The sequence below is a fragment of the Tamandua tetradactyla genome, chromosome 9 (genome assembly GCF_023851605.1).
Source record: "Tamandua tetradactyla isolate mTamTet1 chromosome 9, mTamTet1.pri, whole genome shotgun sequence".
Taxonomy (NCBI): Eukaryota; Metazoa; Chordata; class Mammalia; order Pilosa; family Myrmecophagidae; genus Tamandua; species Tamandua tetradactyla.
In genome coordinates, this window is record NC_135335.1 from 54,281,253 (window position 1) to 54,353,341 (window position 72,089).

The window sequence follows — 72,089 nt, forward strand, 5'->3', positions numbered from 1 at the left end:
GGGTACACAATAGTTTCAAACCAGCACACACTCTTTACCTGCTTCCTCATCATCATTACTTACCTGACTTCAGTCTTGTAGCCTCCTAAGGACTCTTATGCTGGATGGTGAATACAGCTGGGTTGGCTCTGAGTTCTGTATCCCTCCTGATGTTGCCCAGCTCTGGACTCGAGTGGCTTCCAACAGCTTTGGCGAACACCCTCCTTCCTGATCCCAGCCCAGGTGCACAGGGACCTATCCCAAGTACCAGTATTTGGGTTCTTTGTCATTATTGTTCCAACCCACTTTTAAACAGGACCAGGATGGCTAGGCAACAGCAGACAAGTGGAATGAAATAAATCTTAAATATTGCAATGATTTCTTCCCACCAAAGTTCATCCTTCCTCAAAAAAATTTATTCTTTTGTATTTAAATTATCTCATTAAATAGTACTCCTTAGGGGGGCTGGTGATGAAAAAAAACAGATGAGAAACACTGATCTAAACCTTTTGATAGAAGTTGACCAAAGCTTCCATCAAAATTCAAAACTTTTATGCACCAAGGAACACAATCAAAGAAGTGAAAAGGCAAGCTAGAAAATGGGGAAATTACTTACAAATCATATATCTGACATGGATATAATATCCAGAATGAATAAAGAATGCGAAAAACTCTATAATGAAAAGATGAATAACCCAATTAAAAGATAAGCAAAGGATGTGAATAGACATTTCTCCAAATGTTCAAAGATCTACAAATGGCCAAGAAGCATATGAGAAAATCTTTAACACAAAGTTTGCACATGACCCAACAACTTCACTCCTAGAGGTATCCCTGAGATAATTGAAAAAATATGTTGAAACTTGCACACAAATGTTCAAAGCAGCATTATACATGGGACCCAAAAAATAGGAACAACCCAAATATCAATTGATGGATGAATGGATAAACAAAATGCAGTACATTATTCAGCCATAAAAAGAAATGAAGTTCTAATACATGCTACAACATGGATGAACCTCACAAACATTGTGCTAGTTGATAAAGCCAAACACAAATGGTTACAAATTGTCTGATTCTATATCTATCAAATGTCCAGAATAGGCAAATCCATGGAGATAGAAAGTAGTTTAGTGGTTGCCAGTGCTGGGAAAGTGAGGACTGAAAACTGACCATCAATGAGTGTGGGCTTCAGGGTGTGGTGACGACAGTGTTCTGGAATTTGATAGGGTGCTGTCTGCACAATTCTGTGAATATACTAAGGACCACTGAGCTGTATATTTTAAATTGGTGAATTTATGGTAATGTGAATTATGTCTCAAAAAATCAATAAAAAATTGATTGAAGTGTTTTCCCTAGCAAACCTGTTAAGTGTTCACAATTTCCTTAAACTGCAGAGGGGGTCGTGGTGCTGCCCTTGTTTTGGCTTTTGGACTGATGAAGTGGTGTCAGATTGGTCATTGTCTTCCCATGTCCTCCCTCCCCAGACACTGCACCATCTTAAACCTTGCAGATTTTCCATTAAAACAAGCAAAATAGTCTCAAACCAAAACACTCAAGCATGACCTTGCCTGATAACTGCTGGGGTTATTCAGTCCTCAAACAGAGTGGCAGTATTAGGGATGCGTGCCTGTGAAATAAGAGAAGAGATGGACTCAAATTTGTACGGGGATTAGCAGAGAAAGGCAACCAGGGTGTGGTGTCTCTGTGCCCATTCTTGACAAAGGCTCAACAAGTGAAGTTTCATCTTCCATTAGATTGCTTTGAGGTAGGAAATCTTAAGAAAAAATAGTGGCATGGTAAATTGATAGCTGAGTGCCCAGGAGGAGTCCATTGCTAATAACTTTTTGTTATTGTTGTTGTGTATTGCATTTTTGATTGCAAAGGATTTACAGTAAAATGATACTATATTCCCACATATATAAGTATGTATTTATCCATTATCATATTTGCAACCGTAGAATGCATTGTATAGCTAGTAAATATTAATCTAATTTAAATAATAACAGCAAAATACATTTAAATGCAGGTTCTTAAAGATTTTCCATAAAAATAATTTGTAGCCTAAATGATCTATATCCTAATTGTGAGTAATCCAATTTGGAGGCCAAGGCCCTAATACAAACAAGCACTTTTTTTCCATTTTTTTAATTGAGAAATCTTCACTTACGTACAGTTCACAAATGATATATAATCAATGACTCACAATATCACAAAGTTGTATATTCATCATCATCATGATTTTTAGCACATTTGCATCACTCAAGAAAAAGAAAAAACTCATATATTTCATATTCTTACCTTCCCTTTCATTGACCACTACTATTTCTATCTACCCAATTTTTCACACTTTATCCCCCCTACTATTTATTTAATTTATCCTTATTTTTTTGATTCATCTGTCCATACCTTGGATAAAAGGAGCCTGAGACACAAGGTTTTCACAATCACAAAGTCACATTGTAAACAGTTATACAATTGTCTTCAAGAATCAAGGCTACTGGACCACATCTCAACAGTTTCAGGTACTTCCCTCCAGCCACTCCAAAACACCATAAACTAAAAAGGGATATCTATGCGATACATAAGAGTAACCTCCAGGACAATCTCTTAACTGTTTGAAATCTCTCAGCTAGTGAAAATGTATTTTGTCTCATTTCTCTCTTCCCCTTTTTGGTCAGGAAGATTTTCTCAATCCCATGATACTGGGTCCCAGGTCATCCTGGGAGTCCTGTCCTATGTTGCCAGGGAGATTTACACCCCTGGGAATCCTGTCCCAGGTAGAGTGGAGGGTAGTGAGTTCACCTGCTGAGTTGGCTTAGAGGGAGAGGCCATATCTCAGCAACAAAAGAGGTTCTCTGGGGGTGACTCTTCGGTACAATTATCAGTAGGCTTAGCTTCTCCTTTGTAGGAATAAGTTTCATAGGGGCACACTTCAAGATCAAGGGCTCAGCATATCGAATTGGTTGTCTCCACTGCTTGTGAGAATATCAGGAATTCCCCAGATGGGAAATTGAATATTTCCTCTTTTCTCCTCAGTTCCCCAAGAGGACTTTGCAAATACTTCTTTATCACTGCCTAAATTACTCTGGCATCACACTGACCTGTACAAACCAACAAGATCTCACACCCTAGTCAAGATTCCATGTAATTATAGTAATAACTTTTTAGAAGCAGAGAATTTTGAAGCATTGAATGAACTCGATTTACAGTCTCTTTTCTCAAGTAATTAGAGAGAGAGATTGTTCCTAATATAATCAGTCACCATCACCTTCAGAATCAGAAAACCAGACTCACTACTTCAAAATGGTCCTGAAAAAGGGATTCTGAGACTACTTTTTTTTTCCAGTATAAATAAAGTATTTGTTTTTGTTTACTGTGGACTGCTAATATGACTAAAAATTAATTGGAATTATGTACTGTGATGCTTTGGCCAGAAGACACAGGGAGGAAGAATTCAACTGGACCTTGTCCTAGAAGTGGGACGGGGGTAGGTTGAAGGCCAGGAAAAAATCTCAGAGCTGCTGAGGTCCTGGGTGGTCGTGAGAGGGGAGGTCTGGGCCGCTGGTCCATGACCAGAGCATGGCTGCTCTTTCAGCCCCAGGAACTGTCCCTGGCCTTAAATCCTGTGACAACGTCCCCAAGGCAGCACACACTCACAGCCTAGAGTTCTTGATGTTCAGGTGATGGGCTGACTTCCTGCTCACAGAGTCCATCCCTGAGAGCCCACAGCTGGCTCCCTCTCAGTGCGTTTATTAAAATCTCCAGCCTGGATATTTTTCAGGGTCACTCTAAGAGCTGTCTCTGGCATCAGCACTTTGATAGCTGGACATTCATCCCTCCACCAGCCCAAGTCCCTCCTCCTTGCACTCTCAGCCCCCCCTGCTGCCTTGTGACTTCACGTCCTTTTGTTGTGCCCTCACTGGAAAGAAGGCACAGCTGGCCACCAACTTCAGCTTAACAGCCTCTTTTATTCTTGAGAATGGTCATTACATCAGTAAGCTAAATCATCCTGTCCCTTCTTTTCCTCAAATTCATAGTTTTTCAGGCCCTAAATCACAATCCTTGCTCTTGGCAGTACCCTCTGGAATTGCCCCTTTCATTCACAATGTGGGCTCTCCAATGGGGTGCTTCTATTTATGGGCTCTCATTACAGGAGTATGCATGAAGACTTAGCCAAAGCCTGTCTGTCTGCGTTTCAATGCCGATTCCCACTAATGCCCCTCACCGTTGCCCTTTAACAGGGTGGCTGTCTTCTCCAGCTTCCCAGCAGACTGCCCTTCGCTGCTAATTAGCTGGCTCTTTGTGCTAATTAATCTCCACCTGCTCCCTCTCTCCCATCTGACTCTTGGCTGAAAGATGCGGCCAGATCTTTGCAGTGGCCCAGCAGTGGTGCCCCGCCCAGGAAGTCAGCCTCCCCAGGACACCAAGAGCAAATAGTGGGGATGGACTGAACCCCTCCGTTTCAAATACTTTTCTTTTCTTCCTTCCAAATCGAAAAGAGATGAAAAGTAAACCATCAGCAATAACTATCAATTCACATTTCAAAAGTATAATTTTTTAAAGCATAATAGACTTACAAATATTATATAAAGGGAAAGAAAAAGTCTTGACTGTTTTCATTATCCTTTGAATTATTTCTCATGCTATTGTTGAAAAAGGGTGCCATTGACCCTAAAATCCTTGGATTGCCATCTGCAATATTGACTAAATCCTTTCTTCCAGGTCGTACTGAAGATTCCCATGGCCTCGCTGAGTATGCCTGCTTGGATCATGTCCTTCTGTCTCCCCCAGCTTGTTCAGGGTGGTTTCCATCATGCAGTTCTTACAAAAATATCCTGTGGAGCCTCTAGATAATTAGCCTCATCTATAATGAGACCTTGCCTTATAGACTATGGATTTCCATTGATGTATCTTTACATTTCAAGCAAGGTGACTTTTCCTCAAGCTTATCTAAATGTGTGTAATGATATTTCATGTACAAAAGGTGGGCATCTCTGGATATCCTCACTCCTCAGTTGTCAGGGGGACTGCTTCTACCTTTCCTTCTTTGTTTTCTTAACTCCCTATAAGAGCTGCAGCCCTGGTGGTTCCTATCAGCATCTGTTCCTTCAACGCTTTCAATGCCACTGCTTCATCCTTGCTGATGTCTTCTGCCCTTACCTATGAAGAGGTGGTGACCAGAAGGACATGTCCACCATTCACAGGAACACAGCCATCTGGTAAGGTCTGCCTGTGAGAGGTGGTGAAGGGATGCTTGGTGCACTCTCCTGCTCTACTGAAAACCGAAGGGACTGATGCAAGAAACTGGCCAGGGGATGAGGTGCTTTCTTTGAATTAAAGGTAAAAGGGAGTATAACTCACCCAATAATGGATGGCTCATGCTCCTGTCAATTGACTGAACTGAGGTGCAGCCTCGCTTTGTCTCAGATGCTGGAAAACATGTTATTATTAGATTTTCCTATCCTTGAGAAATGAGGGTCAATTGTCTTGAGTGCTCAATTATGACAGCACCTCCCTTCTTGCAGGTTTAATCCATACACTGAGAAATTGTGTTGCATTAGAGAGCCACTCCAGACTGTTCTCACTGGTAGATGCCTATCTGAAAATAAGGTTCATTTACAGGAATATACATCTAAAATGCAAACCAGAATCTCCCAGTGGAGAGCAGGAGGCAGCTAGTTTCCTCCTTTGCCTTAAAAGCTGAGGTCCCGTTGATTTTAGAGTGGAAAACAACCCCAAAGACATTTCCACAGGCAGCCCCATATGCAAAATGTAAACCATAGGCTCTTCATCCTCCCCCATGGGAATTCCAAACCTCTGCATCTCCCATCTGCACTTGATTTATATTCAGATGCTACTGCTTCTTCTACACTTCCTACTGACATGGGAGAAGGAGGGGATACTGGGGCAAATGCTCACAGCTGGCCAAGGATGCCTGACCGCTTGTTTCAGAGACTCTGGCTCCAGGGCTGTGGGGTGATGTTGGTTCAATATTTTGTGTTGGCAGCTTAGAAGCAGACCACAGTGCATGGGATCGTAGTTGACATTAAAGGTGAGTTAGGTGAGTGTGCGTGTGTGTACATGTTCATGTGAGTGTGTGCATGCACAAGCGCTTTAGTCAGTGTCTCGTGTGTATTAAGCAATGTGGTGAATTATTCACAACCAGTGGGAAAAAATACCTGTATTTTAAAAAATTAAATAGTCCACATATGTGAACATGTAAGAGACTGTGTTCATCACTCCTGCCTCCACCCACTCCTCCCTGCCCTCCATAGACCCTGAGGTCACTAGAGAATTCAATTGTGCCAGGCTACGCAAGCAGGAAGCAGAAAGTAAGGGTACTAGGGTGAATTTATTATACCAGCAGATGTGAGATGAGGTGCCTTGTTAATTAGACACAGGTTCCTCTTCAATATAGATTTATTCTTTAGACCAAAAAAATCAATATCTGACCTTGGAAGGCTATATATGTTCTTGCTCCATTTGGCTGAAGAGTTGCAAACAGACAAGCCTGAAGATGCAACTATACCGGCTGTTATCAAACAAGGCCTTCATCTCTCACCTGAAATCTCTGAGCTCACGCTCTCCATAGCTTCCTCCGCAGTGGGTTCCTCTACTTTTGTTTATGTCAGTCAGATGTGTGTGGAGTGATGGTCACTTCTTATATTAACTTGCATTCCCATCATTGTTTGATCTTTTTGTGTGGTTATGAAAATCATTTATATTTGCTCCTCTCTGGACTTGGTATGCAGATTTCCATCTGTACAAGTTAGGTTCAGGTGTCTACTTGGCCAGGTGATGGTACCCAGTAGGTCTGTTGCTGTGGACTTAAGTCATCAGCACATGAAATTCATCTATGGCTGATTACATTTGCAGTGGGCTAAGGGGAGTGCCTTCTGCAATGAGTGATGTTTAATTTAATTAGCTGGAGGCCTGAAAGAGAGAGGTCAGAAGTAAGCTCAGTAGCCCAGCACAACTCTGCCCAGACCCAGATGTTTGGAGACGCAGAAAGGAAATGCCCCCAGGAAAGCTGTTTGAACCCAGAAGCCAAGAGAAAGACCAGCAGACCTCCAGGTGTCCCTTCCCAAATTAGTAAATTTGTAACTAAATAAATCCCCTTCATAAAAGCCAGTCTATTTCTGGTGTATTGCATTCCAGCAGCCTTAACAAATTAAAACACTGTCCATCTGTCTTGAGTGGTTTATCTTTGTTTGTTGATTTGTAAAGCTGCTGCATATTTAAAATAGAATGTGTTGGATAAAGGTGTGGGCTCAGGAGCCAGGCAGAGATTTGAATCCCAGCTCTGCCTCTCAGGAGCTGTGCTGCCTTGAGTAATGACCTCTCTCTCTGTGCCTCAGTTTCCTCATCTCTAGATTGAGGGTGGCTGCTTCCCCACCTCATCGGGCTATTGAATGAATTAGAGGCATGCAAGGTAGATACAAATATTTGCAGCACAGCTTTTGGTTAATTAAAACCATGATTTCCATTTATTTAGTTCATGATAACTTTTGATTTACAAAGCTTATAATGCTTATGTTATAAAAATGGCTATCATTTTCATTTTAAAGTTCCCATGTTCCTGTTTTGGTTAGGAAAGTGCCATCTCCCTTCAGACTGGGACACACCAGCCAGAGCCCAAATTTCTTAACCAAGCATAGGTTTCTCCTCTTAAGGCCTAACTACTCTTCAGTTCTTGCCTATTTGGTCCCTTTCTGGAATGGGTTTCTATAGTTTGCCAGAATTTATCATAGTTCACTGTGAATGGGTGAGCCCAATGCAAACTCTGCCATTACTGGAAACCAAATCCCTAGACCAGCCCTTTGAAGCCACGTGCTGACAGAGATTTAAGCCAGACATTGAACATAATGCAGTATCATCTCTCCTGCCTACAGGTGGCCTTAAAATGATAAAATGGACTCAATTTAAAGTAAGTTAAATAATACCTTCAATTTATTTAACACTGCCAAAATCTTCCTCTTTCTTTAAAGTGCTGATTTTAAATACAAGTGGTTATTTTTATTTTTTCCAAGTATTTAAGTAGAAAACTGCATTCATAGAGTGCTTTCCAACTTCTTTTATTAGTTATTTTTTTGTCATTTCCATGAGATAAGCAGTACAAGAACACTTGTTTTGGCATGAAAAAGGCTAAGAATATTAATATCAGCATTTTGCCTTTTGGCAATGACTTTTTCATGTCCTTCCCTGGGTACCTTTCTTACTGCTGCTTCTTCTTTGATTAGTGTCAATTTCTGACTAATTATCCCACTTTGTAATTAACTGCTTTAGTAAGTAAAAGCAATACAAATTAATGGAATTTCTTTGTTTGCAATTGCTGAGTTACTATTTTCAATGAGATTGCAAATCATTTGGCAAATACACATGTTGGACTTTTATTGCCAGTGAATCAAGAAATAATTAATGATTTAATTGATTAACTCTAATTAATGGTGGTAATTGATACTGTCTGCATCAATCCACAGATGAATAGAAAGCTCATCTTTCTGTCTCATTGGGTTTCATCATATTCTGTCCATACACAAAGTAGAAAAACAATACAATCTCCAAAATAAAACCAATGCTCAGTCACTCCACCTGTGTGTGAAAACCTTTCTCTTTAGACCAGAAATATGTCTTTGCAATCCACACATATTTGTATATAATCCTTCATGACCAAAGAAGATGCAGTGGCAACACTTTATAAAATGTCACTGCTATCAAGAGCCAGGTCTGTGATATGATAATTCCTTCATGACACTTAACAGCAGCTTAAAAGTGTTTAGGTGATCCATTATTGAATGTTGAGCCAGCTTACCTTGACAAGTGCTGGCAGTCCAATGCCATTTGGGGTCATGTCCTTCCCTAGTACTCCAAATTCAAAAATCGTCAATGGTCATCTTTTGAGGGTCATATAAAACCCAAACCACTGAGTCTGCCATTTGAGGCCCCACCAACACCGCTCCACCTCCATCCATCTTTCCAGTTCAGGCTAACTCTATTTTATTAGGCATACCTCTTACCTGGTTCCTAAAACCAGTTATCTGATCTCCCCTCTCTGTCTCCCCAGACTCATTTATGAGCTTATTGAAAGTGCAGGTTTGCTCACAGCACTCCACTCTGAGGCAATGAGACAGATCAATAGTTTTGAGGAGGAAGTCCAAGGCTGAGGCTTCCTTATCCCATTCTCCATAACCTCACCCGAGCTCTATACCTGCTCTATAGCTCTTTCTTTCTCACCAGTTGTCCTCCCAGCCCCACTGTCCAACCAGACTGAATGGCCATTTACCCTTTTGTAAGTCCACACTGTGTTTGCATGACTCTGATATCGCTAGCTGATTGCTATCCTCCTGGGACATGACATGTGCAAAGTATTTTCCAGGCGTCCAGGCCCACTCAGAAGCTACTGTTCATTAAGCCTTTCCTAGGAAATCTATGAAATTGTTTTCTGGTTTTGAGATTCCCTAGAGCTTCTCTTGAGACTCCCATACTCTTCCATGTATCATAATGGACTATGTGCCTTGCTGTGGATCTCATTCCTGAGATGCTGGCGACTCTCAACTGAGTCAGCCTTTGGGACTTATTTCCTTTTTACTGAAGAGAGCCACCTCATTCAAGGCCATGTCCCATTTCCAGGGGTAGCCCATGAACAATGACTGACAATGACTCGACAATGAGGTGGTTTAGAACCTAGCCCTAACCCTAAAAGGGGACAACCTGAAAGAAACTTCTCAGCCCCAAAGTTCCCCCAGGATCTGCTGAGGCCTTTGTTAATAAGCTAACAATCCAGTTCCTCTATCCAATACTTCTTCCCCTACAAGGCTAATCCTAAAAGCACTGCCTAATTAGCTGTCTGTACACACATCTCCACCCTAGAATCATCCCCTTAGGAAACCTGGCCTGTGACAGAAAACTCTCTGGGTAATCAGTTCCTTGAGATCAGAAATCAGACTATGGTCAATTCTGTCTCCTACTTAGCAACTTTCCCCCTCTAATGTTTGAGTATTGAATTAATGTCTGTCATATTGAGTTGATTCATTGTGTAATGAACAAAGATGAGCTTTATCTTTATCAAGTAATTTCAGACTATGCTCCCGCATCATACAGCAAACCAAGAAGAGTTGGCAAAGTGATAGAAAGATCAATAGCCCTAAAATGTATTTTGCTGTCTTCTGCATGCCAGACCTAGATGTTTTGAGGATATTATTAATGCAAGTATAAAACAGAGCAGGATCTTCAAATATGTAGGTAAACCAGAAGTATGCAAGAGATACAGCTCATGTGTTGATTGCTTCGTGTTCATCCCCCTTTTCAATTACATCTGGCATGTGCCAGGCATTCTATTGAAGCTAATTTTTACTTTCTATTGTGAAGCAGAGCTGGGCTGGATCTTAGTAGTATCCAAGGATAACTGTGTTCCACATAACAGTACTTGGAAATGCTTATTGGGTCTGAACTCTTGTTACAAAATATCACATGTACAGTTCATAAGCAATTATAGAATTTACCCACATAGGCATATATCCATAGGTTCAGTGCTATATGCCATGGAAAGAGTTAGTATCATGCAATGAAACATTGGAGGACTTGGTGATTTGGGACACAATTCTCAGAGAAGGATGGACCGTTTACTTTTAAAGAGCTAGACCCCCTCAACCTCAGTGGCTCCAGGCACCCTGGTCTCTTTTCTACAGAAATGCTCAAATGCCCGCACTTGACCTGTGTGTCTTCCTTCATCAGCACATCCATGATCTATTGTAAAGATTAACCACATGTGGAGCATTTTCCAAGGGCCAAGGCTGGCCAATGCAAAGCATTCCATTTAATTCTCACAAAAGCCCTGTAAGATTAGTTTAATTATTGTTGTTTACAGATAAGAAAATTGGGGTTTAGGGATTAGCAATTTCCTCAAATCCCCACTGTCAACAGGTGGCATAGAGAGGATATCTGGCTTTTCTGATCCCTGAGTGTGCAGCTGCTTCTCTTTCTTATCAAGCCTCTGCCTTCCGCAGATCCCACCATCCAACCAGCTTGCACATCCTTATGGCAGGAAAAACATTATGTTGATCATTTGACCCAGACACTCACACGATATCTAGTCCACAGCAGACACTAATATACTGGAAGAAAGGAAAGGGGAAAAAAGGATGGTTGGATGGGTAGATGGCTGGATGATGGGTGGATGGGAGAGAGGAAGGAAGGATGGGTAGAAGGAAGGAAGGAAAGGAGGACTGTGCAGTGTTTGTGCCTCACAAACTTATTTTTAATGGACAATCTCATTATGAGTAAACATTATCAGCCACCTCTGGCCATAAAAATGCTGCACAACCACCACAAAAATCTGGACTTGTGCAGCAACATACATTTATTTAGCTTTCATGCCTGTGGGTTGACCAGTCCCCCACTGTCTTGGATGGGGTGACCCTGCTCCAAGTCTCTTATTCTCAGTCTGGACCAGGGTCAGTCCAGCATGTTCTTCTAATGATGATAGCACAAGAGGAAGGAAGCAGGCCCCCTTGCACACTTTTCAAGATTTTGACTGCATCCCATTTACTAATATTCCAGTGGCCAAGTGCAAAGGGAGAACAGGGCCAGGCTCAGAGGATTCTGAGTAAGGATCTAAATGCACCACGAGGCTACAACAGCCTCAGGGCACCTCCTCCAGACCCTCCCACCTGCAGAGTCTCCACTCACAGAGAAGTCAGTAAGACCCTCTAAACAGAACAAAGAGAAACACATCAGTGCAAAATGCCAAACAATGTTTCAATCCAAAGATTAAAATCTTTTTATTATTATTAGTCATGGCTTTGGATTATCCATGTTTCTACTTCCCTGTATTTACATGATTAATTGAAAATTAATCCACCCTCCTTCTGAACTCTCTCCCTTTGCTGCATTCAGGTAAACATTTCTGCTCTGACAGTCCCTGTCTGATCTAAGCTAATAAATTTTGAGGGGATTTTTTATAGTGTCATTTCTCCAGCATCAAAGTCATCATATTTTGACAAATCTAAAATGTTAGTGGTAGATGCATGGTAAATATATAGTAAGCAATTCCTGGGTACACAGTAAACTGGCTATCATATTCAAATAGATTTATTAGCATGATAACATTGACAAGTGTTTTAAGTTTACAAATTTACATATCAGAAATGTTTATCTCATGCATAACAAATAGGAGAGAATAAAATGCAGTCAGGATAACTTAGAGGTACAAAGAACATGTTCCAGCATCCTGCCACTTACTCATGGGAATACCAAGTGCTGCATTGCCAGTCATATCAGCCAATACCACTAAGAGAAGCAAAGGTGGGGAAAAGTAGCCAGACGCCACGGGAGCCTAATCAGAGGGAAGACAAGGCTCTGACCTGCAAGTATCAACTAGTGAGTTAGTATAGCAAAGAAGCAAAAAAGTGCTTGTTATTCAAACCATGGGTAGAGATACCAGCTTTGGGGTTCACAGAAAGGATGCCCCACAGGAGACCACAGAGTCCTCTACATGGGACCTAGAGCTCAGGGAGTTGGTGCTGCCATGCCCCCTCCTAGATTCCCAGGAGAAAAAGAAAGACTGTGGTCAGAATTTGGAGGTGTGATGGTTTAAAAGTGATGAAGGCTGCTTGGAGAGAGGTAAAGAGGGGCATTGCTGAAGCAATGAAATGAAATAACATCATCGTTGTTTATTGCAGCTGTCACACTTCCTTTCCTTCCCACTGACTGAAATGGCATGGCTATGTGTCTCTCTGGCATGTTGTTTTATCTATAAGGTTTCATGATGCCACATCATGTTACAGGAAAATTGCTCCCCCCCCCACCATGCCCCACTCCACTCCTGCTCTACGTCTGAGGTTCCCTTTATTTTTTTCAATTTCATAATAGTGTATTTTAGTTTCCTGTCTACTAAATCAAATACCATGCAATGGGTTGGCTTAAACAATGGAAATTTATGAGCTCATGGTTTTGTGGCTAGGAAAAGTCCCAGAATAAGGGGATGCTTTCCCTTAGAAGACTGTGGTATTGGGGGGCTGGCTGCTGTTGATACTTAGTCCTTGGGTCTTCTATCGAATGGCAATGCATATGGTGGCCTCTTCTGGCTGTGCTGGGTTCCATTAACTTCCAGTTCCTTCCTGAGGCTTTTTTTTTTCTGCCTGACTTCCACTCTGCTTATAAAGAGCTACAGTAATCCAGATTAAAGTCCAAACTGAAGATGAGGGGACAAAATAGTGGCTTGGTGAAGTGTGGAATTTAGTTTGTCCCCCAGGGCAGCTAGTAAATAGCTAGGAACTCTATGGAACAACCACCAGGGGGACATCAGTGACTGGACAGAGTATATGCCAGTCTGAAATGGATGGAACAACCAAGATCCCACTCAGAACTGTAAGTCCCCCAAGAATCAGAGGCTGGTACACCTCCTCCATGAGTACAGCAGGCTGGTTCCAAGGGCAAAGGAAACATGCTTTATTAGTAGCAAGGAAGTTAGCTCAACCACTGTCCAATTTCAGAATGAGTGAACAAACTTGGACTGCTGAAAATACGCCCAAGCACAGATAAGCCTGGAGTAAGCACTAAAGGTACCAGGAATTATGGCCCTGGCAGAGAAGAGGTGGTAAAAAAAGAGAGAGAGAGAGATTTTGAGTTGGGCAGAACAAAATACTGGAAAAGGCCTGGATCAAGAAAAGGGGGCACATAGAACTTGAGAACACATTGAGCCATGTACCAATTCCAGCTCTTGATTGGCAAACCTGAGGAACTGGGGTCCGGCTCTAAAAAGACTTTTTTTGTTTGTTTGTTTGTTTGTTTTCTTTTTGCTATTTAACAGCTCATTAGGTAGAACTGCATTCTCAGGCTTCAGCACTGCTCCAAGCAAGGGCAGAATTAAGTCATGACTGAGAGACAAAGTAAATAGGTAGATGGGGACAATTCCCTAAAGGTTGTATCTTCCTGAAGAAAAGGGGGTGGGACCCAGCTCAAGTGGCAGCCCTCCTTCAGGAAATTCAGGCTCCAGGGCCTGGAAAATAGAAGCAACCCAAAGCCACCCTCTATGTCAGCCTCTGTCTCAACCACAACACTGGTAGGGAGAGGCTGCTGAAATTAAAGAAACCACATCACTTTACACTGTGGGAAGTTGTGGGAAGATAAGCACCACATACTATGCAGGATAGGAAAAGCGCAGGGTCTAGAGGCTACATAGGAAAGTTTAACAACCTACTGGATCTCACCCTCAGGAAAACTTGATATAGGCTACTCTCTCCTCCTGAGAGTCAAAGGAACAAATCAATATTTCAAGTGAGAAACAGGAATTGAAAGAACTAATTCTGGATATACAAAAATCATGCGAAATTTCATTAAAAAATCAAATCAATGAGTTGAGGGAATACATGGCAAAAGAGATGAAGGATATAAAGAAGACATTGGGCAAACATAAAGAAGAACCTGAAAGTTTGGAAAAAATCACATAACTTACAGAAATAAAAGTCATAGTAAAAAAAATGAAAAAATAATGGACACATATCACAGTGGATTTGAGGAGGCAGAAGAAAGAATTAGTGGACTAGAGGGTGAGACGTCTGAAATCCTAAACACAAAATAAAAGATAGGGAAAAGATTGGAAAAATATGAGCAGGTTCTCAGGGAATTGAACGACAACATGAAACACATAAATATTCATGTTCATGGTATGGATGTCCCAGAAGGAGAAGAGAAGGAAAAAGGAGCAGAAAGACCATGGAGGAAATAATCACTGAAAATTCTCCATCTCTTATGAAAGACATAATATTACAGATCCAAGAAGTACAGCCTACCCTGAACAGAATAGATCCAAATAGAACTACTCCAAGACACTTACTAATCAGATTGTCAAATGTCAAATACAAAGAGAGAACTTTTAATGCAGAAAAAGAAAAGCAATCCATCACATACAAGGGAAGCTTGATAAAACTATGTGTGGAGTTCTCAGCAGAAACCATGGAGGCAAGAAGACAGTAATATAGTTAAGATACTGAAAGAAAAAAACTGCCAACCAGTAATTCTATACCCAGCAAAACCGTCCTTTAAAAATGAGGTGGGGTGCGGTGTAAGCATAGTTCAGTGGTAGAATTCTTGCCTGCCATGTGGGAGGCACGGGTTTGATTCCCAGCTCATGCAATTCCCCACATGCAAACAAAATCAATAACTGGTGCTGCAATAATGGGATAGTCACATGGAAAAAGAATGAAATGTGACCCCCCAACATACAACATACACACACAAAAAAATGAAGGGGATATTAAAATAACTTTAGACAAACAGTCACTGAGAGACTTTGTGACTAAGACACCAGCTCTACAAGAAATACTTAGAGGAGTACTAGAAGCAAATAGGGAAAAACAGGAGAAAGAGATCTGGAAAAGAGTGTAGAAATGAAGATCATCAGTAAAGGTAAAAAGAGAAAAAGAAAAAAAAAGACAAGACATAAAATACAAAAGACAAAATGATAGAAGAGAGTATTGCCTTTAGAGTAATAACATTTAGTGTTAATTGATTAAACTCCCCAATCAAAAGACATAGACTGACAGCATCTATATGCTGTCTACAGGAGACTCACTTTAAACCCAAGGACAAAAACAGATTGAAAGTGAAAGGTTGGAAAGTGACAACCTAAAAAAGTAGGGGTAGTTATACTAATATCTGACAAATTAAACTTCAAATATGTAACAATTAAAAGAGACAAAGAAGAACATTATGCATCAATAAAAGGAGCTATTCAACAAAACATTCATAAATATTTATGCACCGAGCCAGAATGCTCCAAAATACATGAAGCAAACACTGAGAACACTGAATGGAGAAGTAGATACCACCACAATAATAGTTGAAGACTTCAATTCCCTGCTGTTATCAATAGTTAGAACATCTAGACAGAGGATCAAAAAAGAAACAGAGATTTTGAATAATATGATAAATGAAGTAGACCTAACAGATATTTACAGAACATTACACCCCATGACAGCAGGATACACATTTTTCTCAAGTGCTCATGGATCATTCTTAAGAGTAGATCATATGCTGTCATAAAGCAAGCCTCAATAAATTGAAAAGATTGAAATTATACAAAATACTTTCTTGTATTATGGTGGAATTAATTGTAAGTCAATAACAGACAAAAGTCCAGAAAATTCATCAATTTATGGAGGCTAAATAAAACACTCTTAAACAACTAGTGGGTCGAGGAAGAAATTACAAGAGAAATCAGTAAAATCTTGAGGCAAATAAAAATGAAAACACAACATATAAAAATTTGTGGAATGCGGTAAAGGCAGTGATGAGAGAGAAATTTATTGCCTTATAAATGCCTATATTAGAAAAGTAGAAAGATAAAAATTTGAGAAATCAACTGCTCCCCTGGAAGAACTAAAGAAAAAAACAAAAAATTAACCTAAAAGCATACAAAAGGAAATAAATAACAAATATTAGAGCAAAACTAAGTGAAATTGTTCTCATATTGAAAGTAATAGAAACAATCAACAAAACCAAAAGTTGGTTTTTGAGAAATCAAAAAAATTGATGGACCTTTGGCTAGGCTGACAAAAAAAGAGAGTGAGAGAGGATGTAAACAAATAAAATCAGAAATGGGAGAGGGGACATAACCACTAAGTCTGCAGAAATAAAGGATGAAATAAGAGGATACTATGAGCAGCTATATGCTAATAAACTGGACAATGTAGATAGATGAAATGAACAACTTCTTAAAAAGCCATGAACAACTAACATTGACTCAACAATAGACAATTGACAAGAAATAGACAATCTCAATAAACCACCACAAAAGAGATTGAATCAGTCATCAAGAAGCTCCCAAAAAGAAAAGTCCAAGACCAGGTGCCTTCACATGTGAATTCTACCAAGCATTCAAGAAAGAATTAGTACCAATCCTGCTTAAACTCTTCAAAAACATTGAAGAGGATGGAAAGCTGCCTAACTCATTCTATGAATCCAACATCACCCTAACACCTAAGGCAGAAAAAGATACTACAAGAAAAGAAAATTATAGACCAAACTTTTTAATGAATACAGACAAAAAATCCTCAAGAAAATACTTGCAAATCAAATCCAGCAGCACATTAAAATAATTGTACACCATGACCAAGTGGTATTTATTACAAGTATGTAATAAATCAATACAAGAAAATCATTAATGTAGTGCACCATATCTATGTCAAAGCAGAAAAAAACATGGCATGACATGATCATGTCAATAGATACAGAAAAGCATTTGACAAAATTCAATATCCTTTCTTGATGAAAACAATGCAAAGGATAGGAATAGAAGGAAGTTCCTTAACTTGATAAAGGAAATATATGAAAACCTCATAGCCAATATCATCCTCAATGGGGAAAGACAGAAAGCTATCCCTCTAAGATCAGGATCAAGATAAAGATGCCCACTGCCACCATTGATATTCAACATTGTGCTGGAAGTTCAAGCCAGAGCAATTAGAGAAGAAAAAGGAAGAAAAGGTATCCAACTTGGAAAGGAAGAATTACTGTTTGTAGATTATGTCATCTCACTGTAGATGACATGTTATTATATGTCATAAATCCCAAAAAATCTACAGCAAAGATACTAGAGCTAAGAAATGAATATAGCAAGGTGGCAGGGTACAAGATCAACATCCAAAAATCAACAGTATTTCTATACACTAATAATAGGCAATCTGAGGAGGAAATCAAGAAAAAAATTCTTTAAAATAGCAATCCAAAGAATAAAATATTTAGGAATAAATTTAACTAATAATACAAGAGACCTATACACAGAAAACTATAAGAAATTGCTAAAACAAATCATGGAAGACCTAAATAAATAGAAGGGCATACCATGTTCACAGATTGGAAGACTAAATATGGCTAAGATATCAATTTTACTTAAATTGGTTTATAGATTCAATGCAATACCAATTAAAATCTCAATAACTTACTTTGCAGAAATTGAAAAACCAATAATCAAATTTATTTAGAAGGTCAGGGTGCCCTGAATAGCTAAAAATATCTTGAGAAAGAAAAAGAAATATAAGATCTCACACTACCTAACTTTAAAACATATTGCAAAGCTATATTGGTAAAAACAGCATGGTGCTGGTATAAAGATAGATATACTAACTAATGGAATTGAATTGAGTGTTCAGAAATAGACACTTTCATCTATGGACAATTGATCTTTGATAAGATAGTCAAGCCAAACCAATTGGAACAGAGAAGCCTCTTCAATAATTGGAGAACTGAATATCCATATGCAAAAGAATGAAAGAGGATTCACAGCTCAAACCCTATACAAAAATTAGAGCTAAGACCATAAAAGTTTTAGAAGAAAATGTGTAGGGAAATATAAATCTTGTGATAGGAGTTGGTATCCTAGAATTTTCACCCAAAGCACAAGCTATGAAAAAAATAGATAAATAGGTTCTCCTCAAAATTAAACACTGTTGTGCAGCAAAGGTCTTCATCACGAGAATAAGAAGGCAGCCTATAAAATTGGAGACAATATTTGAAAACCACATATCAGATAACGGTTTAATATCAGGAATATATAAAGAGATTCTGCAACTCACCAACAAAAAAACAAATCACCCAATAAAAAATGGGCAGAAGACATGAACAGGCATTTTCAGAAGAGGAAATACGAATATCTAAAAGGCATATGAAATGATGTTCAACTTCACAGGCTATGATGGAAATACAAATCAAAACCACAATGAGATATAACCCACTAGAATGGCCATTATCAAAGGAAAAAAAAAAGTGCTGCAGAGGATGTGAAGAACAAGGATCACTTATCCACTGTTGGTGGGAATGTCAAATGGCACCACCAGTATTCAAGGTGGACAGAATGTACAACAGGACTGATTTTTTAAATTTAGAAATGGATAGCACAATACTACCTGATGGTAACACAATAATATAAGTCACTGAATGAAGCTGAACGTGAGTGTGGTTAAGGGAGAAGGGCTGGGGGGCATGTATGAAACCAGAAGGAAAGATAGAGGATAAAGACAGAGACGACATAACTTAGGAATGCCTAGAGTGGACAATGATGGTGATTAAATGTCCAAATATAAGGATATTTTTGCATGAGGGAGAAGAAATGAATGTCAATATTGCGAAGTGTTGAAAATGGATGGTATACAGGGAAAAGTACAATCAATGCAAGCCAAGGTCCATAGTCAACAGTAACGTGCTCCACTGAATGTAATAAATGCATGATGCAAAAACTAAATGTCAACAGATGGGGGTCATTGAGAAGGGATATGGATTCTTTGTGGGAGAAAAGGAAATGTCTTCATATAGATTATGGTGGTGGAAGCACGTCTATTTACTTAGGTTGGATTGTATGATATGTGAATAAAACTGTTTAAAAATAAACAGAGAGAAACAAGTACTGGAGAAAATGTGGAGAAAGAGGTGTACCTATTCACTGTTTGTAGGGAAACTGAGAGGTGCAGCCCCTTGGAGGGCAGTGTGGTGGTTCCACAGGGGGCTAGAGGTGGGTTTGCCATATGATCCCATAACCATGTTGCTCAGTATATACCAGAAGGAACTAAGTGTGAGGACATGAATGGGCATTTGCACACTGGTATTTATGGCAGCAGTGTTCCCAATTTGCAATGGATGGAGGTTGCCCAAGGGTACAATGACTGAGGAATGGAAGGGGGAACTGTGTTGTACATATACAATGGACTACTGAGCAGCTGTAGGAAAGAATGAAGTTGTGAGGCATGCAACTATGTGAATGAACCTTGTGGCCAGTGTGGACAGTGAATGAAATGTCAGAAACAGAAAGATAAATATTACCATTCCTCAGTCATATGGAGTAACTATAATATATAAACTTGAAGAATTGAAGTCGAGAGCATGGGTTTTCAGGTTAGGGCCTATTGTAAAGGGCTCTAGATTATAAGCTCTTATAGCAGTCACATCTATTCTGGAGTTATATCTAAATTTTAAGATACTGAACTATTTGTGTATATCCTGGTCATTCCCAGAAACTTTGGGTATTTATGTAGCATCTGAGACTCAGAGTTAAAGCCCTGAAGCTATGAAAGTCAGCATTACCCCATACAACAACTACTTAAAAAGTTAAAAAAGTGATCAGACTTCAACTAGAGATATGAATAAAGCTGGACAGGATTAAGGTAACTCTGAATGGAGAGTAAAGGATGATATAGTTTATATCTTAAAACTTCAACACCTGTGTGACCAAAGAGAGAGATCTTGATTTAGTGCAAAATTTATATTTTGTGTAACAATTAGTCAATGTAACTTGTATGGTCAATTTATTAGAACACCATACTTATATGGAATCGTGAATAGAGCATGAGACCTTGTTGGTTTGTACAGGTTAGTGTGATGCCCTGATACACCCCAGAGTAATTTTAACAGAGAACATAAAATATTTGCAAATTCTTTTGAGGGACTGGAGAGAATGGAGGAAATATTCAACTTCCCCATCTCGGCAATTCCTGATATTCTCATAGGCATTGGAGACCTATGCTAGGTCAATTCAATAGGCGGAGCCCTCAATCTTGGGGTTAGTGCCTATGAAACTTATTCTTGCAAAGGAGAAGCTAAGCCAACTTATAATTATGCCTGAGTCACCCCCAGAGAACCTCTTTAGTTGCTCTGATGTGGCCTCTCTCTCTAAGTCAACTCAGCAGGTGAACTCACTGCCCTTCCCCCCTACATGGGACATGGCTCCCAGGGATGTAAATCTCCTTGGCAATGTTGGACAAAAATCCCAGAGATGAACTGGGACCCAGCATCATGGGACTGAGAAAGACTTCTTGACCAAAAAGGGAAAGAGAGAAATGAGACAAAATAAATTTTCAGTTGCTGAAAGATTTCAGAGTTGAAAGGTTTCTCTGGATGTTACTCTTACGCATTATGTAGATAACCTTTATAGTTTATGGTGTAATGGAGTAACTACAGGGAATTACCTGAAACTGTTGAACTGTATTCCAGGGGACTCAATGCTTCAAGATGATTATATAATGATATAGCTTTTCCAGTGTGTCATGGTCAGGTTCATGTGTCAACTTGGCCAGGTGGTGGTACCTGTTTGTTTGGTTGGGCAAGTTCTGGCCTGTCTTTTGCTATGAGGACATTTTATAGAATTAAATCATGATCACGTTGGCTACATCCACAGCTGATTCCATTTGTAATCAGCCAAAGGGAGTGTCTTCTTTAATGAGTGATGCTTAATCTAATCACTGGAAGCCTTTTAAGAAGGATTCAGAAGAGACAGGCTCTCTTCCTCCTTCGGCCGGTGAGCCTGTCCTGTGGAGTTCATCCAGACCCTCCATTACAGTCATCAGCTTCACAGCCTGCCCTACAGATTTTGGACTCTATGTTCCCACAGTTACGTGAGAAACTTTTATAAATTTTATATTTATGAATATTTCCCATTGATTCTGCTTCTCTAGAGAATCCTAACAAATATACAGTGTGACTGTGTTCTAGTTTGCTAGCTGCCAGAATGCAACACACCAGAGATGGATTGGCTTTCAATAAAAGGGGATTGGTTTCATTAGTTCTTTAGAGGAAAGGCAGCTAACTTTCAACTGAGATCCTTTCTTATGTGGGAAGGCACAGGATGATCTCTGCTGGCCTTCTTTACAGGCCTCTGGGTTCCAACAACTTTCCCCGGAGTTATTTCTTTCTGCATCTCCAAAGGCCTGGGCTGAGCTGTGAGTGCTGAGATGAGGTATGTTGAGCTGCTTGGGCTGTGCTATGTTGAGTCTCTCATTTAAGCACCAGCCAATTGAATCAAACATCATTCATTGCAGCAGGCACGCCTCCTAGCCAACTGCAGATGTAAATCAGCAGCAGATAAGGTTCACGTACCATTGGCTCATATCCATAGCAACAGAACTAGGTACCTTCACCTGGCCAATTTGACAACTGAATCTAACTACCACAGACTGTATTATGGTGAAAATTTTGTATCTGATGCTCTCTTTATCCAATGTATGGACAGATGAGTAAAAAAATAAGGAAAAAATAAATAATATGGGGAGATATGAGGTAAAAAAATGGGTATATTGAAATACTAGTGGTCAATGTATGGGAGGGGTAAGGGGTATGGGATATATGAGTTTTTTCTTTTTTGTTTTTATTTCTTTTTCTGGAGTGATGCTAATGTTCTAAAATTGATCATGGTGATGAATATTGTGAGCCACTGATTGTTTGCTTTGGATGGACTGTATGTGCATAAAGATATCTCAATAAAAATATTTTTTAAAAGCACAATATGACTCAATTGGGCCACATCTTAACTGAAGCAACATCTTAAAGAGATCTTACTTACAATGGGCCCACACCTACAAGAATGGACTAATTTAAGAACATGTTTTGCCAGGGTGCATAGCTCCAAGCCACGGCATAGAGATTTCATTTTGTAATAATGACTTGCTGCTTTTCTGGGATATGATGAACTATGTGGTCTCTAAGTCTATGGCAGAAAGAGGTAGACCCAAGAAATGAAGGGCACAACTGGCATTTGATTAAAGTACCAACCAAGAAGGGAAATGAGAGACCCTCATGTCCCCTGAGAGGGTCGTCATTGCACCTCACAACGTCTGAAGCTGTGGGCACGAGAAGAGTAAACCCAAGCAGATGCATATCCAGCCGAGGCATGTCTGATGCTCATGAAATAAAAATTTGGATAAAATCAGTAGTAATTTCAATTGTGCAATAAAGCAAAAGAAGAGGAATGTTGAGGGGAAGGAATAAAAGCGCTTTACTCTCACATTTACTACAGAATAAAAGGGTTAGGAAGAAATAATTTCTTCCCACAGTGCCTATACATAACAGCTTTAGCCTAAGCAGTAAGCAAGATAAAATTCTGGGCATAAGGCTCCACAAATTTAAGGGACAATCCACATATGTACTTTTAAGATAAAAAGAAAAAGAAGCTGGGGTTGTTGGGGGGTGGGGATCAAAAAAACATTAAAATAAACCTAATCCTAAAATATTTGCAGATACAAATGCTGGGCAATAAAAACAAGTAAAATTGTGAAAACCTGATCTGTGCCAATTTCATGCCAAGAGAAAGCTGGGTGAGTCTGTGCCATGTTGTGTCTGTGTCACAACCTGACCCTGAGCCTGGAAATTTTCACAGCCTGCACCTGAAGGCATGCAGGGTACTGCAGCCGCCAGTAATTTTTAAACTCCTACTCCCAAACTCTTTCAAACAACGTTGACAGGGATAATTTCTCACAAGACATCCAAAATAGATACATCTAAATTTCAGAAATGTGCCAGTACAAAAGAGAGAAGATTAGATGGCTAGAAATGTAACAACACCACAGAGGGAATCAATCAGCCTTGACATGGAGACACTGCCCTTTAGAAGAAGCCACAGGGAAAGTGGCAGGTCAGAAGGGTTAAATTGGTGGGAGCACAGCTCAGCCTTGCTGCCACAGGTGACAAATTCCCCCTGGGGGGCACATGGAATTAATGTGCAATTACATCCATCCCCTCAGTGAGCCTTGGTAAATCCATTTTAAAGTAATTTGTTCTTTTTTTTCAGTCTCCTTTTATCAAAGGGAGCTTGAAATACTGGTGGAAAGGTAAAAGTCAGAGTAAATTCTGTGATTCTTGGATCCAGCTAGAACAAATGACCCCAGAACCAGGCTTGATGGAGCAGGGTTGGGGAGAGGCATTGAGAGGGATGAGAACAAAATTGCTCTTTCTGCATTAAAATAATGTAATATGGCTCTGGTCGCTGGAAGCTGTGTATACCCAGAAAAACATGTTCTTAAATCTAATCTATTCCTGTGTATTTGAACACATCATAAGAAAGACATTTTGGTGACGCTACTTCGGTTAAGGTATGACCCACCTCAATCAGGATGGGTTTCAGTACTTTTATTGGAGTCCTTTATAAGTAGAATGAATTTAGACATAAGAGAGAGAAAGCCACAGGAAGCAAGAAGCTAAAATGGAACCTGGGAGAGAAAGAAGAGACCAGCAGATGCCGCCATGTGCCTAGTCGTGTGACAGAGGAGCCAAGGATCACGAGCAGCCAAACCTAGAATGTCACAGTCTTTGGGGAGAAAGCAGCACCTTGATAATGTCTTGATTTGAACACTGTCACAGCCTCAAAAGCATGAGTGAATAAATTCCCGAAGTTTAACCTGACTCATTTTATGGTATTTGCTTCCTCAATTTAGGAAACCAAAACAGCCAGGCAACTTCCTCTGGTTTAATCTTCTTAGCTGTGTGCAGGGAGTAGAGTCTGGCCATCCCCTTGTTGTGTCCAGTGTCCTAACAAACGTTGAAAATTAGACTTAGAATGTTCCAGGTTACTAGAAAAAAAAAAAAACCCAGAGCATCCATTTTTAATAAACCCTGACGACTAACACCGTCTGGCTCTTTTCTCTGCATCTAGAACAGTTGTCCATAAACCCATCTGACCGTTGAAGCCACCTTCAAAAGACACTTGTATCTGAGCTCCAAACCCAGAGACCATGATTTCACTGGTGTGGAGAGGGCCTGGGCTTTGGAGTCTCCAAGAATAGTTCTGGGAGATTCTGATGTGCAGACAGGTTTGGAAAGCACTGAAGCAGACACATCTTTTTCTTTTAATTCATTGGGTGTGGCTGCAACTCCTCCCATGAATTTCCCTGATTGTGGCTGCAGTAACAGGACCACAGTGGCTGAGTAACAGCAGAAGACAAGCTAATGCTGCTTACTGGCTGCCCCAGGCATTCCCCCCACCATTACCCAGCAATCCCTGAACCAAACTTCACAGGGCTATTGTGGGGGCGCTCTTAAGCACCCCAAATTTCAGATGAGACTATGGAGGAGCAGAGCAACTTTGCCACCTGCCAAAGATCACAGCCAGGGCGGCATAGCCAGGGTTCAAATCCCAGCCAGTACACCAAGAGCAGCCTGATCCACCTGCTTGGCAGGACTTGCTGGGGTGCCTCCAGCACCAGGGAAGGTTCTGGGTCTGTCTGTCCTTGGCTGCCATCCCCAGAAGACTCTATTGGCCCCTCAGTGTGTTCCGTAGCCTGTGTCACAGTCTCTTCATGGTGCTCCCCCTGCTCATCCCCATCCCTATGAGAGAAGCCAGCATCCCTCCTCCTTCCCCTCCCACTATCCTCCTGCTGCTCCTCCTCCTCCTCCCTGAGAGAGTGCAGGCATCCCTCCTTTGCTCCCCTACTATCCCATGGTGCTCCCCTGCTCCCCCACCTCCTCCCCTCCCCCACCATCACATCATGCTCCCCTGCTCCCCCTCCTCCTCCCTGAGAGAGCACAGGCCACTCTGCTCTGAGGACATCACACCACTTCAGAGGTGGCTTGTGCTGCTCCAGCAGAGACTGGACAGGTCCCCTGTACGTCCCCTTATTGGTCTTTCTGAGGTCCAGGCCCCCGATCTGCTGTCCAGTACCTCCTGTGTCCACCTCTTTAACCCGCTGCCTGCCATGGCCTCAGGGTCAGGCGCAGCTGTGTGGCTGGCGCCCTGCACCCAAGGTTGATCTGGTGGAGCTGAGCAGGCCGGAGTCCGGTCGAGAGCCACCACTGCTGTTGTGCCTGCTCACTGTCCTGTGGGGTAGTGGGGCATCTTCCCTGACTAGGTCACTCTCTGCCTGCCAGGCTACACATGCCTAGCCAGGAGGTAGGAGCGTTCACTGTCTAATTCTTAATATTTAGGAAGGGATTAGGCCATTTTGCAGCTTCCACAGCCCATTAGAAAATTGCAATCTGGCTCTTACATCTTGCATGCTGCCCTGTCTGCAGGAAGCAATTTGCATTCCTGGAAGCTCCATCAGGGAGCTGAGCCTTCAGAGAGCATGAGGCAGTGGGTTTGCAGGCGGAGCTGCCGTGCTCCTGCCCTCTGTGGTGGACAGAGCAAGACTTGGGAAACGGAGGGAGCAGTTGGTGGAACAGGGGCCCAGGAAGGTGCCTGGATGGACACTCCCTGCAGAGGAAAAAACTGTCCTGCCTCGGGGGCTGGACTCCTCAACTGGCAAAGACTCTAAAAGGAAGCAGAACAAAGCGCATCTGCTGGCATTTCACCATGTGCCTCTGTTCAGGGTATTTCCCCTGCCTTCCCCAGGCTGGTGGGGGGGTGGGGGGGTGAGGCCCCTGCCATGAAGATACTGTAAAGATGACACTGACCTGGGTTGCCAAGGAGCTCGCCTGACACAAGCCATAAAACCTGACCTAGTGCCAAACCTGCGCTCCCCGAAGCCCAAGCACCTGCACCTCCCGCCCAGACTCCCCAGTGCTCAGCTGTCCTGTCCCCGCAGGGACCCACCTGCTTTCTCCCCTCTCAGAGTCTCCCATCCCCTGGAGGTAGCGACACAGCCTGAAACAGGATTTTCGGCCCCAGCCCCTGAATGAGGAGCGAAGCTTCCCGGGTTCCCAGGGCTGACTGGAGGAGCAGGAGTGTGCCTCAGGCCAGCTAACAAGCTCACCCTACTCTGCACACCAAAGGGAGGTGGCAGAGCCCCCACCTCCACCCCAGGGTAGCCAGGGTGGTCCACACTCCGGAGAGAAGCTGAGCCTGCATGGTTCTTTTCCTGTGCCTGAAAAATGACAAGTCTCAGTTTCTGTGCATGGGACCGCTTGGGGCCCAGCCCAAGCGATGGAGATGGGACACTTTCCAAATCTCTCTGCTGCATCCTGTGCCTGCAGGGAGACCTCAACTCTGCTCGGCCTTGACACCCTGCTCCTGCTCCCGAAAGCGAGAGGAAACTTGAGGCCCCCAGACGTGGCTCTGTGCTATCCGATGGCCTTCCTTCATCTTTGAGTTCTCATCCCCAATGAAATAAAAGCCAGTAAAAGTAAAAGTGAATCATTGCATCGCTGGGCAGCAGGATGGAAGGCCAGTTGACATAAAACACTGCCATTTTTTTGTGGTGATGGATGCACAACTGCGTGATGACACTATGAACTGATTACACACTTTGGATGATTATATGGTATGGGAATGAATATATCTCAATAAAATTGCAGTTAAAAAAAAGAGAGAGAACTGCCGGTCTTTGGCCATTACTCTAGGAACAAAGTAAAAAAAAAAATCTTAAATAGAATTACCTATGTGTACGTGTATATGCACAAAAACCTGAGACTATGAGTATTTATTTCTCTCTCTCTTTCTTACCAAACATTCAGCGTTCTTCATTTCCCTTCCACTTTCCAGCTTGGGGCCGCCACCCTTTGGAACTGGGCAGCTGCACAGCTGCGGAGCTGCCAGCCCATCCCTGGCCCCACTGTCCAGTCTCACCTGGAGGACCCACTGCAGCAGAAGCAGGTTATTACATTAAGGCACTTCCTAGAGCCTTCCTTCTCTCGGTGAAGGCAGCTCGCATTAGCTCCTGCACACAGCTCTGGCTTGGTTCCACTTGGAGTTCCGATGCAGGAGTAGCCCGATGGGATGCAGAAACTCTTTCTGTAAATGGAGCACTTCCCCTTGGCTCCAAGGAGTGCAGAGCATCCTGAGAGGGCTGGAGCTTAGAGACAAGATTCTCACCCAGGGAGCTAGCGAAGCTTGTAGTGATTAGAAACTGAGGCTTGCGACAATCTAGTATGAGCAAGCCCTGTGCCTCTCGGGAGCTCCCTGTCCTTTGCCAGCAATGGACGACCAGCTGCCCCCCTGCAACTGGACACGGATTTGGCTGGGTTGAGCTGCCCTCACTGCCCACATGCCCTTTGGACTGCAGCTGGGAGGCATCACAGCAGGCTGAGCCCCTTCTGGGCACAGCTGCCCTTCCCCGGGAAGCCTGCTGCCCCTCATGCACAGGCCTCCAGCAGGCTCCGGGCTGGGGCTGGGTGGGCAGCTGTGCCCGGGTCCCGGCCACTCTGAGCTCCGGGCTGGGGCTGGCTCTGCAGCTGTGCCCGGGTCCCAGCCACTCTGATGGGTGTAGCAGAGGCTGCCCTGATGACATGCCCCTAGTGAGTGGACCCTGCGACAGCTTCTCTGCCTCTCCTGAGGGGTGGACAATGATTCCATGAAGACTCCCAGGGATCCACCTCAGGAGGGGAGTCAGCTGGAACCCCAAGAGCAGGCCAGGGACAGAGAGCAAAAGGATGGCCAGCCACAGAGGGCTTCCTGGCATCGCTGCTTCTCATTTTATTGTAGGGGGTGTGGGGCTGCTTCCCTGCTCCCTCCTTATTTCCTCGCCCCCTCCCCAACCTCACCCCTGCAATCTTAGGACCCGAAGAAGCCACTCTTCCCCCTTCTCTCAACCATCTCTCCCTCCCAGGTCCAGATCCAGCCCCTGCTTGAGGGAATCTAAAACCACCAGATGCTGCAATGGAGCCTGCAGAAGAGGCAAGTTTCAGGAATTTTCACTAGTCCCGGGTAAAGCCGACTCCAGGCATGGGTCAAGACGCACGAGGCCACCGTGAACTTGTGTGCCTCTGCAGCACAGGCATGAGGCAGTGGCACTGGGGCGTGGACCCTGGAGGGGGCTCCTGGCCTCTCCATGGAGAAAGCGCAAAGAGCCGTGTCGCCCTGGGATGGGGCACTGCAGGGACAAGAGAGGGGAAGAGACTCCGTTCACTCCAGACGTCCAGAAGCCACTAGTCTGTGGTTCTTAATTATTATTATCCAGTTTATCATTTTCCGTTTGCTCTTATTTCTTGGCTTCCTTCTCATTTACTCTTTTATTAATCCTCAGAAGAGAGAACAGTCGGAAAAAGTGAAGAGAAAACATGCACTTGGCTTGTCTCTTCAGGCGCCATGATGGGACTGTTGAGGAGAAAAGCTTGCTTGTTATCTTCTAATAAAGTGAATTTTATTCACATCGTTTATTCACATTCACTGATTGAGTCTCACATTCTTTGTGATTACTACTGAGCACGTAAAGATGCTGACGTACTTTTCTCTTGTGAAATCTCACAAGTATTCAGAAAATCGGTAGCAGGTATGCTTATTCCATTTTACAGCTGGAGGGTGATATGGGGTAACTTAGTGCAGCGCCTGACTCACTGTAACACCATTTTTATCCCCTGGGAAAGCAAATCCCTCGACCCATGAATGGAAGTAAAGTATCGCCTTGTTCCATGCCATCCCCATTCGTACATACACATTATTTTCTGAGGGTCGGTTACTATGGTGGTTTACCCTTAAACTTGGGAATGGAAAGGCCATGCTGTGTGGAAAGCTCTGGGCTCCCCCAAAGAGAGATAAAAATAAGCTGCAATAATCTTTGGACCCAGAGGAGAAAGCTGATGCCAGGTGATGGCTTCGATAAAGCACAGAGCCACAAAATAGGGGGTGTTCACTGTCTATGAAGTAAGAAGTTCAGCTATTGAAGAGCTAACGCCTTCTTCCTCACACCACTGCAGTGGGAGCTCTTTTATCTTTTTTGTTTTCTTTTATCTTTTGGACAAAATGGATCCCAACCGTCTTAGGTGATTTATAACTCTCAAAGTTGAATAGAAGAAAGAGTGAACCCTGCATCCACCTTTGTCTCCACTTCTTACTGAAACACAAATAAATGAGAGTAAAATGATTAGGAGAGAAAAGAGAACAAAAGAGAAGGATAAAGGAATAAACTGCTAATGGTAAAGAGAACAGAAAGGAGTTCATCCACAAATGAGAGATTTCAACATATTCCAGGAAGTCAAAAAAATGATAGATTAGAATAAAATGTCATGACCTGGAAAGTACCGAAGGGGGAAACAGCAGAGAATAGGAAGAATAAACACAGTGACTTTGAACGCAGTGATGACATCACCAGGTTGCATGGAATGAGGGCCCGGCGCCAAGCCCAGTGATAAACCATCCACACAGGCTTTCGGCCAATGCGCATAGCAAGCCTACGAGCCCCATGTCACTCGCTACTCCATTTGTGGTTGTGGAGCCTTAAGCAGAGAGCAGGCAAATGTGCCCAAGGTCATAGGTCAAGTAGTTAATGGGTACTCGGGTGGTCTGGCTTTAGATGCCATGCCATGCCCTGGCAGAGGGAGGCAAACTGCCAAGCACAGAACGAGAGAGACGCTCTGGGCCCACAGATGCTATTCCCATGGGTGGGCATGGAAAGGAAGTAAAAAGGGGATGGAGTCAAAGTCTAATGACAGATAATCACCTGAGTGGGTTCCTGACCCCAGATTCTCCTGAGCACAGAACTCCAACATCCCAGACTTTCCTCCAGAGAAGATGGATAGATGGACAAATAGATAGATAGATAGATAGATAGATAGATAGATAGATAGATAGATAGATAGACAGACAGACAGACAGACAGACAGACAGGAGGTAGGATGGATAGATGGAGACAATAGGTATTTTAGATAGATGAGAAAGGTGGACAGATAAATTAAACCTTTTACCGAAAGGTTTTTTACCAGCCACTTATCTACCCCAAAGGAAAACCTGTAATTCAACAGGTCTTCCCCACATATGAAGTTTGGATATTCAGGGCCAGATTTCCATGCATGACAGCAAAGGAAAGTTGTTGATTGCCTGCCAGAGATCTTGGTCGTTGTCTCTCCTACCACCTGGCAAGGTGCCTGGCGGCGTCTCCTGTCCTCTTCTGGTCCTGCTGAATTTCAGCTTCTTGCTTCCCATGGCTTTTTCTTCTCTGAGTTTCATTCTGTTTGGGAAGGACATCATCCTGGGCCACCCCTTAACCTAAGTAGCCTCATCAAAAGGACCTACTTACAGTGGGTTCACACCCACAGAAATGGATTAAGTTTAAGAACATGTTTTTCTGGGGCGCATAGCAGCTCCAAACCACCACACATTGCAGAACATACAACATTTATCCAGTTAAGACTTGTTAACTAGTTGAACAAAAGCATTAGAAAAGATGAGATGTTTCATTTTTATTTTGTTCACAAATGTCTTTTGGAAACATTTATTTTAAAATTGTGCCTTAATGTATAAAATTACATTTGTATTCTAATATAATTAATTTTTTAATAAATTTTATTAAATTAATTTTATTAAAATTAATTATAGATTTTATCTCTAATTTCTGTGATTCTACAGCCTTTTATAGATGGTATTTTTATGTTACTAAATAACTGAATGTTCTAAAATGATACAATGATTAAGTATCTTCAAGGGTAAGCTAAGAAAATAGACAGTACCTGGGCTGGGGAGGGGGAAGTGGTGGCTGGAAATAGAAGGAACAGTACAGGCAGCTAAATGAAGAGAATGCTGGCTCGGCTTGGCCATCAGATTTGAAGCAGACAAGTGCCATGTGGGGAAGGTGGCAGCATGGATAGAAAGAGAGGAAATGCTGGACACATAATTCTCCCCATTAGCATGAGCTTAAAGGATTTTCAGTGATCCCCAACGGTACATCTTTCAGCAAGGATGTTGGCAGCCCTCGGTTCCTCAAAGGAGATCTAATGAGCAGCTCTGGGAGAGTAAAAGGGAAAGTCCTGACAGTCCACACAATAGCTTCCAGTGCTTTTAATCAGCGCTGAGGAGCTTCCTGTAGAAATCAGCACTAATTATCCATCCCTCAGAAACAGGTGCGATGAGGAGATAATCGAGAGCTTGACTTCATTCTGCTCAGAGAGAATCCCTGTCTTCATGGTTAGACAAAGTGAGTGAGTGTGAAGACCCAGGTGGAAGGAGGCAGCCAAAGGAATAATTTCTAACCATCCTTTGAGAACCAAAGAAGTAAAAACCCAATGTGCAGTGCTGCCTCTTGCTGAACTTCTCTCACAATGCCATCTCCTCCTGCCTACCAGGCCCTGAAACCAAATCCACCCCACAGGGGGACCTGAGACCCACCATGGCAGGATATTTGCTGGGGGTTCAGCCTCAGCAGTCTTCTTTGCTGGTTCCGTTTTACCTTGTACCCCACTTCACAAGTCTTAGCTCTGTTCTGTTCCCTCAACCATATATCCTGCTAGTTTGGCTTCCTAGAGGCCCTGCCTTCCCTTGAACCTTGCCCTTTGAGATATCCAATATCCGTCTTCCTTCCCAGAACCTCCGGGAGCATTTTTAGTCGGGATGGTAACTGGATGCCAGCTTAGTGCAGTTTGGCTGTCCCAGCAGCAGGCAGCACCAGCTGGAAAGCTGGGCTACTAATCTATATCGGAAACTTTGTAGTTTCTTCCTCAGCAATCCCAAACACAGGGCTTTACAGAGGTATCTTCTAATTTGCTTCTCCATTTCAGTCTAACCCCAAATTGGTCCGTGAACTGCTGACTGACTAATTATCCTTAGAAATATGTCTGATCACAAGGGCCTACTAACTGAGATGACAGACAGACTTCTCCCGGGAACATTCAGTAATGGGACCCCAGAAAGATGTCCAGTCCCTTCATTTCGCCCACAGACCTAAACACCAGCAAATCAGACAGCTTATCTTTTCCAGGTGGCTCACAGTCTTCCCTACTTTTGTATCCTTTCACGAATGATTTTTCTCCATTGGAGTGCCCTCCTCTCTACTGCCTGTTAGAACCATTGCATCTGTTACACACACTGCTTCTTCACGTCCTCCAACAACCCACTGAGCTGTGCTCAATCCCCTGCAGAGTATTCACACATCATAGTTTACCATGGCTGCTACAACAAATGGGGAGGCTTAAACAACAGGATTTTATTATCCCACAATTTGGAGGCTCATCTCCCCAAAGCCTACAGTGTTCTGGGGATGGCTTTCTGCCTCTGTCACATGGGGACCTGTCTCCTGTGTGCCGCCCTCTGGTTTCCGTTGGCTTCTGACTCCTACTGACCGTGACTAGATTTCCTCTGCTTACAAAGACTCTATTCATACAGCTAAGACCCACCCTGTTGCAGTCTGACCACACTTAACTAACAGTAGCAGCTTCAAAGGTCCTATTTACAAACGGATTCCAAACCACAGGACCCAGGGCTGGGTCCTGGATATGTCTGCGGTGGGGGACATGATTCAATTCTCCATATCATATAACCTTGGAGAATCTCATACTTCCATAATGCACTCAAGGACAAACATATATAACTCACTAATCCATGGAACAGGGATTCACAGAGCCTGCATCTCAGGCTCAGTTCAATGCCTCAAAGAAAGCAATCAGTTCCCTTGGTTTATGCCCTTACAGGCGTCTTCAACATAGATCCTGTATCTCACACACGACTCTGCCCTTTGCAGCTTCTAACACACATGCATGCAATGGGTATCTACCACTTTGAATAATCAGGGCTCCTTCTTCTGGGAGAAGCGTTCTTCTCTAGGAACTATTTCCCCTCCCATTTCTCCATCAGGCATGGCCACATGCCCCTGGGAGCTCTAGCCTCATCCTGGCCACACATGATTGGCTCACATGGCACCAATGAGCTGTTATTCTGGGTTTCCTGACTCAGAACCAGAGTCAAGAGGCTACAAGAGTAGGAAATGCACCTCAGGAGTTCTTTGTGTGCCATGATAATGAGAGGCAGAAGTTCTGAGAGAGGGAGGAAGAAGTAAGGGGAAGAGGAAGAGAAAGAGAAAGAAGAGAGAGGAATAGAGATGAGGGGCTAAAAGGGAAGGAATCCTTATAAAGAGTCCCAGGGCTCAGTTTGGTTCTTCTGCATCACTGATGCATCTCTCACACCCCCACTGTGCGTCACACCTCTGAGACCCCCTAGTGTCCTTCCACTGAATTCCCTTCTTTATTGAAAGTTGATTAGTTTGGGTTTCTGTCACTTTCAACCAAATGAATCACTTCCGATTGCAAGGCACTTTATACATTTTCTAAATTGAACTTAATGGTAGATGTTTTAAAAGAAATGGACTCATGACTTTTAAAATAATTGAACACAGTTGCATTCCTGGCATATACACATTTCTGCAAGCCAGAGATCCGGACTTGGGTCCCACTTGGAGGCATGAACGAAGGATTGATGCATCAGTTACTGATATACAAATAGGAGCCCTGAAATGCTCGGACGTTTGTGAATAAACAATCCATCCATTTGATTGGTATCACCAATGTGGAATATCCGAAAGTAAGGTTTGGGCAGCTTAGAATCGTCATGACAGGTTTACAGTCTATAATGGTAGGATGATGTGAATAAGATATATTCCATATACTTCCTCCTTTTCCTGATTATTCAGTCCAGAGCAGCCTTCCTTTCCAACTCCCTGTTTTGCAGAAGAGTGGGCAAAATTAATGAGCTCCTATCTAAAAATGTCTCTGCACTCCTTGATGAGAGGTGGTGGGTAAACACAATATGTTGTTCTTCATATTTTAAATTGTTAGGGAAGACAGAGTCAAGAAATAAATTCTCAACCTTCCCTTTGATCTGGGATGGGTTCCGTAAAACTGCCTGCGGTGGGGACGAGGAGGGCAGTGGGGTGTGGGGGAGGTGAGCTCGGCCAGTCCTACAGACCTAGTGTGTGAGCCAGCCGGCTGGCCTGCCTCTGGCTGGATGCCACTCCATTAAAGCCAAGAGTAAAGATCCATCTCTATGCTTACATTATGGTCACACAGAAATTTTGGCCCCACAGCCACAGACCAATGCCAAAATTCATTTGATTCATTTAAATTTTTGTATTTATTTTAATAAAGTGCCAGCAGAATGCCATTTGCATTTGCAGTGGCATATTGAATACCTTTGTAATTAATGACATCCAGCTAGAAAGACAGGCTTCCTCCACGTTCTTTAAATTAACTGAAATAGTTCAAGGATGGAATCAGCGACGGTTTCTTTACAGATGTAGAATGTGGGGGCTAGGAAATATGTCCTTCATTGGCAATAACTTCAATTTAAAGTGCCCAAAGATCTATCAGAATAGAATACTGTGTTTTGTAGTTATTGTAGGAAATAGGAAAACTTAGCAAATATAATGCCTTAAATATTTTGAGTAAAAAAAAAATCTCATTCAATTCTAGTGAGTAGAAGTTCTGATTTGCTTGAATGGGGTAAGTGATGGGAATGTTCGGGGCATATGGGTCCTGAGAGCCACCTGGAATCCAAAATCCAGGCCCCAAGTCTGTTCTCAAGGCTACCTGTAAGTAACCAGGGTGAAAGTCACAGGTCCCGTCCCTCTTTACTTTGTGTTGCCGTTGTTCCTTTTTGTCCGACACCCCCAAACCTCCCAACATTTCAAAGTTTTAAAGAAAAATACATAAATACATGTTGCCAATGTTGGGCTGGAATTAATTTCCCCTTTGCAATCAGATGCTGTTCCACTCGAGTCCAAAATGCAGCTGCACCCACCTGGAATGCCCATGCTACTTCCACATGCTGTTGGGACATTAGGCACAACCCGGACATCCCTGTGGGCTCCAGGAAGGGGTCACTGGGCGCCGACTGACAAGGGGAGAAGGACCTCGTGTTTCCCTCCAAGAAGAGAACCCAGGCATGGGCCCCAGCTCCGCATCACCACATGCCCACCGAGCTCTGCAATTCACAATTTCATTCCACGTCGGCCGCTGCTGCCGAGCACAGACAACAGGTTCTTTCGCCAAATGCGCCTCCCAAGCACACTGCCCACGAGCGCGCACATCTACATGCCGAGCACAAGACGCCTCTTTCTTTGCTCGTGCTGGAGGCGGAGGGGCTTGTTTTGATTCATGTTCTCTGTGCTACACATAAATCCGTGGAGATGGAGCAAAATTTCTCTTTGCATTTGGCGAGTTCAACCACCTCGTCTTTCTCTCCCCACTCTGCACCTCAAGTCTGAACTGCATTTCCACAGATGCAAAAACTGCCAAGTAAAATCCCTTCAAAATTAAATTCTGCAACGATCATAAGAAAAGGGAGTTGTGCGCTGTGCAAAGGAAATGAAATATGTTTTAAATTGAATAGACCTGTGAATATGCTAACAAGCCCCAAACAATTTAATGATAATAACAGATCTTGTCTTCACGTGGCCTCTTTCCACCAAGGGGAACACCTTCTTTTCCAGACAAGAGTAATAAACCCTGACAGTGTTTAGTGGGGTGCTGTGGAAAACACAATCACCCTATTTATAAGCAAGGGAAGTAAAGCTAGCTGCACGCACCTCCAATTGCTTTCATTGTGGATCTCGGTAAGACTGAGGCCCAGCACTTGGGTGCCCCTCCCCTCTGCAGGAAGTCCTCCCATGAGGACTTTCTCTTTGATCTAACCCCAATTAATGAACTCTCAGAATAAGCAGTGTGGGCGGATGGTAAGTCCAGCCGGGGAGATGGCCAGAGCAGGGGGCTTGCCTGTGCCACGGCCGGTCCAGCTCCTGCATGGGGGATGGACTGGGTCTTGGCTCAGCTCAGAAGCAAAAGCAGAGTTTCCTCTAGAAGAAACACCAAGGGCAAATGTCTCCCCCACCCCATGGTTCCCAGCTCTCCTCCCACCATCTGCCATTGTCTATTTCCATTGGGAGAAGCATCCCACGTCAGCGGAAATGAACACTCATGTGAGTCAAGGGGAGTGGGCAGATCTGCAGGCAGGAAAACAAAAAAGGAAGGCACGGTTGACTCCCTGGAAAGAGCATGGGGTGTGCTAAACTCCAGGTACCTTTTAGGCCATCTTGACCAGTAACCAGTGCCCTTGCGGCAGTGAGGTTCATGGGGAGAAGTGGGAATGCTGAGGGCCAGAAGCAGGGGCCCAGGGAGGGCCCATGGGACCTCCACTGCATACTGGGACAGTCCTGAATTGTAGCCCCAGGCTCTGCCACAATGCGGCTCCTAAATGGAAAAGTGCCCCAGATGAATGAATGAATGAACGAAGGAGCATCCGGATGAATGCAACAACCTCTGCATGGCTCACAGCCTGTGCGGCATCAAGCAAATCCTCAACTTCTGGTTCAGCTCCTGGGAAACGAGCAGTCTCTTCAGGAAAATCCAGCTGTGTGGGGCTAATTCTAAGCTGTGCAAAGTGCTGAGCCTGCTCTGTGGCCCGGACCAGCCCCCCAGGGATGGGAGCACCCCGAGTCCCCACCTGGGAAAGAGCCTGTGTCCCTGGGCTGTTGAGAGCCGACAGCATCCTGCAGCATTTCAGCAGCCCCTGAGCCTGGGAGAGAATGCACGATTCAAAAACAAGGCAGGAGAGTCCCGCCGGCGATAATTTGACAGCAGATCGATTTACTTTTCCTTTCAGGAAAAGACCAGAAAGCCAATTGAAGATGGCCGGAAGAAGTGGAGGAAATACTTTGTGGTATGGCCTGAAATTTTGCTTGTCAAATCTTTTCCTTCAAACAGTTTAAACTACTCTAAGGAGATAATGTAATGGAGTTAAAGATAGAGACACCATGATAGAGAGGGAAATAGAGGTAGGGGAGATGGAGAGAAGCTTCCCCACAGATCCATGGAAACATTCCTGGAGGTTGCCCATGCTTTTAGCATTCCCACTGCAGGGAAAGCTGCAGGAGAGTCGCACTGCTCTGAGGGTAGCGAGACAGAGGCAGTGGGGTGTGCCCCAACTCCAAGATGGAAGAAAGGGCCCGGCAAGCACGAATCCTTTCTCCACCAACCCACCCTGCTCCGTGGACTGCCAGCCCCCTTCCTGCTCAGGCATCCACGACCTGTGACATAGAAGCCACAAACACACCACCTCTGCCCTGCCCTGGCACCGCCACCCACACACAAAGATTTCCAACAAACTGTCCTGGCATCACTTCTTGGCCATCACCCAGGCCACGAGGCTGGCTTTGGTGAGAAGTGGACGTGGCCCCTGGAACCCTGAACCCTGACCAGGGGGCACTTCCCCTGCCAGCCCCGCCCCATGTGAGCTGGGGCCTCATTTGGAGCTAGGCCGACTGTGGCAAATAATGGGCATGGATGGATGGTTTCCCTGGGTGGCGAGGGGGCGGCTGGCACCTGGGCACCTGCCACTGCCCACACTGGACCATCAGGCCAGAAGACAGCGTGTGGGGTCAGCGAGCCACTCCCCCTCCCTGAACACTGTACCCCCTTTTGAGGGTCCTAGCTGGGTCCTTGCTGGGTCACCAGCAGCACACCGAAGGGGGCAGGCTGGAGGTCTCTGTAGCAATGGACAAACAAGACCCAACACCCAGCCATGCCAGAAAGGGTGACAGAGCAGAGGGGCCGTGCCCGCCCATGCTGCCCAGACATCGGTTTGGCATTTGGCTAAGAGGTGACATTTGGAACCTAAGAGGCAGGCGCCCCTCATCTTTATATTAAAAATTAAAAAGTCATTCATACTCTACAGCTCATCCACACTTTCACTTCTCGAGGATTATGTTTCAAAAGGTCAGATTTATTTAGAAGGACCAGGGATCATCCTTTCCAAGGGGCAGTACAGTTCCTGCCGTGATTTCTCGGGGCTGCAGTAGGCTCCCCGGAGTAACCAGCTCTTGGGGGGTCTGGGTACCTGACTCTCGCTGCCATTCATCCACTGTCCCTCAGCCCCCTCCTCTGTTTCCTGCTGGGCCTCATCAGAGGGGCTGGCAAGCCCAGCACTCTTGGACAGCGGACCACCTGTGACGTTTCGCCTGTGATGCTTCTGGGATCTGTCTTGCCCATCTCTGAGAGGCAGGAGATGCTTTTCACATACTGTGAGCTCCCACAACCTGCTCACAGGCATTGGGTGAGAGTTAATGAGCCCTCCCCCTGCTCGGAGAAATACCCCAGCTCACAGCTTCCGGGCTGCAGGCAGGGAGGCTCGCCTTTCTTAGGGCAAGCTGCTGGGGTCTCCCAGGGGAGATCAAATACCAGCCCCACCCACGTCTTCTGGCCTTTAAAAAAAGCCCAGGTTTAAGCAATGTTTCCCTACTCTTCTTGGTTTGCAGTTCTTTTTTTTTTTTTCATTCCACAGCTATTTTGTAACGAATGCTAAAAAGACCTCTCAGATTAATTATATATTTTATGCAAACAAATCTCTCTGATTTTCTTCAGTACTTGCCAGCCAAGTGTGCAGATTCAGCTGTTGCTATCAGTAGCCACTAGTCATATTAGCTTCTTTTTACACAAAAGCAGAGTTTGCTGCTGCATTAATAGTATTGAAAAAGGAAGTGTGACTTCTTTTATTTCATCTCCTTTGCACCAAACTAAATTTATAGTTCAGCTGTAACCAATTGCAAAGACCAACCTAAGTGGCCAAACCTGGGCACCCTAAATCTAGTCTTCTCAGATCTGACCAAGGGTTGGCACAGTTGTAACCCCCAAAAACACAGGGGAGGCAGCTCAAGTCAGCTCTTCCCAGGATTCTAGGAGGCTGAGCTACAAAACTAGAAACCGACAAGGGTTTCTGCCGTCCATTCTGTGAGTGGTTTGTTCCGTGCCACAGGAGGCCGGTTCCGGACGGACATACATCTAAGAGGCTGACCAGATGCCGCCACTGTCCCCAACCTGCTCCTGGGAAAGGGCAGGATGGTTACCAGATTAAACAGACCATCTAGGCAGATACTGGAGTCCTCACAACTTCTGGGAGAAGCTGATCTGTATTGGGGTTCTGGGAACCTACTTGGACCATTTAGGTCAGCCGGGGCAGTATTGAACTCAAGCCCATTGACAGCGAGAGAAAGGGGCCTTTGGGAAATAACGATTCCAAACTGGCGAAACAGACGAAGAAAACCTGAATGCAGGACAAGCAGGATTGCACTTTATTTGCACCTCAGAAAACTTTGATCATGTTTCCCTTACATGCCTCTGCCATTATCTGCAGGGGAACATCAAGGAGCCATTGCTGGGAACTGATCCTACATCAAGGGAGCTCTCCTAAAATCTTACCTTTGGTAACTTGCAAAATCAATGGGCTGGAAGACAGAATGCATCAGTAGTCAAAGATTCATGAACTATGGCCAAGATTTACATTTCTTCATTCCTCCCAACTCTGAACTGTGACCCAAATTTTTGTCTGATTTTTTTGTCATTGTCATTGTCTGACTTGGCATTTTTAAAAACTTTTTGTATTAGATGTTTTATAAAAATAGCTGCCATTATTCCCTTTCTTGTAGCCATTCTCCTTTGTAATATGATTTTTCAGCTTCTTTCTTGGCATTTATTCCCCACTCCTTGGATCTCAACCAGCCTTGTGACACTTTGGCCACTAGAAAGTGGCAAGCCCCAAGCCTAGCACACCATTCCCTCAGGTCCCTGCTCAGTAGCCACTCAAATAAGTTCAGTCCCTGCTGAAGGGTGAGGGAGCATGCTCAGCCCACCCCCTTGGGCGAGTCCATCCAAGATCAGCTGAGCCTGGCCCAGACCTAAGGAACTGACCATGCAGGAAAAATGATTTGTCTAAAGCCACCCCATGAGTGTGTGGCATGGCCAGGCCTTTAAACTCACTTTGCAGACTCCATGACCTGTGTTCTTTCCAGCGGCTCCAAATTTCAGAAATTTACACCTTGAGTCTATAAACTTGTCTGGGGTCCAGAGCTTGTCCTAGATTCCAGAGACAGCTGTTTTTGTAAACGATCTCATTTTCCAGAGGTGGAAGTAAGAGTGTTCCCTATGGAATCCCTGGGTATTTCTCTTCAGGTCAGTGATTGATTTTTGTTTTTTCCTTTTGGTCTATGGATATTTCCTTTAAACTCCCACTGCCAAAGGTAATTTCCCAGATTATATGGAAGCAATGGTTAGCTTCTAAAGCAGTTCCAAAGTGGTGACTTCCTCTTTTATTGGAAATAAGTTTAGTTACTATTTCTGAAAAAAATGTACAAAGCTTCACCTTGACAGCACTACTACTAGAAGGAGCTGGTTTGGCATCTCTGTGGAGTGGGACTCTTTGAGAACCACTGAGAACTTAATAGCTCTTGTGTATGGTATCCTTGGCATGCTCAGATGATAGATGTCTCTCTCCAGTTCTCCAGGTATTTACTCCCCTCCTAACTGGCAAGATCCTGCCGAGCCCACAGCTCCAAGACCTCCTGAGCAGGACACACTTGCCTGTGCCAGACCCCCAGCCCTGGGTCTCTTCTGCTCCAGAAGATGTTGATGGAGGGTGATAGACCAGGGAACAAAAAGTAAGTGGAGAATGCAGTCCTGCTGCAGGCTCAACCACCAAGCTTTTATAGGAACAGTAAAATCTAACATCTGCCAAATTCTGAAGAGTTCATGAAGTATTTTCATAAACATGCGTTCCCCTACCCTGATTGCCTCCCTAAATGGAAATGTGATTATAGTAACCCCCACTTTTTGGATAAGAAAACTGAATCTTAGATAGGTCAAGCAACTTTCTCACAAGACCCTGGACCCAAACACACTTCCTCTGCTTAAAAATATAGCATGTTTCTTATATATCATCAGGCTGAAGGAGATTTCCCATTAAGACATTCTAGAGTTAGACAACTGCAGCCAAGAAAGAAAGGATAGTCAGTGTTCTGAGCTCCAGGAGCAAAGCCCACAGAGGAGAAGTTGAGGAACTAAGATGTTGGTGGGGGTGTGGGCAGGCAATGATTGGGAGATGGTGAGAGCTTCTGAAAGCAAACTGTGGGTCTGCCACTGGTTCTTTTCCAGATGCTTAGGCTTGATTTGGCATGATTCCTTGGCAGGATGAAGCTGCTTCCATTCATAAACCCAGCCACGTGGACCAAAGCAGTCCCCATGGGGAGCTGCTGGTTAGACAGCAGTGTTGGCCTCTGCCTGTCATTTTAAGCCAGAGGGTCTCTCAATTCTTTCTCATGGTGCTTAAGATGTTAGCATCTTCCTTAGATCTTTCCTTCAGTCTTCAAGCTATACAACAGGGGAAAATAGAGTCACAGAATAATTGAAATGTTTAATTCTTTCATTACTCATGGGCGGATCTTATAAAGAATTAATATCCTTGTGTAACGCCTCACCAATGTGTTGGGCCAACAGCTGTGTGCTGGAGAAGAGTGCTGCCGTTTTACTCTGCAATAGCCATTTTTTCTTTTTTGGAATTTCCCAGGCTCTGCTAATACTCTGGGCACCAGGACTCTGAGAAAATTCCAGCCTGCTGCCATCAGAGGGATCCTAACCCCCGGAATCTGCAGATTGCACCCATGTACTTTGATCAAAAGGGAGCAGGTATTGGGGGCTAAGCGCTCACCTCCCCAGTGCATTCACAGAGCCACAAGCCTGTCAGTCCTTCTGGCACACGTGGCATCTAGAGAGAAAGCTGTGGCCCTTTTGCACCTGGGTGTCTGAATGCCTCCTCTGTAGAAACCAGCTTCCCCAGAGGCCACGCTGGCACAGCTACCTGGCATAGCTCCTCTACTCCTACATTCGCGAGTCCTCAGGAGGGGTAAATATCTGTCTGTCTGCTGCTGGTGTCTGCAAACCTAACACCTCTTCCCCCTAAAACGCGGTCAAGATCCTTGCCCGCAGCTGCCCGGAGCATGTTCTTTTTTGAGCGCTGGGGTCTAAGTCACATGATGGAAGGAGCAGCTAGCAGAGCGGCCCAAAGCACCGCGGCTCCTTCCTCCTCACTCAGACCCGCCCGCGTCGCGATGGGTGGCAAAGGCCCGGCCCCTTCTGTCCATCTCATTTGTGCTCCCGTTGCCCGTGGGCCCGGATGCTTTATAACATACTTACTCCCAGAGGGCAGGTGGTCCCCTTCAGCTTGGATGGGGCACGTGGTCCCGCGAGGGCCACTCGCCTCGGCTCACACCAGGCCGAGGTCGGAGCAGGTTCTCAGAAAGCATACGGCAGCCCCAAAATCCAAAGGGCTGCAAAAATGGGAGATGATGAGATGGGGACAGGGAGGGGACAAGGAGAGGGCGGCCAGAGCCAGCACTGCCCAGTGCAGAGTCTCCTATCCCAGAGTCAGCGGCTTGAGAGGCGGGAGCCAGCGCAGGGCGTGCTGGAGCGGACCCCATCTGCACCCCGCCCCCCCCGCGTGATGGAGAGGCCCCCACCTGGGCCCTGCCCCCACCCCAGGCGTGCTGGAGCGGCTCCCACCTGTGCCCTGCCCCTGGAGCCGTCCGCAGTTCACACCATCCATCCCGGCCTGGGCACATCCTGGAACTCGGACACTGTGGCATGTGCCCGAGAGGCAGGTAGAGCAGAGTAGGGGTGAGGGGGCTATTAACAGAGACAAATGAAACTCAGCGGCGGAGCAGATCCACCTCAGCCGCGTGCCTGCGATAGGTGTTCCTCAACCTGGAATGTAACTCACGTTACATTTGAAAAATAAGTATGTGTTGCCTTTAATCTCATTTCTGGGATAACTAAACTGTTCATTAAAAAATATATATGGGCTTTCTCCACCAGCCCGCCGCGCGGCGCCCACGCCCCGCAACAGCCGACCCACCCGCCCTCCTTCTCCCCTCTTCCCCCTCCTGCTCCGGTGGCTCTCCAACCACCACGGTGCCCTCTTCCCCCGCCTTCACCGGCTCCTCCACCACCAGCCTCGACAGCCTTGCCGCCCTCACCTTTCCTCCTCCAGAACAGCTACTGGGGGAGTGGAGACAATACAGAGCAGCTCCCAGAGCCACGATGGAGATCAAAGGGACAGCGTACCCCATCCTGGAACGGCTGACTGTCTGGGAGAACCAGCTCCGGTGAGAACACCGAGGGACGCGGGCTTTCCTGGGCGGGACGGCAAGCGGCCGGAGTCCCTCCCTTCCTCCTTCCCAGGCCAGCTGGCAGAATTGGGCAGGCGGTCCCCTCAGGCCGCGGCGGCTGGCATCCCCACCACGCGAGGCCCCCCGGACCAACTGAAAGAGTTGGGTCAGAAATCCCCAGACTGCGGAGAACGGTGACCAGGGGGTCCCTTCCAAACACGTGACTCCCCGGTCCGCCTGGGAACAGTGCACTCTCCCGGGCTGTGACAGCTGGCGCCCTTCCACCACGCTTGGCGCCCCGGGCCGACTAGGAAATTTGGTCGGGCGCTCTCACGTGCTGTGGCGGCCAGCGACCCTCCCCGCGTTCGGACCCCTGGGCCGGCTGGCAGTCTTCCAAGACGCTTCGGCTGCCAAACCTCCCCTACGGCGAGAGTTTTCCAGAGGTAAAGGACCCACAGCAACTTTTACTGGTGGATCCCATAGACAAACGTGTGCCACGAGCGCCACCTACTGGGCAGGATAAGAAAAACAGAACCCAGAGATTTCACAGAAAAATCTTACAACCTGTGGGGTCCAACACTCAGGGAAATCTGACTAAATGCCCAGACGCCAGCAGAAGATAACGGATCATGCTCAGAAAATTGAAAATATGGCCCAGTCAAAGGAACAAACCAATAGTTCAAATGAGATACAGGAGCTGAAACAACTAATGCTGAATATACGAACAGAAATGGAAAACCTCTTCAAAAACGAAATCGATAAATTGAGGGAGGACATGAAGAAGACATGGGCTGAACATAAAGAAGAAATAGAAAAACTGAAAAAACAAATCACAGAGCTTATGGAAGTGAAGGATAAAGTAGAAAAGATGGAAAAAACAATGGATACCTACAATGATAGATTTAAAGAGAAAGAAGATAGAATTAGTGATTTGGAGGATACAACATCTGAATTCCAAAAAGAAAGAGAAACTATCCGGAAAACAATGGAAAAATTCAAACAGGGTATCAGGGAACTCAAGGACAATATGAACCACACAAATATACATGTTGTGGGTGTCCCAGAAGGAGAAGAGAAGGGAAAAGGAGGAGAAAAACTAATGGAAGAAATTATCACTGAAAATTTCCCAACTCTTATGAAAGACCTAAAATTACAGATCCAAGAAGTGCAGCGCACCCCAAAGAGATTAGACCCAAATAGGCGTTCCCCAAGACACTTATTAGTTAGAATGTCAGAGGTCAAAGAGAAAGAGAGGATCTTGAAAGCAGCGAGAGAGAAGCAATCCATCACATACAAGGGAAACCCGATAAGACTACGTGTAGATTTCTCAGCAGAAACCATGGAAGCTAGAAGACAGTGGGATGATATATTTAAGTTACTAAAAGAGAAAAACTGCCAGCCAAGACTCCTATATCCAGCAAAATTGTCCTTCAAAAATGAGGGAGAAATTAAAACATTCTCAGACAAAAAGTCACTGAGAGAAATTGTGACCAAGAGACCAGCTCTGCAAGAAATACTAAAGGGAGCACTAGAGTCAGATACAAAAAGACAGAAGAGAGAGATATGGAGAAGAATGTAGAAAGAAGAGAAGTCAGATATGATATATATAATACAAAAGACAAAATGGTAGAGGAAAATATTATCCAAACAGTAATAACTCTAAATGTTAATGGACTGAATTCCCCAATCAAAAGACATAGACTGGCAGAATGGATTAAAAAACAGCATCCTTCTATATGCTGTCTACAGGAAACGCATCTTAGACCCAAAGATAAATATAGGTTGAAAGTGAGAGGTTGGGAAAAGATATTTCATGCAAATAACAACCAGAAAAGAGCAGGAGTGGCTATACTAATATCCAACAAATTAGACTTCAAATGTAAAACAGTTAAAAGAGACAAAGAAGGACGCTATATACTAATAAAAGGAACAATTAAACAAGAAGACATAACAATCATAAATATTTATGCGCCGAACCACAATGCCCCAAAATACATGAGGAATACACTGCAAACACTGAAAAGGGAAATAGACACATATACTATAATAGTTGGAGACTTCAATTCACCACTCTCATCAATGGACAGAACATCTAGACAGAGGATCAATAAAGAAATAGAGAATCTGAATATTACTATAAATGAGCTAGACTTAACAGACATCTATAAGCCATTACATCCCACAACAGCAGGATACACCTTTTTTTCAAGTGCTCATGGATCATTCTCAAAGATAGACCATATGCTGGGTCACAAAGCAAGTCTTAACAAATTTAAAAAGATTGAAATCATACACAACACTTTCTCGGATCATAAAGGAATGAAGTTGGAAATCAATAATAGGTGGAGTGCCAGAAAATTCACAAATACGTGGAGGCTTAACAACACACTCTAAAACAACAAGTGGGTCAAAGAAGAAATTGCAAGAGAAATTAGTAAATACCTAGAGGCGAATGAAAATGAAAACACAACATATCAAAACTTATGGGATGCAGCAAAGGCAGTGCTAAGAGGGAAATTTATTGCCCTAAATGCCTTTATCAGAAAAGAAGAAAAGGCAAAAATGCAGGAATTAACTGTCCACTTGCAAGAACTGGAGAAAGAACAGCAAACTAATCCCAAAGCAAGCAAAAGGAAAGAAATGACAAAGATTAGAGCAGAAATAAATGAAATTGAAAACATGAAAACAATAGAGAAAATCAATAAGACCAGAAGTTGGTTCTATGAGAAAATCAATAAGATTGATGGGCCCTTAGCAAGATTGACAAAAAGAAGAAGAGAGAGGATGCAAATAAATAAGATCAGAAATGGAAGAGGAGACATAACTACTGACCTCACAGAAATAAAGGAGGTAATAACAGGATACTATGAACAACTTTACGCTAATAAATACAACAATTTAGAGGAAATGGACGGGTTCCTGGAAAGACATGAACAACCAACTTTGACTCAAGAAGAAATAGATGACCTCAACAAACCAATCACAAGTAAAGAGATTGAATTAGTCATTCAAAAGCTCCCTAAAAAGAAAAGTCCAGGACCAGACGGCTTCACATGTGAATTCTATCAAACATTCCAGAAGGAATTAGTACCAACTCTCCTCAAACTCTTCAAAATAATCAAAGTGGAGGGAAAACTACCTAATTTATTCTATGAAGCCAACATCACCCTCATACCAAAACCAGGCAAAGATATTACAAAAAAAGAAAACTACAGACCAATCTCTCTAATGAATACAGATGCAAAAATCCACAATAAAATTCTAGCAAATCGTATCCAACAACACATTAAAAGAATTATACATCATGACCAAGTAGGATTCATCCCAGGTATGCAAGGATGGTTCAACATAAGAAAATCAATTAATGTAATACACCACATCAACAAATCAAAGCAGAAAAATCACATGATCATCTCAATTGATGCAGAGAAGGCATTTGACAAGATTCAACATCCTTTCCTGTTGAAAACACTTCAAAAGATAGGAATACAAGGGAACTTCCTTAAAATGATAGAGGGAATATATGAAAAACCCACAGCTAATATCATCCTCAATGCGGAAAAATTGAAAACTTTCCCCCTAAGATCAGGAACAAGACAAGGATGTCCACTATCACCACTATTATTCAACATTGTGTTAGAAGTTCTAGCCAAAGCAATTAGACAAGAAAAAGAAATACAAGGCATCAAAATTGGATAGGAAGAAGTAAAACTATCACTGTTTGCAGACGATATGATACTATACGTCGAAAATCCGGAAAAATCCACAACAAAACTACTAGAGCTAATAAATGAGTACAGCAAAGTGGCAGGCTACAAGATCAACATTCAAAAATCTGTAGCTTTTCTATACACTAGTAATGAACAAGCTGAGGGGGAAATCAAGAAACGAATCCCATTTACAATCGCAAGTAAAAGAATAAAATACCTAGGAATAAATTTAACCAAAGAGACAAAAAACCTATATAAAGAAAACTACAAAAAACTGCTAAAAGAAATCACAGAAGACCTAAATAGATGGAAGGGCATACCGTGTTCATGGATTGGAAGACTAAATATAATTAAGATGTCAATCCTACCTAAACTGATCTACAGATTCAATGCAATACCAATCAAAATCCCAACAACTTATTTTTCAGAATTAGAAAAACCAATAAGCAAATTTATCTGGAAGGGCAGGGTGCCCCGAATTGCTAAAAACATCTTGAGAATAAAAACGAAGCTGGAGGTCTCGTGATGCCGGACTTTAAGGCATATTATGAAGCCACAGTGGTCAAAACAGCATGGTATTGGCATAAAGATAAATATATCGACCAATGGAATTGAATAGAGTGCTCAGATATAGACCCCATCTATGGACATTTGATCTTTGATAAGGCAGTCAAGCCAACTCACCTGGGACAGAACAGTCTCTTCAATAAATGGTGCCTAGAGAACTGGATATCCATATGTAAAAGAATGAAAGAAGACCCGCATCTCACACCTTATACAAAAGTTAACTCAAAATGGATCAAAGATCTAAACATTAGGTCTAAGACCATAAAACAGTTAGAGGAAAATGTAGGGAGATATCTTATGAATCTTACAACTGGAGGTGGTTTTATGGACCTTAAACCTAAAGCAAGAGCACTGAAGAAAGAAATAAATAAATGGGAGCTCCTCAAAATTAAACACTTTTGTGCATCAAAGAACTTCATCAAGAAAGTAGAAAGACAGCCTACACAATGGGAGATAATATTTGGAAATGACATATCAGATAAAGGTCTAGTATCCAGAATATATAAAGAGATTGTTCAACTCAACAACAAAAAGACAGCCAACCCAATTACAAAATGGGAAAAAGACTTGAACAGACACCTACCAGAAGAGGAAATACGGATGGCCAAGAGGCACATGAAGAGATGCTCCATGTCCCTGGCCATTAGAGAAATGCAAATCAAAACCACAATGAGATATCATCTCACACCCACCAGAATGGCCATTATCAACAAAACAGAAAATGACAAGTGCTGGAGAGGATGCGGAGAAAGAGGCACACTTATCCACTGTTGGTGGGAATGTCAAATGGTGCAACCACTGTGGAAGGCAGTTTGGCGGTTCCTCAAAAAGCTGAATATAGAATTGCCATACGACCCAGCAATACCATTGCTAGGTATCTACTCAAAGGACTTAAGGGCAAAGACACAAACAGACATTTGCACACCAATGTTTATAGCAGCGTTATTTACAATTGCAAAGAGATGGAAACAGCCAAAATGTCCATCAACAGAAGAATGGCTAAATAAACTATGGTATATACGTACGATGGAATATTATGCAGCTTTAAGACAAGATAAACTTATGAGGCATGTAATAACATGGATGGACCTAGAGAACATTATGCTGAGTGAGTCCAGCCAAAAACTAAAGGACAAATACTGTATGGTCCCACTGATGTGAACGGACATTCGAGAATAAACTTGAAATATGTCATTGGTAACAGAGTCCAGCAGGAGTTAGAAACAGGGTAAGATAATGGGTAATTGGAGCTGAAGGGATACAGACTGCGCAACAGGACTAGATACAAAAACTCAAAAATGGACAGCACAATAATATCTAATTGTAAAGTAATCATGTTAAAACACTGAATGAAGCTGCATCTGAGCTATAGGGTTTTTTTCTATCATTACTACTTTTATTTCTTTTCTCTATATTAACATTTTATATCTTTTTCTGTTGTGTTGCTAGTTCCTCTAAACCGATGCAAATGTACTAAGAAACGATGATCATGCATCTATGTGATGATGTTAAGAATTACTGAGTGCATATGTAGAACGGTATGATTTCTAAATGTTGTGTTAATTTCTTTTTTTTTTATTTTTATTTTTTTTTCTTTCTTTCCGTTAATAAAAAAATAAAAAATAAAAAAAAAGGAACACACACACACACAAAAATATATATATATGGTTTCGTCGAGTCAAACTCCATGCAGCTCATGAAGCCTGAAACTCACGTGAGCCAGCTACCCTCTGGTCTCAGTTTCCTTATCCACAAACTGGGGGTCAGGACCCTGAACCTCTTCACCGCAGCCCTCTCACGAGGGTCAGGTGGGGTAGCAGGGCTTTGAGGACTCTGAAGAGCTGTGAGAGGAGTTTATTTCAGAGGAGAGAAGAGTCTGCGTGTGCCGGGAAGGACAGGCAGCAGCTGACAGCTGTGAACCTTCCAGGTTCTCAAAGAATGAGACTAAATATCCACAATCACCTTAACTCACGTAGGTCCTAAATAGTGGGTGGTCAGAGAGCAGAGACACTGTCTGTGTAGTTTGCCGATTAGGAACTGGAGTAAGGAATTAGAACCCGGGCTTTTGATCACTGGTTGGCAAAACACAATTTCTTAAAATAAAAATAATAATAACCAAAACTAGGTATTGGACACGTGTGCAGGGCCAGGTGCTTTAACTGTACCGCGGAGTCCCTGCCCGAGATTCTCACTGACGCCGGTGACATGAATCTCAATTTGTGATTTTTAACGTCATCGTAATCTCAGCAGGTATAAGTTACTGCCTCTCCATTTTTCTTTCACTTACACAAATACATATGTGAAACCATACTAGTAAACTGTGTTATGGTAAACATACTAATAAATATTTTTATTTAGGAAAACCATGTACATTTGCCACATTTCTGCTACTCTTCCAGAAAGGAGAGGCCAGAGCAAAGCTATGCAGCCCCCTGTGATGTCCTACCTCACTCACTCCACCAGTAAACATTTCTTTCCGGTGTAGGAGCTTTGTGTCCCCAGACTTCCCCCTCCCCTCCCCTCCACACACACCCTCAGGCCTGTCCTAGGGAGACCCCACCCACCCCCACCGCTAGGGAACGCAATTGACACTTTGAATGAGGTTGTTAAACAATCTAGTCAATCACCACATACCCAATCAAGGGACATCTGGGCTCAGTACTGCCCCAGTGAGTGAGGTATTTGTTAACTTCTGAGAAGCGGAAGCTCTGCTCAGATAAGAGAAGCCAGAGCTTTCTGAAGCAAAGGGGACTTGGGAGCACAGAAGCCCTGCAAACGCCCCTCCCAATGGACTCCCTGTGGGACTGTCCTTGTGTTCAACATGCCCTCACTCCAGACCAGAAAGAAGAGCTAAGCCCCGAATACATTTAGCCAGCTGCCCTAAAATATTCTGGATAACGCGTTGACGTGAGCAGCTTCAGGGGTTGGACTGGCCTTTCCCACGGGCAACTCGCAGCCCTCTGGACATTTCCTGCAGCCAGTTCAGACCCTCCATCCCCACCACGGAAGCGGCTGCCACTGGTAAGAGTGAAAGCACATCATGAGCTCCTCTGCCATCGAGTGCAGCCCGGGGATTTTAGCCTGTGCTTCCTGCCTTTTTGGCCAAGGCTTTTGGCACTTCATTTGGTCCTGGCATGCTGCTCCGTGGGACTGAGTAAAATGTGACAAAGCAGAATCCATCTTAGCCCTCAGCCAAAGTTTCCACTAATGGGTCCTCAAATACCTGGTTCTAACTTGGTTTCCTCTATTTTTACACTGATTTAAAGGTAGCAAATCACAGGACCCCAAGTTTTGTTAAGGTAAAAAACTCGTTTTCCTCTCGTGTTTGAGAAACCTATAAAATAAAACAACATGGAATACCTTGCCTTAAGGAATGAAAATGTAAAATTATTCACAAAAATATTTCGAACCAAGACTGGTTTGGAGAGAAGGAAAATTTAGAAGTTCTAACTAAATATGGAATTGACTGAATTCATTCACACTTTCACAGTACATCTATTTTAGACCACAGGGTAAATGTCAATAATGTAGAAACATCAACTTGACATAGTTTATTTAATTTGACAAAGCTCACAGCTTTCAGCCACATAATGAAAACCTAAATTTAGACCAGTCAGGAATTTGCTAGGCTTTTGGCAAAGCTGTGGAGGTGGAGCCTGTGAAGCTCTGCCCTCTGCGGACCTTCCAAACCATCCCCCAGTTGAGAATGCCGCTTGCTGGGGTCTGTGACCTTCCCAAGCATTAGCCCCCTGCCCCAGGTTAGACCATGGCGAGTGTGCTGGTCTAAAATGATCATGTGCCCTAGAAAAGCCATGTTTTAATTCTAATCAATCTTGTAGGAGCAACCATTTCTCTTAAACCCTATTCAATAATGCAGGTTGGAAACTTGATTAGGTTATCTCCATGGAGATGTGACTCTCCCAATTGTGGGTATGAACTTTTGAATAGAGGGAGATGTGACTCCACCCATTCCAAGTGGGTCTTGATTACTTTACTGGAATCCTTTAAAAGAGGAAGCATGTTGGAAAAAGCTTGAGACTCAGAGAGAGCAGAGAACGATCAGAATGACGAGGGAACCACAGATTCCACCAGCCAGAGACATTTGGAGTTGAAGAAGGAAAACACCCCTGGGGAGCTTCATGAAGCAAGAGGCCTGGAGAGAAAGCAAGCAGACATCACCATGTTCGCCACGTGCCTTTCCAGTTGAGAGAGAAACCCTGAACTTCATCAGCCTTTCTTGAGTGAAGGTACCCTCTTTGTAGGTGCCTTATTTTGGACATTTTTATAGACTTGTTTTAATTGGGACATTTTCTCAGCCTTAGAATTGTAAACTTGCAGCTCACTAAATCCCCCTTTTTAAAAGCCATTCTGGTTCTGGTATATCACATTCTGGCACGTAGCAAATTAGAACAGCAGGCAACACCCAGCTGACACAAGAAGGTGAGGTCCTGCCCCTGCTTCAATTTGTGATGACAACCATCCCGGTGACCAGGGTCCTGATGGGATGAGCTGAGTCTCAGCTGCCCCCACCTTGCTGGTTGCTTCTCCCTCTGCCAGGTCCTGCCCCCTCCCCCTCAGCTCCTCACAGGCAAAGACCAATGTGGACAATTGTTCCTTGCAGGGGCTGCTTCCCCGGAACCCACTCTAAGATGGCTGTAAACCGCCCTGGATGACTTTGGGTATTGGGCTGTGCCAGGACTTGGCTTTAGCAGATCCATGTAGATAAATACCCTGCAGTGGTGCTACAATATAAGGGGTGCAAGCCCCCAAGCTACAGACAATCACCCCAAGTCTTCCCAGACACCTTTCCCACATCTGAAGCCTGCAGAGGCCGGTCAGTGACGGGTGCCTGAAGCACAGCCACGAATCGGCACCTCACCAGGGAGGAACAGGAGGGGCAGTATTTCTGGTGGCTAACGGAGAGTGCTAATGGTGTGAGCAGTGCTGCTCGGCCAGGTGGACTGCACCCCACACATGGGGCTTCTGCCACGCGGTCTCACCCTGCTCTCCTGGCTGCAAGTGGAAGGCAGCGTGACTGTGCCTCGGGGAGCAGCAGGGACGGGGGCCAGCGTGGCCCTCTTACCTGATGCTTCACCCGCGGCCGCCCCATCCAGGGGCCCCAGAACTTGCGGCTGCCTGCCGTTCCTCAGTGCCTGCCCTCTGCAGAGAAAAGTGGGGTGCATTAGTCAGGATCCTCCAGGGAAGCAGAGCCTGTGGGTATATGCTGGGAGATTTATTACAGGAATGGGGTCCCTCAGACATGGGCATGGGTGAGCCCAAATCCCAGCAGGCAGGCTGTAGGCTGGGAAGGCCGTCGGAGGCCTCGGCTGGTTCCCAGGACAAGGCCAGATCCCCAGGCTCTGCCATGGCCTGGGGCTGAGACCAGTGTGGGAACGAGCACCTCCTCTAAAGGGCATGCAGAGGGGATGGTCACTGTGTGACAATGTGCTTTGCTCTGGGCAACAACGTTTCAAATGGCTCTACTTTTCAAATTTCTCTCCCACGCTTACTTTTGACCCCAATAAGCACGAATCAATGATACGATCAGAAGAGCAAAAGGAAGCTCATTTCCTGGGGGGAGAAGAAAGAGTGTGGCTGCACTGGGACCCCTGTGGGCGGGCCCTGGGCCTTCCGGACATGTGGGTTCACCCCGAAGTCTGCCTCTTGGGCCTGGCTCGGGCAGGGCGGCCAATTGCAGCCACACAGGCACCGAGAGGCCTAGGTGCTAGCTCTTCAGAGAGTGCCCCCAGTAGGGGGGATGTCAAGGGCCCCAGCACTCCCCCGGACTAGGAGCCGACTCCCGCCCACCTGTGAGGGGTTATTCACTTCGAATCTGATGCAAATGTCATCTGACTGTGCACACGTGGTCCTGCAGACCCTCCCTCATAGTGCACGTGCCAGGGGTCAAGTCCTCATGGAGAGGGGCCTGGCGGGCACCGGCTGCTGGATGGGCAGGGGAGCCCTGCACAGATCTGGGCTCGGAGGCTGTTTGGAGTCACAGGGAAGCCTGAGGCTGGGCCTGTGGACTGGGTAGGACGGGTGTGACCCTGTGGACCTGATGAAAACAGCATCTGCTATGGAGAGGCACAGAGAGCGGCCGCAGCCCCAGCCAGCCCTTGGGCACTCTGGCTGGCTCTTGGCATGCCCGGCCACAGTCACCACCGAGTCACTGGTACCTCTAAGCAGCAGCAGCCCGTGAAGATGCCCTGTCACCTCCAAAAGGCTTCCTGGAGGCTCCCTGCCTGCCCACGTGTGTCTGCTGACCCTGGCCCTGCCCCTGAACTCCTGGCTTTGCAGCCACAGGTGGGGCGTGTTCTCAGTCCCTGCCTTTGTCGGACCCTCTGGGGCCCTGGGGTCTGAATCCCCCATGCTGCCAGCCAACATAAGTGGCAGACTGGATCACTGCTTGACTTGCACCAGTGTACAGGTTTTCCAAATCTCCTTTCAGCTGGGGGAAAGGACGTTGGAAAGGCCCTCTTTGCTCCCGTTGATAATTTGGTCATCACAGTTAGGAGAGGGGCTCTGGGACCCAATCAGCCTGGCTTGCTGGACGCACGCAGGCCCGGGTCTCACCTCCCCAGAAGCTCCCGACGTCACTGCGCTCATATCATTTGCAGCCTAAGCCGTCTTGGCCTTCAAGCCATTTCCGGCAGCACAGAGGGAAATAATCCAGAAGCAAAGAGAAAGTCAGCTCTGACAGCCGGGAGGCAGATGATGAATTGAAATGATGAATTTCCGGTGCCAGCACACAATTGGGGAGGAGAAATCATCTATCAAGTTTCCAGCACAACATACAATGGAAAGATCTTCTAGGTTTTCAGTCGGTTTATAGGGAAATTGAAAACTTAATCAAAGGTTTAGATACAAGTCCCAGGTAAAGCGTTAATTCAGGAACGCACGACTGGGAAGTGATTGAACTGACTTGTTCACTGCAAGTGTGGAAGTGCTTTACATTTGCAGTGCAGCATTAATTACTTGTCGCATGCCCTGGAGCGTGCGGACCTTCCTTTAGTAGGGCACAGCCTGGCCCCCAAGAAAACGAAGTTACTTAAAAAGTGAAACATACCTCTGCCTTGTGGCTGATCCAAAGTCGGAGCCTGAAACCAGGGAACCTGCAGGGGGGCTCCAAGACCCTCCCCTCCAGTGATAGCTCCAGCAACGGGCTCCAGCGATCATGCAATTAGGGGCTGGATTTACCTGTTTTGAAGATACCTGATGGTTTCGCACACATCCCCACTCCCCGCCAAGCCCTCCGAGTCCCCATTGCTGAGCGGCTGCAGGCCGATGTTGACATAGCTCCTCCCCATGTAAGACCCTGGGGCTTGTGCTGAGATTTAAGCTGTGTCCCTTGTGCCGGGATCCCCAGAGAAGCATGAGCGACTTAAGAAACTGTGAACATGGAACTAGAAGAGGCCTCATTAGAAAGGTGAGTGAACGCAGGCTGCACGCGAGTGAGCACAGCGGTGTCAAAAGATGCTGGGAGCTACCCCAGGCTCCGGGGAGCTTGGGGGCTGGAGCCTAGGGTTGGGACTTTCAACCCCATGCTCTTTCTGCAGTTGGTCTATGTCCCCATTTCTAGAAGCTCTAAAGCCCCCATCACACAGCGCTCTCTGTGTGTGCTGGGGCCCCAGCACTGAAATGGAGGCAGCAGCTGCTGCTGCACAGAGCACACAGGAGCAAGTGAGCCAGAGGTCTGGGATTCTGCCAGCTACTTCAGTCTGTAGGCCCCTGACTGGAAAACATTTGCTCCCCTGGGCCCTGCAGCCCCTTCAGGCCTGCACCCCCATGTCCCCCACCTGTTCCCCAGCAGGTTTGAGGAATCCCGGTGGGCATCGTCCATATTTTTGCAAGCGACCCTCACAGAGAGCGTTACAGCTGCCGTAGGTCCCAGCCCTCTCCCCCTTGGTGCCGGCTGAGCTGGAAGCTGACGAGCCGCTGCCCTTCCCACCTGGTCAGGGTCCCAGTCACCGCTCAGTGCCCGGGCCCTGGAGGGGAATTGCAAAGCCAGCTGCCGTAGCTCCCCAGCCAGGAGGACTCGCACCCTGGATGCCGGACCCCACTGGAGCACTCGCTCAGCTCCCCTTGTCAGGGCCCAGACTAGGGTGAGGCAAGTGAGGCACTGTTGTAGATTCCACCAGGCACCCCAGAAAAATACAGATTCTTCCTCTGAATCTGCATTCCCCGGGTGTAAACCCACTATAAATAGGACCTTCTGAAGATGATTCTATTAGCTAAGGTGCTGTCAACTGAATCCCAGCTGGTCTTAACCCACATTCCTGGAAGCCTTATAGGAGAAGAAACCAGAAGCCAGAAGTCAGCGGAAAGTGGAAACGCAGATGGAAAGAGAGAGAGGTGGGCACATGAGGAGAGGCGGAAAGGCAAGCCAAGGAGCCTCAGGGATTGCAGCAAGCTGGGGCCAGGACTGCACAGACTTTGGGAAGAAAGCATGGTCTTTCTGACACCTTGATTTCAGACTTCTGCTAGCCTCAAAGCCGTGAACTAATAAATTCCTGTTGTTAAAGCAGGCAGAGCTGTGGAGTTGTCATGGCAGTTCCAGCAAACCGAGACTGACACACAGAGTAAAAGGTCGGGAGGCTCCACATTCAGGTGGGACAAACAGAGGGGGGCTGCCCCTATACATTGGTGCCTGAGATGCCTTTCAGAAAAGGCGTTTGCCCTGCTGCCTGTTTCCATAAAAGAGCTCCTACACACACACCACCTCCCGTACCCCACTGCCCTGGCCTCAGTTCAAAAGGAACTAGAGCAGGAAGAAATAAAGGTGGGAGACCCCACACTGACTCAGGTGTCTCCTCCCTCAAGGGGCTGCAGTTTCCCTCCTGGGAGCCGACCCTCTGACAGGCCTCTGTGCCCTCAGATTGTGTCCTCTCCTCAGAGGTCCTGGTCCTTGGCCTCCGAGACGAGCCAGAACGTGACGGGTTACAGTCATCGAAAGCACAGCAGTGTTTCAGCGTGTGGTCAATGGAGAAGGTTACCAGGAGGCGGCCACGTGGTCCCACCTGGTAGGAAAAACCTTCCCGGGACACTTCGTAATCTATGTGACCAAGAGAAGAACGAACGCTGGGAACAAGGGCACGGGGAAGTTCCAGCTGAGCCCTTGGCAGGAAGTGACAACCGAGGGACTGAGAGGGGACGTCAGAATGCACACGGGAAGAAGGAGTATTTGGAGCCTTCCGCTTACAGCACGGAGACGATGCTGGCCTTGGCAGCCGCTGGCACAAGCGGACATCAGTGCTACTCTGGAGTGTTGGGGGGCAGCGGTCAGGAGCAAATGCCCCCCTGGAGCCCCAGCTCCGTCAGCTGCTCGCTGTGTGCCCTTGCTCAGTTCCTTTCTGTGCCACAGCCCTAACCCCACTGACGCGTCATGAGGAGTAAGCGACTTAGACATGGCACTTAGAGATGCCCAGTGACCCTTAGCTACAGTTATCACTACCTATCTTTCCATAGAACTCAAAGACATTTAAATAAGTAGATTTTTTATTTTATTGTTAATGTCAGCATTCAAATCCTTTTGGAAATAGAATCCATGCAGGGACAGCCTCGCACGGCACAGCCTGTAGAATTCTGTGACTGCACCTTCCGGAACCTTCAACCGACCGAGATTTGGCTGGCATGCGGATTCACGAGTGCTGAACGTCACCTGAGAAAGCCTCAAGACTGATCCCTTTTTTTGAGTTTCGCATCCGTTTTCTTTCACACAGCCCCGCAGGCTCTTTGGGGAGCCGTTTCTCTTTTCATCTCTTTCAATTCAATTCACTTCAGTCGGGTTCAATCTGTTGTGGAAATGGACTTCTCACCCTTGATTCTGCTTTTGGTTTTACTGTTCCCTTGGGGCAAACTGATGAGCTCTTTGTTCCATGCACTTGGAAGAAAGTAGCTTTTTAATCTACTTTGGGCCTGCCTGCTCCGAGACCAACTCCACACCCCACGGCACTTACCAGAAGGACCTTCTTGGAGCACATTGAGAAATTTACATTACAATGCAGAGGAAGGAATAACACCCAAAAAGGAGGTGCTAATGGTGGAAGGGTTGGGAAAGTGGACTTTGAAGCAGGGGAAGGGCAGGCTGTGTCAGGCAGAGCCCGGGGATCTGGTACAGCAGGGAAAAGGAAACAGCAGGCCTGGCCAAGTGACAAGCCTGCAGAGAGCATGCGACAGGCCCTGGGATGCTCCCAAGTGCAGGACCAGCAGCCGGTGTCCCTGCAGGCACCAAAATAAAGGCAGAGGAGCAAGCCCAGGGCATACAAAAGCCCATGATTGTAAAGAAGACAAGAAAGAAAAATGAGAGAGAAATAAGTGCTTGATTAGATGTCCATGGGAATGTGTCTGATTCAACCTGTTTACTTGGAAGAAATGTATAACCATGAATTGCATGTAAATACCCTTTCCAAAGCCCTTATGAAGCTCCTTTACCTTGACTTTCATAAGGGGAGAATAAGCTCTCCTGTTGGATATGAGTGCACGGCTTTGGCTGCAATTGTGTGCTCTGAAATATATTAAAAATGTTAGAACGCCATTATGAAAATGAAAACACTTTCTTTGCCACAAATGCGGTTTTGGCAGAGGGTGCAGCCTGGAATTTTGTGCACATTCGCTTCTGGCGCTGTTCGGCTTGTGGGAGAAGGAGGAAGCGCCCACACCCCCAAAACAGACAGGAAAACTCTACCCTCTGCCTGGAACCAGGGTTTAGGTGTCAGCACCCGGCCCAACCATGGGATCCGAATCAAGCCGTCCAGAAAGTGCAGGAGAAGGAGCCACTTCGCCAGCACTCCATGGGCCCGAAGGGGTTTTCCTTGCTAAATAAATTGCTTTTGATGAAATTGTGGGGCATCTGCTGGGAAATGCATGCGTCTCGTCTTGAGCGGTCTCTGCCCTGCCCTCTGCTTCACCCCCAACTGTACCAATCATTTCTACTTTTGCTTCCCCCTTTTCTTATTTCAGCAAGGAGAGTGGCATTTTGCTCCTTGTTGGCTGTAATTACAGACACTGCAGAGTCTCCCATACTTCCTGCTGGGAAAACAAGCGGGTTCGGCATCCCTGCCCCAGGTTTTTTTTTTCTCCACCTCCCTTAGCACATGTCTGAGCTGCAGCCCCATGGAAGCAGGTCCTATTCAGAAGCTTCTCTGTGAAGGTCGCTTTTCTTTTCCATTCTGCCTGCTTAAGCTCAATGATGATGTTTCTTGAGGCATTTTTATCACTCCTCGTCCTTAACTCACAAAGCTTTAATGAACTGATGAGATTGATCAAATCAAATTGTGACTTTGGGTTCACTCATTATGACTGTTACACGTAGGTGGCCATAATTGACTCTTTCGTTGGACAAACGCATGTGTGTCCCCTCAACTGTTGGTGCATTTTACAGTAAGTCATAGCCTGATCTTGTCTGTGCTGCATCACATTGAACCTTCTGCACCGGTGATTTTTGCTATTTGTTAAAAACCCATTTGTTTATGTTCAGAAATTGTCTAGGTGCCCTCGCAGGTTTGTCCTGCATTTGTAGAGATCTATTCCAATGTCTCCCTCATGGGCACCACGAGGAGGCTCTCACCCTCTCAGTCCCTCCTGGCTGTGTGGTCATGGCTGTTTGGGGTTTGGCTTTGGTGTTTGATATTGTCACCCACCGTCCTGTAACTGCTCCAGCAGTCATCGGTTGCAGGGCTTCTGCTCCGAGGAGATTGCAAAAACCTCAGCACAATCTTTCGTCCTGGGAATCTCCCTCTATGAGAAAGCAACCTGGGCCCAGCACAAACTCTCCTTGTCTGCATGATAGGACATCCCTGCAAAACTCAGTCAGTATCCTCAGAAAGGAAGGAAGAAGTCAATTAAACCTATGCATTATCCGTATTTTTATCATTCTAACATACTAACTGAAAGTTAGTTGAATAACAACTGCAAACGGAATAGAGATGTTAATTTTTGACATTATTTCCTAAATTTGTCTTTCTGGGCATAAAATTTCAAAATAATTCTAAATAGCCTTTTCCAGCTCAAACACAATGTCTTAGATGAGTGGGATTAATGCCGCCACTAAAAGTTAAACATTTTGAATAAATAATAAGTGACTTAGGGGGTTGAAAAACAAAATGGAGAATAAATTACAAATTGCAAATTTTTTGTCCGTTCTTGGACCAAAGCCAGCTCCCGTTCCTTTATTCGTTGGGTCTTTTGCAACATGCCATGCATCCTTGTATACAAATGTATTTTAAAAACTAGATGTGATCAAACATTCATTTTACATTTAAAGTAAATTATGTTAAAAGAAAATGAAGGGTTATGACATTAATATCAGTAATCAGCAGCCGAATCTCAGGTCATGTATATGATATACTGTATATTGTACATTATTTGTTATATGTAACCTAGTTGATGTCTGCTCACATCCAGTGGTTTAATATTCTGCAGCGCATTCCAGTCTAAGCTACTTCCTGAGCATGCTTCCCCGGACCAGCCCTGCAGGGCTGTACTGCACATAGCTCTGGCCTTTGCAACCTCCCCTGGATCTCCGAGTTGCTCATTTCAGAAAGTGTCCTTTGCTGCAGCACCAGTGGGAATGCAGACGCAAGGCACGCAGCACCATTTGCAAATTGAGTTTGATTCAGAGCACAGTGCCCTGAATATTTCCAAGGTACCCAGGGCATCTGCCTCTGCACCCCGCCTTCCTTGTTTGGAATGTTTCTCGCACTGTGGTAAGGAAGTCTCCACGAACGACCTCCATGGCCAGCATCTGTGCCTCCTGCTGACCTTGTACCCACTAGGCAGACCACCTGCCTTGGTGTCTCTGGGCCTGGCAGGAGAGATGCAGCCATGATTGAGTTAATGAATGGAAAAAAAGCATAGTTCCACCACACCTTCTCTCACTCTTTAGATGGTCTTCTAGAAAGGCACTTAAGAGCCTGAATTTTCAACCTTCCCAAATTTTTAGTCAGATATTCTGTTGAACCCTGGCCATTTTAGTGGAATATAAAGAAAAAAGCACACCAAAGAGGCATCAGGGTTTATTAACAGAGGGCAAAGATGAGGTCAGAATGGATGGTTTAATAAATGACGTGGGAATAGCAGCACAAGTATTGGGGGGAATTGAGTTCCTTGTGCTGTTCCTTGCTTCCCCTCCAGCCCACTGCAGACCCCTCCCCTGCCCAACTCTACCTGGCTGTGCCCTGAGGGTTTTCTCCTTCAAACCTATGGCACCACCAAGGCGGTGGCCTCCAGCTGGAGACTGGGATCAACAGGAGGAGAGACGACAAGGAAGACAGCGCTGGGGAGAGAAGGGTTGAGGTATTTCTCTTCTCTCTCCCTGTCCAGCACCAGCCAATGCAGCACCCCAGACCACGCTCGGCCCCCCTCCCTGCAGCGCCTCCCCCAGCTGAAATGGAGCCTAGACTGAGAACAGCTCCCCTGGGGGCCTGGGCTGCCCCGTGGACTCCCCTCCCCTCTCCACATGTCTGTAGTCTGCTAAATGATCTTCTGTCTGTCTTTTGTGGGGGATTCGGTTTCCAGTTGGGATCCTGATGGATATAGAAACCCAGCTCTGACCTTATATACAAGCGAGTCTCAGACAGACTCAACAGGCAAATATAAACCTTCAGATATATAAGCACTAAAATAAAATACAGCCATCTTCCGGATCTGGGCATAGAGAAGGTTTTCCAATCCTAGTCCTAAAGTGGGAAACCATAAAGTCAAACTGGAAAGCTGTGTCTGAAAACTGAATTGCTAAGTTATTTTCTAAAAATACCAGCTATGACATCTGTACCAAAGGGCATGTAACAGACACATTTGTCTTTTAATCCAACAGCTAGGTCTTACCTCTCCCCAACCTTGATTCCTAACAGAACCTTGGTTTGGTCCAGGAATCCTTTGGCTGATCTTTCAGAGCAGACAGGCTCATGCCCACCTTTGGTGTGGTGCTAATGGGTTTACATTCCCGTGACTTGTTACCCTGACAGCAATATGATTTGGCCTGGGCACGGATCCGGCCAAAGGGAACAGTGGGAAGTCTGCCCTCATTACTAGGTTCCTCTAAACCTTTGCTCCAACTGAAGGTCATTCACTCGATCACTCACCATTTACTGGGGCAATTTGCACATAAGTTGAACACTGCCTCAGTGTACTGGGGCTGCTGTAGTAAACAAAGTACCCAACACTGGATAGCTTAAAGCAACAGACATGAATTGTCTCAGAGTGCTTGAAGTCTGAAGTCACAGTGACAGCAAGGCCTTGCTCCTTCTAAAGTCTGGAGGGGAGAACCTTCCTAACTTCTTCCAGCTTCTGGAGTTTGCCAGCCATCCTTGACATTCCTTGGTTTGGGGAATCATTTCTGCCTCTGTCTCAGCCTGGCTCCCTTCTAGTCACCATCTTCATGGGGTCTTCTTCACTCCATCCTGTCTGCTATCTTCTCTCTCCTTTTCATTAGGACCCCAGTCCTGTTAGATCAGGGCCCACACTAATTGTGCTGGTTTGAAAGGATGCATGTCCCCTAGAAAAGCCATGTTTAATCAAAATCCCATTCCCTATTCAATACTGTGTGTTTGAAACTGTAATCAGATCATCTCCCTGGATGATATGATTTAGTCAAGAGTGGTTGTTAAACTGGATTAGGTGACATGTCTCCACCCATTTGGGTGGGTCTTGATAAGTTTCTGGAGCCCTATAAAAGAGGAAACATTTTGGAGAATGGAAGAGATTTGGAAAGAGCAGAGAATGCTGCAGCACCATGAAGCAGAGAGTCCACGAGCCAGTGACCTTTGGCAATGAAGAAGGAAAATGCCTCCCAGGGAGCTTCATGAAACCAGAAGCCAGGAGAGAAAGCTAGTGGATGACACCGTGTTCTCCATTTGCCCTTCCAGATGAGAAAGGAACCCTGACTGTGTTCACCATGTGCCTTCTCACTTGAGATAGAAACCCTGAACTTCATTGACCTTCTTGAACCAAGGTATCTTTCCCTGGATGAATGCCTTTGATTGGACATTTCTATTCTCAGACTTAGAACTGTAAATGAGCAACTTATTAAATTCCCCTTTTTAAAAGCCATTCCATTTCTGGTATATTGCATTCTGGCAGCTAGCAAACTAGAACACTAATCCATCTTGGCCTCATCTTAACTAAGGCCATCTTCAAAGATTCTAGGCCCGAGTAAGATCATATTCACGGGACTGGGGGTTAGGATTCAATATGTCTTTGGGGTAGGGATGCAATTCAAGCCACAACAAATACTAACAATAACAGCTTCATTTGGCACCATCCAAGACAATATTTACTAGTAACTGCTTGAGAGTCTTGTCTCTTCCTCCCTGACAGAGATCCACACTTTAAAAGAAGAGATGCCTAAAACATCAGTGGGAATTCTCAGCATCCCTCTTCACTGCAGCCCTCTGGGTCAGGGGTTGCTCAAAATTATTTAACAAGATGAAAATAAAAAGAGAAGCAAAAAAGAAAATAGAGGTAAGTGATTATTCAGAGGAACTCTGTGATGTCTGTTTAATGTGATAAAACAAGAAAAAGAGAAACAGGTTTTCTGTTATTTATTGCCATCCCTCAGGCAGCCAAATCAAAGCTCTGGCTCCCTTTAAAGGAGCAAATGTGTTAGCACCACAATTTCTGACCCATAAAAGCAGATGTGGCCACTTGACTGTCAAACATATTTTCAGTTGTGGTCATTTCAGAGGCTTTGGGAATATTGGGCTTTTCCCAAATCAGTGGAAATGTACAATTCTGTGTATTTCAGTTTATCCCTACTTTTCAAGCAAGAGAAACAATAGAAGAAATCTAAGTGTTTTGATGAGGCTGATGAGATGACCGTAGTTTGTGAGCACCTGCTGACCCCCAGGAGAGAATGAAATGTGCCTATTGCTCACAGAGTATAGTGCACAGGGACAAGCCAGGGTGACCTGATTCTATTTCTCAGATGTGAATTTCATTTCCAGCCTTATAGATGCCTCTTCCTGCCAAGGACAGGGTTCACTGCCATGAGTAGGATCCTGCCTCACCAAGCCCTTGATCTTGAGGTTTGCTTTTGTGAAGCTTGTGTATATAGTGGAGAAGCTTAGCTTACCTATAGGTATACCTAAGAGTTACTCTTGGAGGACCTCTTTGGTTACTCAGATGTGGCCTCACTCTCTCTAAGCCCAACTTTGCAAGGGAGATCATTGCCTGTCCCCCTATGTGGAACATGACATCCAAGGGTGAAAGTTTCCCTGGTGGCATGGGAGATGACTCCCAGGGATGAGTCCAGCCCTGGCACTGTGGAATCAACAATTCCATCCTGACCAAAAGGAGAAGAAAAAGTATAGCTAATGAGGTATCAGTGGCTGAGAGAGTTCAAGCAGAGTTGAGAGACTACTCTGGAGGTCACTCTTACACAAGCTTTTCAGTTAGACATTGCTACTTATCATAACTTGCCAAACCCCAACCCAAAACCATTCCTGCCAATCCTAAAGAACACCTAGGGCATTATATAGCATTATATAATGTTATTATATAACAAAGTTTCCATGCACTAGGATAATTTTCCAAAAACCTAAAATCTCTGGTGGGTCATTGGCCAGATAAGTCCTGAAATGCAGAGAGGCCAGCCTCTCCAGAACATCAACTAGTTCCATTCACCTACCCCATATAATCAACAGCCCCTACCAACATGAAAAAGTTACAATGGGCATAGCCCAAATACCCCAAAGAGTGGGAGAAAGATCAAAGCTGATGGTGGTGTTATACAGAGAAGGTAGGGTTTAAGAAATGAGTATGAGTGCTGAGTCTTTATATTGATATTTCTTTAAGTCTCCAGTACCTAGAGCAGCTAGAAGTGAAAACTTAAAATTGTGGAAATATAACCCACACCAAACTTTGAAATCTGTTCTATGACTAATTGCTATGATGCGCTTTGAAATTTACTGCTTTTTTATATCAGTTATTTTTCACAAAAAGAGAAAAAAAGTCAATTGTGATGATAAATCACAGCTATATGACGTTATTGGTAACCATTGATTGTACACTTTGGATGATTACATGGCATGTGACTATATAATATACACCAATTTTAAAAAAGATCCTTGCCCCCCATCTTCAACTATAATAATTGCTGTCCATTTATCTTCTTTATATGACTAGCCTGTCTAGTTGCTTCAAATATGTATTTCATATGATTTAGTTTATCAAAAAAATAGATATTTGTGTCATTTGGATAACATCTTATTGCTTTGCTGGTCTTGTTCTGGCAACAGCATCCTCCTTCTTTTGTCAAACTGCACCTCTTTTGATGTGGTGCCACCAGAGACAGAGAGGAGCAGAAATTGGGGTATAGAGAGGTTTTGTTGTTCTAAGGGTACTCTGGGTTTTACTGTATTTGTAAGTTAATGCAAAGTTTAGAGCTTCTCTCAGCTCTAAACTCTCAAGGTCCAGCCAACCAATATCTCTCAGTGTTCAGTCAGAGAAATGGGGTGAGGGGGTGGGTAGAGAAATATGCCTATTTTCTATAATGTACACAGCTGAAAGAGAGACTTCACATTCATATTTGCCCCAGTACATCAAACTCAACTGCAGCAACATGCCACTTCCTTGAACTCAAATACTCTTCTAGGCGAACCCATCTCCCATTCAGTGTGTATCACACTCACTTGCACACTTGTCTCATCTTGCACTGGGGGATGGTGCACACTGGAAACCTCCCACATGTTCCAGATATTGTCTTCATCTTTGTAGACCTGTGTGGGTCCCTCCAGTTCCTTACTGAATCAGATCTTGAATAAGCTTTTGAACACCTCAACATAATCTAGAGAATATTCCCTTGACTTCAGAGTCAAACTATGGAGTTGAACACAGTGGAGAGTGAGACAAATATATGGCATCTCTCTGTCCATGTCTATTACCTATCTACCTAGCTCATCAGTTAGCTAGCTACCTTTCTATCCCAATCTATCTATCTATACCATCTATCTAAGCTATCTTTCTATTTATCTATCTACATTAAATCATCTAGCTAAAATAGCTCTTTTCTTTATGCTCAGGGAATGAATGCATTATTTTGTAGAAAAAATATAAGCTCCATGAAAATGGAAATCTTTTTTCCTGTTTGTAAAGTGCCTGGGACATAGGCAGAGCTTGGCAAACATTCTTGAATTGCTGAGTTTGATATCTCATATGTGTACCATTTTCTAAGACTTTCTTTTATACTGCTCTTTCTAGATCACAAAAAGATAATATATAGCAAAATTCATGTGAACAACTTCCCAAAATATGGATAAAGATCATAATTTGCATACCAAAATTAATAACGTCTCTAATTCCTTCATTATAGAAAAGTATGCAAAAATAACCTTTAGGTAAAACACTTGAAGTTTGGAGTGATACTTAATTTGTTCAAGAAATTATTTTAAAAATAAACAAATACATGGAAAAACATTATCCCTTTTGAGGAATTCCTTTGAAAATAAAATGACTTCAGATGATGAAATTTAATTTCATGGAAATTAAACTGAGCAGGTGTAATTAAACCTATTCTGTTTGTTTTCCTTTTGATATTCAATTGAGGAAGAAATAGGGGCTCTGATTAACAATAAGCAATGAAAAATCTGCAAATAGGGAATGGAACTAAATAATACATAATACATAAATAAAACAAGTTGTCAGATGCATGAAAAATATATGAAGATTGCATTGTCAGAACTTCCCATCTCTCAAATGATGATTCCGACTCTTTGAGAATCCTCTGTTTCCTGTTTTTATCAATTTGGTGCTATATCAGTCTCTTCTTAAAAGAACAGACAACATAATCTGGCAAACGGGTGAAATCACATTCTTTTCTGCGTGCCTAACCCACTGGCTAACCGGCAGCCCTGGACGTAGAGGCTACCAGGGCTTTTTGCTTGTTGTTTATATTTTTAATCGCTCAAAATGGATTTGAGTTAATTTTATTTTAAGCTGTTTCAATGCAACCATTAGGATTTGTTTCAGCACAATTTGGGTAAAAACATGCCATAACTCTTTTACTTCTCAAGTGTATTCATGTCCCTTCAAAGCCAGATCATCTGAGCATTTGGCTTCCCCTCCTCCTGAGGTCTTCTCCCTTCACCAACAGTTCATCCAAGAAGCCTGGGAAGTCACGTGATATAAAAGGGACGACCCTTCTGCCAAGTACCCATCAGGAAGAAAATCTCTGGTCCACCTGACCCTGGGTGAGCCAGCCCCTCCCATGTCTCCTCCATTCTCTCATGTGTCTTACTCAGTCTCTGTCCATCTTACTGCCCTTTCCCATCCTGGTGTTTGCCCTGACAACTCTTCCCCTCCTGCCTGTACATGTGGGTGTCCTGCTTGTCCCCCCACCTTAAACTTAACCTCCTGTCTCCAGAGCCTGGAGTACTACCAGGCACAAAATAGAAGCACAATAAATATCTGTTGAATGAATTAATTCCTGAAGAGCAGGGGGCTCAGTAATGGAAGATGGGAGCTCAGGGGTTTGCTTAAAGTCTTACCTATTGTATTAGTTAGGGTTCTTTAGAGAAACAGGATCAACAGGAAACACTCACAGTTGTAAAATTTATAAAATTGTCTCCCGTGAATACGGGAATGCAGAGTCGAAAATCTGCAGGGCAGGCTTTGAAGCCGACGATTCTGATGGAGGGTTTGGACTAACTCCACAGGACAGGCTGGCCACCAAAGCAGGAAGGAAGAAGAGACAGGCTCTTCTGAATCCTCCTTTAAAGGCTTCCAGTGATTAGATTGAGCATCATTCATTGCAGAAGACACTCCCCTTGGCTGATTACAAATGGAATCAGCTGTGGATGCAGCTGATCTGACTATGATTTAATTCTATGAAATGTCCTCATCGCAACAGACAGGCCAGCACTTGCCCAACCAGACAAACAGGTACCACCACTTGAACAAGTTGACACATGAACCTGACTATGACAGTCCACCCCTGTCAACTTGGTAGCTATACATATCACCTTAAACCATACCTAATTTCTAAATAAAAGCATTAAAACACACATTTTTTCATTTCACCTAACAATACCCAATTGTCCTGCATATAACTGGAAACACATTAATTCTCCAGAATAGGATGCAAGTCCTTGGGTAAAATTTATTCTTAAACTTGATATCTTACAACATAAATAGTATAACAGGAACAAAACAGCATCACAGTCCTTGTTTCTGTAACTGATCATGTGATCGTAGTTCATATTTACCACTACCTTCTTCCACTACCCATTCCATGTTCCCTATACCCTCAGCAAGCACTTCAGCTGGCTGTGGATCTTTGCCTGGTGGGGTGACCCAAACCTTCATTCCTGAAGTTTCAGAGCCATTGGTAGTCCTGCCTGGTTGGGTTGTTACAGTTTCCCATTGATCTTAATCACAGGGCATGGTAGTACTAAAAGACACCCTAGGGGATCTGCTATATTCCAAGAAAACTCTTCTTTACCTCCATTGTGTAGTTGCAGTCCTATTTCTCCCTGATAGTCAGGGTCAATCACCACAGCTACTAATGCAATCCCCTTCTTGGCTTGTTGATCCAGAGGCATGAGTAGCCCAAAGTGACCAGGTGGCAGTCTTAGATTCCAGTTCAATGGAACAATTGTTTCTCCGGGTGGAAGCACTCCCCCTTTTGGAACTAAAACCTGTAGACCAGAAGAGCTCAGGGTCACAGGGACAGGAAGCAAAAATTTTCCTAGTGGATCACTAGGGGTAATAGTGAGTGGTGCCACTCCCATTTCCACCCCTTGGTCCTGGACCCATGGATCCTGGCTATGGGACAAACAGCACCATACAATGGACGCTGATTCAGAGCATATACAGTTTCCCGGAGAACATTACCCCAGCCTTTCAAGGTATTGCCACCTAGTTGCACCGTAATTGAGTTTTCAAAAGTCCATTCCACAATTCTATCAATCCAGCTGTTTCTGGATGATGGGGAACATGGCAAGACCAGAGAATTCCAAGCGCATGTGCCCATTCCTGTACTTCATTTGCTGTGAAGTGTGCTCCTTGATCAGAAGCAATGCTACATGGGATACCATGGTGATGGATAAGGCATTCTGTAAGCCCACAGATGGTAGTATTGGCAGAAGCATTGCATGCAGGGAAAGCAAACCCATATCCAGAGTATGTGTCTATTCCAGTTAGAACAAATTGCTGCCCCTTCCATGAAGGGAATTGTCCAATGTAATCAACCTGCCACCAGGTACCTGGCTGGTCACCTCAGAAAATGGTGCCATAGTGTAGGTCTCTGCTGCTGGCAAATGGGCACTCAGCAGAGGCTGTAGCCAAGTCAGCCTTGGTGAGTGGAAGTCCATGTTGCTGAGCCCATGCATAACCTCCATCCTTACTACCATGACCACTCTGTTCATGAGCCCATTGGACAATAACAGGAGTTGCTGGGGAAAGAGGCTGACTGGTATCCACAGAACGGGTCATCTTATCCATTTGATTATTAAAACCTTCCTCTGCTGAAGTCACCCTCTGGTGCACATTCACATGGGATGCAAATATCTTCATGTTTTTTAGCCCACTCAAAAAGGTCCATCCACATACTTCTTCCCCAGACCTCTTTGTCACCAATTTTCTGATTATGGTCTTTCCAAGTCCCTGACCATCCAGCCAAGACATTAGCAACAGCCCATGAGTCAGTTTACAAATGCACCTCTGGCCGATTTTCCTTTCAAGCAAAATGAACAACCAGATGCACTGCTCGAAGTCCTGCCCACTGAGAGGATTTCCCCTTACCACTGACCTTCAAGGAAACCCCAAAAAGGGATTGTAGTGCTGCAGCTGTCAACTTTCAGGTGGTAGTTGCATATTATGTTGAGCCATCTTTAAACCAGGCCCAAGTTTTCTCTTCCTCAGTCAATTCACTGTAAGGAACTTCCCAAGAGGCCATAGCTCCAGTCTGGGAAAGCGAAGGTAATGTGGCAGGAATGGAGACCATGGGCATTTGGTCCACTTCTTCATGTAACTTACTTGTGCCTTCAGGACCTGCTCTGGCCCTATCTCATATATACCATTTCCATTTTACAATAAAGTGCTGCTGCACACGCCCAACTTTATAGTTTGGTGGGTCAGACAAAACCCAGTTCATGATAGGCAACTCAGGTCTCATGGTAACTTGGTGGCCCATGGTCAAGCATTCAGTAGCAGGCAAAAAGCTGTTTCTCAAAAGGAGAGTAGTTATCTACAGCAGATGGTAGGGCTTTGCTCCAAAATCCTAAGGGCCTGTATTGTGATTCTCCTATAGGGGCCTGCCAAAGGCTCCAGACAGCATCTCTATTTGCCACTGACACTTCCAGCACCACTGGATCTTCTGGATCATACGGCCCCAGTGGCAGAGCAGCTTGTACAGCAGCCTGGATCTGCAGCAGAGCCTCCTCTTGTTCAGGTTCCCTCTCAAAATTAGAAGCTTTTCTGGTCACTCAGTAAATGGGCTGGAGTAGCACACCCAAATGAGGAATATGTTGTCACCAAAATCCGAAGAGACCAACTAGGCATTGTGCCTCTTTTTTGGTCATAGGAGGGGCCATATGCAGCAACTTATCCTTCACCTTAGAAGGGATATCTCGACATGTCCCACACCACTGGACACCTAGAAATTTCACTGAGGTGGAAGGCCCCTGTATTTTTGTTGGATTTGTCTCTCATCCTCTGACATGCAAATGCCTTACCAGTAAGTCTACAGTAGTTGCTACTTCTTGCTCACTAGGTCCAATCAATATTATATTATCAATATAATGGACCAGTTTGATGTCTCGTGGGAGGGAGAAACAATCAAGTTCCCTGAGGACAAGATTATGACATAAGGCTGGAGAGTTGATATGCCCCTGAGGTAGGACAGTGAAAGTATATTGCTGACCTTGCCAGCTGAAAGCAAACTGTTTCTGGTGGTCCTCACTAATAGCTATTGAGAAAAAAGCATTTGCCAGATCAATAGCTGCATATCGGGTACCAGGGAATGTGTTGATTTGCTCTCAAGCAATGATACCACATCTCGAACAGCAGCTACAATTGGAGTTACCACCTGGTTGAGTTTATGATAATTCGCTGTCATCCTCCAAGACCCATCTGTTTTCTGCACAGGCCAAATAGGAGAGTTGGATGGGGATGTGGTGGGGATCACCACCCCTGCATTCAAGTCCTCAGGAGTGGCAATAATCTCTGTAATCCTTCCAGGAATCTGGTAATGCTTCTGACTTACTATTTCGCTAGGTAAGGGCAGTTCTAGTGGCTCCCACTTGGCCTTTCCCACCATAATAGCCCTCACTATATGAGTTAGAGAGCCAATGTGGGGATCCTGCCAGTTTCTCAGTATGTCTATCACAATTATACATTCTGGAACTGGAGAGATAACTACAGAATGGGTCCTGGGGCCCACTGGACCCACTGTGAGATGGACCTGAGCTAAAACTCCTTTGATCACTTGGCTTCCATAAGTCCCCACTCTGACTGGTGGACCAGAGTGACGTTTTGGGTCCCCTGGAATTAATGTCACTTCCGAACCAGTGTCTAATAATCCCCGAAATATCTGATCATTTCCTTTTCCCCAACGCATAGTTACCCTGGTAAAAGGCTGTCAGTCTCCTTGGAGAAGGCTTGGAGGAAGATTAACAGTATAAATCTGTGGCAGTATAACAGGGTTCTCCCCCAAAGGGACCCAGCCTCTCTTTCATTCAAAGGGCTCTAGGTCTGTAAACTGTCTTTAGTCTGGAAATTAAGGGGCCGTGACTCTGTGTTTTTGTAATTCAGGTTAGACCTCTGTTCACTTGATCTGGAACTCTTTTGTTTATACAGCTCAAACAAGAATTTAGTAGACTGCCCTTCTACTATATTTCTAAGTATCCCATGATTTACTAACCAATGCCACAAATCTCTGTGAGTCATATAGTTTTGACACCTGCCTTGAGTTTGCTGTCTATTATAATAGCCACATCTACCTGTCTTTGGCAATTAAGTGCTGCCACCTGGCTTCTGCCAACTCAGGATCCAGTCATCCCCGCTGTATTTAAGGATTCCAGCTCAGTGACAGCAGTTCCTACAGTAATATCTGACCTACAGAGAAATGCAACTACAGAGCTCTTCAGGGATGATGGCTCTAATCTCACAAATTTATTTCTCACTGTTCTGGTAAATGGTGCATCCTCTGGACATTCCTGGGGTATAAGAGCAGGCTTTGCCTGATAAATCCACTCTTACATTCCAATCTCTCTAAGCCTCTGGATCCCTTCATCTACGTTATACCAGGGCAGTTCTGGCATTTCAACCTCAGGTAATGTCAGCCACCTCTTGATCCATATTTCAACTAACCATCCAAACAAACTTAATACCTTTTCTAACCACTCGAGCTATAACATTGAATGCAGAATCTCTGCTTAGTGGGCCCATATCAATAAATTCAGTCTGATCCAGCCTTATATTCCTTCCACCATTATCCTACACCCTTAAAATCCATTGCCACAAATATTCCCCTGATTTCTGCCTATATAAATTAGAAAACTCACATAGTTCTTTAGATTGA